A 64,863-nucleotide genomic window follows, 5' to 3' on the forward strand; every position below is an offset into this window, starting at 1 on the left:
TAATGTGTTCTCTGTAGTTATGTAACACACTAGAGTGATGCACACACACACACACACGCACACACACACACACACACACACACACACACACACACACACACACACACACACACACACACACACACACACATGCACATAAACACACAAACACAGATACCTGTTTCGGGGGGCCACAGTGTATTTCTAATGCAACACAGATTCTGGAAGCTTGAGAGCTGCTGGGAAAAGCAATATCGACGCTTAGAGGAGCCACTACTTGACGGCGGCGTTCACAATGCCGCCCCCTCCCACCAATCTAGTATAAGGGAGATACAGAGTTTGGTGCAGGGAAGGACGGCGCCATGAAAAACATGAATAATAAACGTGCTTGTAAATCCACCGGCGCCTGGAGCTCTCTGCTGCTCTTTGATGTCTTCAAGATGGCGTCGGGCCGACTCCGGCTTTATCCCCACGTGAAGGAACAGATTCGACAGCAGCCATTCGTCAACGGTGGACCGTAGGAGTGATATAATGGATTAGAAGACCACAGCGTTTCAACATCAACTCCCTGCAACTCTAGCATAAAGAGGTCGCAGTCTGTTCAGAACTACGAGGTCCTACTGTTGCATGTCCTGTAATATGTTGTTATTGTTACATTACTAGTTAAGAAGATAGTTATTAATCAGCTTATGAGATCAGCTTACTCTCATAACATTACTGTTATGAGAGGAACAGTAATGTTACTCTCATAAATACTGTTGGTATTTATGTGTGTGTGTGTGTGTGTGTGTGTGTGTGTGTGTGTGTGTGTGTGTGTGTGTGGTGTGTGTGTGTGTGTGCGCGTTTGTGGGTGCATATGCGTGTGTGTGCCTCCGTTCCTGTGTGTGTGTCTGCGTGTGTGTGCATGAATGGACCTTTGTGGAGTATTTGTCCGTCTGTATCTTTAACCAGCCATACTGAATGATGTGTTTGATTAAAAAAGTGATGGGAAACTGAAGCACCACAGACAAGAACCTTGGACATGGCCCCATCTGAGGTCAGAGTCAGCTTATTGCATTAGAGCTGGGAAATCCCAGGCCGGGAATTGAGAAGATTCGGGTGCAATTACCTGAGTTGGTTATTGTTGCCTGGTTCCAGTTTCATAGTTGACCGTTTATTTATGATTTATGATGCACTTTTGTATATGTTGTTAACACCGATCCAGCTTTATTTGTACAACTGATTATTTCGAAAAATGATTGACTGTATTCATATCGCTTTTTTTTTATGAAATTAAGCCAACAATCTATGTAGATATAATAAAGGACATGGCCAGAAAATGAAGATTGCTAATTCAGAGTGAATAAGGAAGTAGCCTAGAATGGGGTCATCCCTATGTTCCCCAGGTCCTATGTTCCCCAGGTGCAAAGAGTGAGGGTCAGGTTTAGGATTATGGTTAAGGTTAGGGTGAGGGTTAACCCTAAACCTAACCCTAACCCTAACCAATCGGAGGAGAGACATTCTAACCGATCACAGGCGAATCAGAGGCCAAAAAGGCGGTACTTGCCCCTGCCATCCTACGAAAAAAAGTTTTGCTGACAGGGTCCTATGTTCCCCAGTCACATACAAAGCGGGGAACATAGGACCTGGGGAACATAGGACAGGGGGGAACATAGATACGCTCCCCCTAGAATCGGGAAGTAGGAGTATGCATAGAATTTAGCAAGAACTGCGTTAGCATGTTAGCATGCACGGTGAAGTTAGCAGGTGTATACAAGGGAGTTGTATCTTAAATATTATGTCATTGCCGCTGTATAGAGAAGGTTTAACCCGAAGGGTAACCAGTAGAAGCTCAAAGACTAAAGACAACAGCGTCTATCATGTGGTCTACCTTAGATAGCCGTTATAGCTAGCAAAGCACCTGCATATTAAGCATCTCTCAAAGGAACCCTCTTCAATGGCAAAACCATCGCCCTGTTTGTGGCCGTTGGTGCCTGCTTGTGTTTGCGTTGTTCATTGTTGTGGTTAATCTTTTAGTAACTTTTTAGGGTAGGAATAACTGACAACTTCTGTCCTGATGGAATCCTGGAAGCATCCTTGAAGGACGACAACAAACCGTCTTCTGCTGAGCCTCTTTCTGGGGAGGGGAACACAGGGTAAACAACACAACTTTTTAAAATGCCGCTTTTACTTTTCTCATTCCTCTATAAATATTTATGAAAAAATAAGTCATTAAATCGCCTCAGAGAGGGAGAGGGAACATGAATGAAAGGCTTTATCTCCACAGTCCACAGTAGCCCAGACCCCGACCCCCTCGGTCAGCAGGTGAGCTACAAGCGTAGTTGTCAATATTGGTTTGTTTTGCACATAAGCACCAGATTTCCTCCTCTGGAACCTCCAGCAGATGGACAGGAGCTGAGAATGAGGAAAGGAAATGAGGACAGGCAAGTTCTTCCCTGACAAGACCAAATGGAGGACATACTCGTTGCAAACAAAATATAAGCAGGTTGACAGTTATATAATAAACAAATCTGATATAATACACTTCCAAGAACCAAGATTGAAAGACAAACATTCTCCGATCGTGTGTGTGTGTGTGTGTGTGTGTGTGTGTGTGTGTGTGTGTGTGTGTGTGTGTGTGTGTGTGTGTGTGTGTGTGTGTTGTGTGATCTCCATTAGGCTCTGATGAAGTAATGCACTGTCAGGCATTGATGTTTCTCGTAATTATGTTTTCTCAGAATTACATAATTTGTATTCTTATTTTAGTTCTCTAGTCTTATGTTCCAGTCATTCGAGCTTTGAACGATTCACTTCTAAACCTCTATTAAAGGGTCTCTGTTTATCTAAAGGTCTCCACCTATCTGGGTGTTGTTTAGATTTATTTTGCCCTGCTCAGTGGTTTTTAGGAGTTTAAACGTGGATACGCCAAACTAACTCCATATTTCACGGTTCCCTGCTTCACTTTGGATTAAAGAACCAACTCATATTCAAGTCAGACAACTTCCAAAAATGATGTAAATAGCAAAACATGTGTCCCCCTTCTCCCAAATCCAGATTGTTTTTTAACTTCGGAGAACAGGCAAGAAATATAATGGAGACTACATCTGAGAATCAATAGCACCAACGTCAATCTTTAAAAATTGCTCTGTGGTTTTGTGTTGCACCTCCTGCTGTTCTCTAGGAGATCGCTCAACTCTTGAATTATATCTCTACAGATCTCTCCATCTCTGTCTATATTTCTCTCCTTTCCCTTTTGCCAGCTCTCTCCATCTTTTCTGCTCCATCTTTCTCCATCTCTTCCTCAATCTCTCAACATCTCCTCAGCTATCTCCCACCCTCTCTCATGCTCTATCTCCAGCTCCCACTTAACCTCAGTCTTTCTCTATATCCCTCTACATCATCTCTCTCCACCTACCATTTTCCATCCACATATCAGTGATGCTCACGGGACCTCCATTTGAATTGGCCATCCAGACATTGTTCATTACTCATTGCTAATTCAGTCATTTGTTAATTCAACCAAATGTAATTTGATTAAAATCTCCTGCCAGCAATATCGTAATCACCAAAAATCCCAGTACTGGAAGTCAAGGTTAATCAGAAACCAACATCTCCATCATTTAATTGATTGTTATTGATCCAATTTAAATTTTCTAATGTGAATTATCTGGTAGGTGAATATGATATGTGATAAGTGATGCGTGCAAGTGAAGGATTTAATTGAGCGGAAAAGCCTCCTTCCTCACTCACCGAAGACAGGTAAATCGTTATTAGGGGTCAAGTGTTATTGTGATCTGAAAGCATCATTAGTCAAAGCAGATGTTCTCAATTATGTAAATTAGCGTGAGTAATGGTGATATTGATATAAACCAGTGAAACCGGAGATGCTTGATGTAATTTATTTGTTATTGGCTCGCCACAACACAACACACACCTTTGGATTTCGTTTTGAAATTACATTTTTGGGACAGGATTCCCAACATTGCAGCAGACAGTTGTAGCACAACGACGGCCAAACAATTCAAAGAAAAAAGGTAAAGAATAGCTTTAATCCCTCTGCCCACCCTAACTAGGATTCCTCCCCCGTAACCATTCTGATCAGACCGCCCCCCACACTTTACGTCAGGCCTCTCTCCATAAAGCCCGAATTTCATCACCATCCTCTAGATGGAATAGCGTGGCAGCAAGGAGAGAGATTGCTCACTGTGTCTCCTACAATTGTTTTAGTTTGTCAGGTTGCGAGACGGCAAAAATTATGAAATATTGATAGTCACTTATTCTACTACAATATTAAGGTGTTCCTCAAACGTGGCTACCACTTGTGTCCATCCAATTTGTCATCAATTTTATTCCAAAGAAACAAGCATGTAAGCCATCTGGTCTTATGCTCTTGTTGGTCTCTCTCGTCTCTGTTGATTCCGCTTATTCCTACTGATGGCTGGGTGGGGGGGTGGGGGGGGGATGTAGCTCGGTTCAATCTGCCAGAGGCTAGGTCTTAGGTGAAGGTAAGCCTCCATCCAGCTCTTCTTCCCTACGTTATATCGTGGTTTTCATCTTACATCTATTCTCGGAGAAGGAAGATCAATCGTATCTCCCACCTCCCCTCATCAAAGGGATAATGGAATTTTATGTCAACAGATGTAGAACTCAAGCCTTCTTGTCACATCTTGCAACATAAATGGATGTCACTGATTGGTATCTCAGAGCTCCTGCTGGTTTTCGATCCCTTCTTATAGTTCTCAGCAGATCAAATGGAGCAAAAACTCCAAGGCACAGATACAATGTGTTAAAAGGAACCAGACAGAGGATATGGGCCCTGTTGGAGACAGAGAGCATACTATCGGGGAAGATCCCCTTGTTATTAAAGGGCAGTATGGTAGACAGATGAGGAGATGTTGAGGGGAATAACACAGATGCATCAGGAAGGCTGGATGTATTAACGTGTTAATCTTCAGTTGTCATGCCGAGTGGAGAAATATTTTTTACGCGACAAATGCAATTCAGTAGGAAGGAAGACAAATATAAACAGCTTTATTCTCACTTGTCCACCTCTGCCCTTGATCTGATCTAAAGGCCAGCCCTGGGTAGGGAGAATGATATTTATTGATCCAAATTTTCTATTCACCTCTTTCAGCCCATTGTGTAATGTCTACCAAAAAGAGAAGGAGACATTCCATGCTATTAGCTTGTTTATTCCTCATTCCTTTGGAGAAGGAGGAGGGCTGTTGCAACAAAAAGAATTCTCCTCCTATTCTCTATCTATCTAAATAGATGGGTTGCGTAAGGTAGAACGTCCTCCACAAAACCATCATTGATTTAACAACAAGCCCTCATCAACTGTGGAAGCAGAAATTTTAGACTGCGTAATTTTGCCACACTAGGCCTTTAAATTGCTTCTTTATCAAATGCACTTTGCTTTTAATAGAATATCACTCAATATCAACAATTTTGCATGCGCTCGCTCTCTCACTGTCACTCTCTCTCTCTCACATGCACACACACAATTATATTATTTAAATAACAATGAGCAAAATGGAAAATTGGACAGGTGCTAATTCCATATTATTATATCGGTGCAGGGTAGACCTTGCTTCAAGCCATCTAGGCGGCTGCCAGCCTCTTACGGGGCTGGCGAACATCACCACCCAGGGTTGGGATGTTAAAAGGCAATTTATTGAAGAGGTTTGCATATAAATACATGGCCTACTGCACCATGTTGCCATGTAGGAGATTATTTACTCTCGAGTGTGTGTGGGACGTCTGGTTTAACCTGTGTACACAGATTACCCAATGTGCAATAGGGGTGCAGCCTCACCTAGCCTGAGTCCAAACAGTCTGACTCGGACAGGTGAGGCTGCTTAAACCAGCCATCCACACACACTCACACACACACACATATATATATATATATATATATATATATATATATATATATATATATATATATATATATATAAATGTAAACACTGCTCGCAAAGACCACCTATAAAATATTCCACATTAATGTGTTGTTTACAGTCATATATTAAGCATTCATATTATCAGTACTGACGATTATCTTCACAATTCCTGCTCAATGCAAAAGTTGTTCTAAACTTTTGCCCATGCTGTGTGAGTACACAGTTTGTGTTTGGTTAACTTGGAGGGTGTAGCTGGGTCTCCATGTGGGACACCATTGTTTTGACATCATGTTGGCGGTCCAGCCTTGAGCGAAGCACGCTTGTGTGGCTGTTTGTATAAATTCCCTCACAGCGTGCCGTAGTTCAAAACAACACTCTTGAGCTCTATTCAGAGAACAGAAAAACATCCAGTGGCTTTCTGTCTCTGGTTGACCAGCAGGTCAACGAATAAAGGCCTGCAGACATTACAAGTTAATTAACTAAAAACTGAAGACAAAATTGTTTTCAGAACCTGTGTTCAAACTCTGGTTGGAGTTTACATAAACCTCTACCATTGGTCTTCTGCTCAGCGTTATATGTGAAGTAGTTTATATTTTCTGTCAATTAAAACATTGTATGTCCCTTAACCTATAATACGCGTTATTTGATGAGGCCTAATATTTTGACTATTGCAACATAGTGATTTAAGTGTTGCAGAAGCATAGTTCTTCATTAACTCCTGGAATGCAGGCGCAGCATGGTTAAATACTTAACCCTCACTTATTTTTTACTCACATGAACAACTATTGGCCAAGAACACCAGTGCTGCGTGCGCAGTGCGCACACACTTCCTGGTCTGTAGCCAATGACAGAGCCGGAAAATTTGCTAGCGAAGCGACTGCCACTGTGTGAACTTTGACTCACGGTTGGACTGACAGAGCAAAAGGTAGGCAAGTTAATGTAAACTCTTACAAAACCTGTAATGAAGTACCGTTATAAAATGTTCATTCGCCGATGTTGTTTGTGGATGCACCAGTGTTGGCTACGTTAAGTAAATTGAAGACAATGCAAAGGAGAATGTTGCTGCAGGCTTACGTTGGCAATCATAAAAACAAAACCTCTAAAAATAATGTATGCTATCCGACATGATTGATGTAGAAAGTCCCAAAGGGAACAACTATAAATTGGGATACATGTGGAAAAGTTAGAACCGAGAAGGCAAATCCTTAAAAAATAAGAAAAAATGAGCATGCATATACGTACATCCAACTCATAACTGGCATGTAAATCATTGATATTAATATATGATTTATTTGTATGGTTCCCACTTATGTTTTTCACGATCACACCTTCACCTTGCTACTAATGCATCTCGTGTTGCTGTTATGTTGCTGTTACTGTTGTTGTTTAATCATCTAGGACGAGCCATGGGTCGCCTTGATGGGAAAGTGATCGTGTTGTCTGCAGCGGCGCAGGGGATTGGACGAGCGGCAGCAATAGTAATGACTTTATAAATTGCTCATGCAGTTGAGGTTAATTTCCCATTAGCCATTTTAATATATACAATTTGTTAGATTGTTTGTCTTCTGTGCTGAAGAGATGCGTACAATGGCAAATTCATCTCCACTGACAGCAGGGTCTGCATCACATCACACCTTTGTATACTGAGTCCCGTCACTTGAAGAGTTGCAACCCAGTCTGAGTTCTGCAATGTTTTTAAAAGTGAACTTATAGGGGTGAAAGTTAAGTTTAAAGTGGTTTTGAATCACATTATTGAATTATTTTAAACTGGTTTGATGTCTTATGTGTTCTTCAGCATATATAAACCATTACATCAATGTTGCTTAAAATAAGACCATCAAGAAAAAATCAAAAAAAAATCATCTGTGTTTTCCAGTCTCCAACCAGCTAGTGAACATTCTCATCGGCTCCGAACTTGAGTCGAAGTGCGTTTTCGGTGGCACTTTGACGCCACGCCAAAGGGCGAGAGGGTACACTAACTAGGGCTGTATGATATGGGGAAATAATTGAATTGCGATTATATTTAGACTATTATAGTATAACATTTGCCTATAATATTGCGATTGTGATTTAGTATGCGATTTTTCTTTTTAAAGTTCCTTATGTTTTGTATTATTACTTGACACATTGGCGGTCAGGTTTTTTGTCAGTCCGTGGCCAAATACCAACCAGTCCAAGACAAGTCCGGCACAATAAGAAATGTCTCCAGTCCAGTCCATTTATCCAGTATCTTTACCAAAGCTGTAAAACCGGCCATAGTCACTGTCTTTAACTATTAACTCCGCTATCGCCTTAGTAAATTTGTGGTTTTGAATCTCGTCCATATAGAGTTTTATTCTGGATCATTTCAGTCAGTGATCGCTGCCGGGTGGCATTCGATCTACTCGAAACACCTGTGGTCGGGTTTTTGTCTGTTTTCTTTTTTATGGCAGCAGCAACAAATCAAAGCGTAGCGTGAGAAGTTGTTTTCCTCATCTACTGCTATCGCTCGCATGTCACGTAAACTTGAACCCCATGTGGCCCTGTGTTTCAGATTCCGACCACCTGATTGGTTAGATTGTGTCATATCAGAACAAACACTTTACTTATTTTCAATCCCAGCCTTTACGATTTGAAAATCGCGCTCTATTACATTGCGATGTCGGTTGGAATTTGATGAATCGTTCAGCCCTAACACTAGCGCCACTGTGTGTGTGTGAGGCTGTGGGGAGCTACGTCTGGGCAACTGTTAATGTTGATGTCAGCCTCAGAGACAGGGTTAGGCTTCTCGAGGGTAAAGCCTTTGATTTTTTTAATACCATACCACCTGAATGTTCCCTGTGTTCAGCAAGACTTTACGAACAGACTGTGCAAAACATAATATACAGTGCGACAGCACAACAACTAGCAGCAGAGAGCTGTGACTCTTAAGGCTTCCCCACTGGTTGATATCCTTGTACAAACAGAACCTCTATACCGCCTCTCCGGGAGACCGAGTCATTTGATGACCATTTCCGCGGGAGTGATGCCTTGTGCGTAACACACATGTATGCATTTTTGATTGTGGATGCCTCTTTAAAATGTGTGTTTTTATTCTATTTTGTGTGGAGGAGGCTGGATCCCCGCTAGTCAGGCTTGAAATCCATCACAGACCGGGCTCCCATGGTCTGAAGAGCTTCCCATTTACACTCTGAAAGACACTTGAGGCTGTAATGGTCTAGCACATGTTTAATGGGGCGTCGCTACTATACTCCTCGGTTGGCCTAGCCACAGCATCTTTTTTTAACCTGTCGGTTAAGTCTTTTTTTTCTCGAAGACAAGAAGGACAGAATGTCTATCAAACACTCGATGCTGTGAATTTGATGATTTTTAACCGGCGGGCGGTGTGGGTGCAGTCAGTCGTAAACGGTTGGTGGTAATATTAGTTCCCGTTTTGACGTAACTACAGTGTTTTATTGTCCAAGAAAAATACAGCATGATGGCACCATCACTGTGTTTTGAAGCCTGCCCATGATAACAATATAATCTGATCACGCTGAAGATTATTACCTGGATGTTCTTTACATTATGTTGGTGAACATTAAATGATGTTATCATTTGCAGGCGTTTGCTAAAGAGGGAGCTAAAGTCACTGCAACTGATATCAATGGAGAGAAGCTGAGGGAGTTGGACGGCATTGCAGGTACTGCTTGTCAGGTCTATTCTGGTGCATCGCTGACATCTGCTGGACAGAGAGAAACTCTGCACACATGGTTTCTTGTCTTCTCAAAATACATGTTTGTTGTTCCTCAAAGGCTGTAACATAATATCGTTCATTTCAATATATTCTTCCTAATTTTTCCAGAATTATTTAAGTTATTTTCCTATTCAATTAGAGATTGTCATAATGCACAATACCATTTCATCTGACTGTAGTAGTGGTCATAAATGGCCCCTGATCATTCAAATGCATCGGTAACCTGATACACTAAGCCAGTGAAAGGTTATTCAAAGTTTTTAAAACATTTCATTGATGTAGCCACGTTTTTGCAGAGACTCAAACATAATAGTTTCTAGTTATAGTTTTGAAATATTGGCTATTTCATAGTTCATAGTTTAATAGTCTCATAGTCTTAATTTGGTTAAAATCCTCTCGCAGATAAAATGTAGAGAAATTGAAAATACTTGAAATTGTAAATACTGCTATCCGTTTTCTAACTGAAGGTATCAGAACCAAGGTGGTGGACGTGACTAAGAAGGACCAGGTGGAAGAACTGGCCAAGGAACACGACCACGTAGATGTGTTGTTCAACGTAGCCGGGTAAGTTCTCTCTCTCTCTCTCTCTCTCTGGCTCTGTCTCTTGCTCTGTATCTGTCTCTTTATCTCTCCCTCTCAAAGTGCGTTCCATCCCCTTCTCCCCCTTTTTTAAACCCTTAAACCGCACAACTTAAGGTCTTCCACAACCCCCTCCTTGACCTTGAACACCATTTCAGTAATGTGGTCGTGGGAGCGTTCCTGTTGCATCCAGCATTCAGCTTTTATCCAAAGCGACTCACAGTGAAACCAGATAATAAGTCAAGAAGGTAGTCAGCATCATGCTCTAGGATGCTTTCAGGTTGGGCTGTAGATGATGGAGGATTTAAACCCAGAACTTTGCAGCTGGGAGGGAAATGCACCTAAGCACAACAGCACCCTGCCCCTCATCTTCCTTCCATACCTCCTAAAGTCTGAAGTTCAAAGGACGTGTTATGGATATTGATAATTATGACAGTTTTAAAGCGATCATCTGTCCAACCGCTCATTGTTGTTGTCTCCTAGCTTTGTGCACCACGGCTCCATCCTGGACTGTGAGGAGGCTGACTGGGACTTCACTATGAACGTCAACGTCCGCAGCATGTACCTGATGACCAGGGCTTTTCTGCACAAGGTGACCCTTGACCTCCAAACCATATGCAAGCCTCTTAGATCGGCCGCGGTTGATAGAACCTGTGTCGGTTGTTAATAGAGTGCCATATGTTTAGTGTTTTTATGTTGTTCGGTTGGTTTTTTTTCTGGGGATTAGCTGTACTACACTGAGCCTTTAGAGGGAACAGTCCCGTTACTACCTGCTAATCTGTTTTTAGCTATACTCTAATTGCAAGCTAATGCGGCTATCCTAGAGACTTGAATCATAACATTTTGTCCCTTTTTGTAAAACCTTCTATAAAACTGTTGATACAAAAAGCAGTTGAGAAGGCTTTAACAGGAATGAACGTGGAGATCTCAAACATGATTACATGGTTATTATTGATCACATTGCTGGTAATTTATCTCCTACTGTGTTCATATTATAGATGTTGGCCAAGAAGTCAGGAAACATAATCAACATGTCATCAGTTGCGTCAAGCATAAAAGGTAAACAACAGTATTGATATCAATTACAATCCAGGTACAATCTAGTTTGAAAAGGCAAATAACACTAGACCAATCAAATTATATTGATATTGATACTGTTACAAACGATATATATATAACATCACATAAAAGGAAATACTCTTCGTAGCATAAACCTATACATATATATATTTTCTACATTATAGAAAATTATAAAGATATACTAAATCAAAGTAATTTATGAGGATAATGAACACAATACCAAAAAAATAGAAGTATTTATTTAACATGACAGCAACATGAGTAAGAAATGTTTGCTAAGCCATTGGGCAGCTGAACAATGTTATTGTAATCCTCTTATGTCTGCCATGGCTGCTGTCTTCTTTAGGCGTGGTCAATCGCTGTGTCTACAGCACTTCCAAGGCAGCTGTCATCGGACTCACCAAATCAGTGGCCGCAGACTACTTGGACCAAGGCATTCGCTGTAACTGTGTCTGCCCTGGTAGGTGTAAAATGTTTGTTATATATCCCCCCCTCCCCCCTCACATGATGAAAACCTTCACAGATAGTGGCAGTTTACTTTAGTTGTCCGCATCAAACACTTGCCATACTGTGTGCCATACCGCATGCCATACTGCGGCAGTTGACACTAGGGCTGTTTTAAATTGAATTCATATCGACATCGCAATGTAATAGAACGTGATATGCACATCGCAAAGGCTGCGATTTCTTATTGTTACTGAATGTAGTAATATCCTTTTTTTTTTCATTTACTAATTCAATAGTTCAATTAAGATGTTATAATATGAATTCCTGCATCAATTCAACTCAACACATTGGCCCGGCCAAAAGGGAAGAGCAATTTATATGTGACAGCTTCCAATGTTGTTCCGTGAAATATACAGAACATAAGGAACTTTACAAAGAAAATTGCATCCTAAATCGCAATTGGTCAAAATAATTGCAATTCGATTGTTCCCCCAAATCGTTCAGGCCTACCTGACACACAACACCTAGGTGTCTCTGTAGGCCAACACACGGGATGCAGGGATATGTTGTAACACAAGTTTGTTTTTAAAATGGGGACAAATGGATGAAAGAAATTGTTCTTGTGTGTGTGTGTGTCTGTCTCCAGGCACCGTTGATACTCCATCACTACGAGGCCGCATCCAGGCCCAACCAGACCCAGAGCAGGTACGACTACAATAGAGCCGGCAGCATACTGTAAATGGAAAATACGTTTGGCAATGAGGACAACATGATGTGATTGCAGAGAAAATTACATTTTAATGGGCCCTTTTTGCACCTCAAATTAATTGTTACTTGCCAGGACGGCATTGGAAACATTGTGTTTGATTGGTCACAAAAGCAAGGCGGCTGTGATTTATTGTGTTTTGTTCCGCAATCGGAATTCTGATATCCCGTCTCGATGGAGACCTCCAGTAATAGAATGATCAGTGATCAAACCTTTGAAACATTGAGTAATAAACCAGTTTATCCACAAACTACTTCTTTGAAGTCATATAGCTGACCGCTTAGGCCCTGTGATTCAGCGGTAACCACCAGATGGCAGGATCTGAAGATTGCATGATTTGAACTCCATGTAAAGTGCTGTGTAAAGTGAGCTCCTCATCTGTACCCCCCGCAGGCTTATAAAGACTTCATGGCAAGGCAGAAGACAGGGAGGATGTGCACCGCGGAGGAAGTGGCTTACCTCTGTGTTTACCTGGCTTCAGACGAGGTAAGCTCTGCTCGTGTGGTGTAGTGCCGAGTGCTTTGGTTTTGTTGATGCTGGTAGAACTCAATTAGGCTGCCACGGTTGAACAGGTGTTGGCACACAGTGGTTTCGCTGATGTTATGTCTTGATGTCTTATAATCTGTGGACCTGTTTTTGTGAAGATTGGATTTTCTGGTTCTCTGAACTGAGGCCCACTTTCTCACACATTGTGATATCCGAAGTAAAAGCATATTAAAAGTTGTGCACCTGCGAAATCAGTCACTGATATCGTTGCCATAACAGGGCTGTGCACAATTTTGTAGAGAACTGTTATAATTAACAGTTGCATATTCAAACTAGTTTATTTTATATTGTTTTGAATAACTGAAAATTTTCATCACATGCCATTTCTTTCATAAAACATATTTCTTTTACTAAACGCTAAATCAATGTGTTGCAGAGGAAGTTAATACATATGAGAACCTTTTTGCTTGCTGTTTTTACAAGTCCCTGCCAAGGGGACTTGGCTTTTGTATGCCTTTTAAGAACATAAGACTGACGTTACGGATGGCTCTAGCGGCCCTTGATCCAGACAATGAAGCCATGATTTGAATAGGCGGCGGCCGTTGACCTGTCAGTGGTGGAATGTGATGGCTCCCAGCCTGATGAGTGTCTTGGTTTCTCAACAGTCGGCCTACGTGACTGGGACAGAGCACATCATTGATGGAGGATGGCGTCTTTGAAGTTTCTGAACCGTTCCTTTCTAATAATTACTTCAAATCACTATTTGAAGCTGTTTTACAATTATTCATCCAACCCATGAATGATACAATTATAATACAACAAATTCCCCAGAGATATGATTTCAAGCTGTGTACCTACATTTACTTGTTTAAAGCTGAATTGTCAATTTAACACAGTCGTGCCACAAATGAGTTGTCAATATGTCAAAAAACATTTAATAAATTAATTTTGAATAAACCGAGTGGTAACAACGTATTCGGGATTCCTACACTTTAGTTCATACTAATGGAAGATGAGTAGTACCAGAGAATTACAAACATGCACGCACACGCACACACACGCACACACACACACATACACACGACACACACTACTAATCCCGCTCATTCCTGCTCGCAGTCGCCGCTCGATTCGTAGTACCAACTTGTTTCTCATGAAGCCTCAACCTAGGTCGCAATGGTGTGATGGTGGAAAATCTCGCACAATGAGGTGAGTTTACCTTAGCCTTTTCACATATTTACTTTGAATTCAACCGTGTATGTCGCGGCTTTACCTTGTGTGTCACTGCTGTGGGTTGGACTGGAGCTGTCAGCTGCTGCAAATTCAGCCAAGCCGGTTGCCACACCATGGGGCGGGAGATATGAGCTAATCAGATGTTTTTTAATGGCTAGAAATGTAAACGGTGGCTACGATTAAACTCGCATGTGGCATTTCGCCTCACCGAGCCTTATCACAATTCAAACAATGCCAACGTGGGTTACGTGTTGCTTTTTGATTACGATGACTGCACCCGTAGCTTGACAGCTAGCGTCGTATGGACTTGAGGTGAGAGGATCCTGAATGGTAGTGTTATCCCGGTCTACCGTAACGCAACTTCGTGTCTCTTGTTTCACATGAGCTGCGTACGCCAATTCAAAGTATCGGGAGCGAGAAGGATAACACCATGCAAAGAATAACAACTACAAGGAGTTTAAATGTGGATTTTCTTTTAAAATGGGAAAATGCCATATCCGAAACTTTTACGGAAACGGATATCTCTCTACCGGAAGTCCCACCCTTTCTCGCTAATAACCCTTATTTGGAGCATCCCGTTAGTTGCGTCCCCTGCGAGGAGACGCCTGGGAACCGGGACGAATGTAGATTAGACTCGATTTGGGCCATATGGTCATGTCACGCTATAAGCGTTGATTAGTGTGCGCTCCCCTTCACAATTGGATTAGTTTAAAGTCTGTTGCGACGACCGTTATTAGCATTTGGCGATTGGTTAAACAATCTTTATTCTCAGCCTTAACGTGATCTGAACTGGTTATTGGAAGTTAAGAGCTCTGGAAAAGCAAGGCAAGCATTGATGACTACAAAGGGCTTAACATCCTCGGCTGTTGAGAAATGTGAGGGATTTCATGAATTGTTCAAGATGAGAGCTCATTGTATTGGTCATGAATACCATGAGCATATCTAGGATGCAACATGATCAGCACGCAAGGCTTGAACACTACTATGTAATTTCCTTCAGTTGCAGTTAATAGTATCTCCAGCGTCATTAAGTCAATACGTCTTGTTCCTTTCCTCCTGATTAAACAGGTGACGGAAACGTTGGACCGTGAGAAGTTTTCTTATACAGGTGCAGAGCCGGAGAGGTACCGCCCATCGATGGCCAATCACTCGCCTCCTCCTGGCTTTCTGTGTTAAAAAGGTGAAGGATTCTTGAGATACTACAGCGACCTGCCATGGAGGAAGACCAGAATAAGACGGCCACGCCTGAGCACAGTCCGGTCCACAGCTCGGTTCCGAGCCCGGCTGCCAGCCCACTGCCCAACCCAGTCCCAGACAGAATCGTCCTGCCGTCAACTAACAATGTGGAGGTAGCCTTTATTGAAATGCACTCATCACTGACCTATTTTATTTTTACTTTATAGAATTGAATCCCTTAAGTTGATATTAAGAAGAGAAGAAGAGAGAGAATGCCATCTCATTCTTAATTTGTATAAGTGATGAATTGCGTGAATTCGAAGCAAAGGAATTAAGATGTATGAACATGTTATAACAGCAGTAAACAGACGGCCAGTCTTCGATATTTAATGACCTCAAGCATGATTGAATTGTCCGGTTGAAATATGAATAGGAAATGATAAATTCTTCTATCAGAAGTATTATGTTTTTTCCAATGTCTAAATTCTGCTTGAACTTTGAGACAAATCCTATTTCCCTAAAACACAGTATCAGTGCTCTATCTTGCTTTACTGCCACTTCCCAGTCCATTGTGCAAGTCTATATCATTGTTTGATTTGTCATATTTGGAGAAATAGTAATGCTTGCCCTGATGTCTGTGGGCCAATAGTCTAAGATAAAGAACTTCTGGGTGTGGCTGTCTATAGCTACTAGTCTACTGTTAATATCATCGTTATCGTTGTGTTTAATTCAGAAGATGTTATAGGACAGTAAAGTAAGTGTTAGGGATGTCATGGTTTAGATTCAAACATTGAAGTGGGTTGAAAAAGATAACAATTTTCAGCAAACATTTTGTGTGCTCAGCATTTTAAAATCACAGTTTTTCTGTTTAGCTATATAGTTGTGTTGGTATCTAGTCTAGATGAATATGGGTTGAAAGGTACTGGGTTTGATCCCCAATGCCTGCAGCCTACCTGTAGGCATCCTTGAACAAGATGCATCTATTAAATGTCATAAATATTGTAAAAAACTGATACTTTTTCCAGTATTTGGATTCAGTGTTTCTCTGGGGTCATTCTCTGTCCAAACTCAAATCCCAGTTTCCTCCTCTGCAGCTCTGTACCACAGCACAACAAAGTATGAATACTAAACGTGTGTGTGTGTGTGTGTGTGTGTGTGTGTGTGTACCCTTACAACCCCTACTGCCCGTACTAAACCTCACACTAGAACACCTTGTCCTCCCTCTCCTGCGTCCCTCTCCTCCAGCACCTCAACGTCAACCAGATCCAGGTGGTGGTGCGCCGCAGCTCCACCCCCAACGTCACCGAGGAGACCACCTACTTCCTGCCCCGCAACGCCGTGGTCGACGCCGGCACCAACACGGACCCCCCCGTGGTGTGCTGCCCGTTGCTCCGCAAGGTCTGCCCCTGCCCCCCCAGGGGCCTGCTGGCCTCGCTGATCACTAAAGGTACCAGCAGAACCAGAACCACCAGCAGCAGCCCATGGTGACATGGTTGAATGGGGTCGTGTAGCGCTCAATGCTTTTTACAAAAGGTGGTTTTGGATAAAAGTAAAAAACACTATTTGACAGAATGTCTTACATGTGCTTATTACACCTTTCGGAAACCCTTTCAGAATGGCTGCATGGTTTTCTCTATAGCTTGGTATAGTAACAGCTGTTTCATTTCAATCATTTAATAGAATTGGACTGTATTTCCTCAAGTTTTTCATCGTAATCAATTCTCATCTCGTGAACAAAGTCAAAGGTTGATGGTATTAACCAATGGAAGTTCAATGGAAGTTCGCTTTGTCATACGTGCTGTTCTCCATCATCATACTGTGTGTGTGTGTGCGTGCGTGTGTGTGTGTGTGTGTGTGTGTGTGTGTGTGTGTGTGTGTGTGTGTGTGTGTGTGTGTGTGTGTGTGTGTGTGCGCGACCCCAGTGATTCTGGCTGCGGTGCTCTTCGGCGTGGTGTGGGCCATCACGGAGAAGGAGTGCCTGCCGGGGGGGAACCTCTTCGGCATCACCGTGCTCTTCATATGCGCCGTCACCGCCGGCAAGCTGGTGGGCCTCATACGCCTGCCCAGGCTGCCCCCCTTCCCACCTCTGCTGGGTAAGACTCAGGGCGCTGGGCTGAGGGAGCTCCGCACCAGTGGTTCTCAACCTCCGGTCCGCTGGCCGGTTATGAGATGGTGCTCCCGGGATCCCCCCCAAAAAGAAATATGTGTTTATTTCAGAAACACATTTTTTACTACTACTTTTTACTTTTTACTGCTACTACTGGAGGAACTGGTTAGTGGGTGAGACCAAGACGGAACTGTTTTGAACTGAAAATGATTATTTTGTGTTTACAATAATAATCACCACTAACCACATGTGTGTCTAATGGTGGCATTGGTTGGTAAAAGGATCAAGACCCCTACAAGTTGGTTTATTTATTTTTTGTACCGTATCTCAATACCCTCCTCTTTCTTCATCTTCAACACAATTCAGTTTATGATGGCTCATTAAACTATTAGGGAAGATAGTTGGTTGTTTTTTTCACAACCGGATCAGTGATTCACTGCATAGCATTGTGAGTAGTATGTAGTCGTAATATAATTGAGATTTTAAAATCCAATCAGGCCTTTTCATATCAATGGTTTGTTCTTTGGTCAGTTGCAGATCAGATCTTTGCTGTTTAACCAAATTGATAGGGGACCACCCATTACACACCAAGCTGGGATTGATGTTGTCTACAAAGTCTGGTAGAAGCTGCTCAGCTCTGTACTCGCTGACCTTGCATTTTATCTTATGGTCTTTATGACCTTACCTTAAGCTGACAAGCAAATATTTTTGTTTTGCTATTTTGTGTAGTTGCGAATTGAGTGTTTTGTGTAATCTCTTTTGCCTATCTCATTGTTATGTCTCTGCCCTGTACTCTTTATTATTGTGTTCTCTCTGTTTTGAACTGCCAAGGAGCTACAGATGCAAATTTGTTGAAAGCTATAATATGCTGTGGTGCCTTAAATTTTGACCTTTGTTTAAAACTGCTATGTAAATATACAATACACAAAGTTTGGGTTAAAGAGTACGTAAACACCAAATACACGCATTCAGTTCATAACGGTTCCTTGTGGGTCCCACAAAGTGTTATTTTCTTACTTGAGTTAAACATGACATGAATTATGAGAAAAAAAAGTATATTATCTTCTGTTTTAGCCTGTGCTACACGAAACCGTATCGTCAAATTATCCCAATCACGATGATGTCTAATTGTTTTTCCCTGCACAGGCATGTTGCTGATGGGCTTCACATTGAGGAACATCCCTGTGGTAACCGATGCCGTCTACATCGACTTCAAGTGGTCGGCGTCTCTCAGGAACATCGCCCTTGCCGTTATCCTAGCCAGAGCTGGGCTGGGCTTGGACCCTTCGGTACGTGGGCCACACAGGAGCTGCGTCATACTCAGTGATTCATGGCATGCTCCTGACATGCGACAGAGTTCACTCTGAAGACACTTTTACCACAGCGTCTTGCAGTGAACATGCCTACAGGTTTAACTGCTGACATCGAGGGAATCGAACACAGTGCCTCCCTCAGCTATAATGGGAGAAGATGGTATTTTATAAATCCCAGACGGGAATTTCGGGTGAGAGGGAAACGTACAGGAAGTAACGGAGTTGCAAATGTGAATAAGAGCTGAATTAAAAAAGATAAGAGCCGGTTGAGCTTCACCGGTCGCTGCTACGCCATCACGCCCCCTAGCTTATTGCACTTTGGTTTTTATGCCGTTCCAAGCAGAATGAAACCGGTAAATGTTATCTTGATGTCCTCTTGTTAATAGTTGTTTTGTGTTTTGTGTGAATGTTTGTGTGTGTGCGTGCACATGTGTTTGCGCGTGCGTATGTGTGTGTGTGCGGGCACGTGTGCGTGTACAGGCGCTGCAGAAGCTGAAGTCGGTGTGTTTGCGGCTGGCCTGTGGGCCGTGTATCCTGGAGGCGTGCACCGTGGCGGTGGTCTCCCACTTCCTCATGGGGCTGCCCTGGGTGTGGGGCTTCATCCTTGGGTACAGCCCCGCCGCTCGCTAGCCTTCTCCCCACCCCTCTACATTAGCCTCCCAAACCCAGTCAAACTGAACTTAACTTGTTTGCGTGATAGACTACAGACTCTGTATTTTATTCAACAATAATTTAATAATACTTAGTGTTATTAAAGGTGATCACAGTAACTGCTTATGGCCGAGCTGACATCTAGCGTCGCTACAGGCTATCATCCGTGGTTTTAAAAAGAACCATTCAAGGGCGCTTTGCTAATTGCACTCTTTTGCAGGTGGACCAGTTGTGCTTATTTTCATGAGGGCTGTCAGACCGCAAGTCTGTCTTGATCTATACAGAGTATATGAATAAAAAAAATAATTAGATCTTTTTTTTTTGGACGACGTAGTTATGGCGGCAGGCATGTGTTGCTTAGGCGGCCGCCTGAGCTGAAAAGTGCCGTGGGAAACCCTTTATTGAGGCTGCTTTAATCAAGATTGAAGAGTTGTAAAGAGAGAGAGGGGGAAAAGAGCAAGTTTTTTTGACTCAACAAACCCAGAAAAAGTCCTCTCCCTATCTGGTCCCTCCATCTCTTTTCTCCATCATCGAGGAGTTGATTGTTGTGTGATTGACAGCAAGTATTTATTGTATTCTCCCTGAAACAATCAGGGAAGAGATCCACAGACTGCTCAGAAATTAGCCAGGAGATGTCCAAAATCTGGCCAATCCAGAGGCAGGCGCAGTCAACTCTTAACAGAAACCGTTCTCACGGAGCATTTCACTCACCACTAGATTTCAACCTTCAGCAACTTTCTAATAGTTATAAGTACATTAATTCTAACTGAGTCCCTTTTTAAAACCAAAGGACACTTCATAAAGACAGAGCTTGCAAAAAAAAATTGTAATTACAATAATTAGTGTAATTTTCATCCACATTTCATTATCCCAAGGACACTTTAAATAAAAATGTGTTTTTAAAAACAAGCAAAATTAGGCCGAGACATTAAGGCCTGGATATTTGGCGAGGCTTACCTCTATTCTGTCCATGGTTAAGTGCTCTTCAGTGGAGGACTGATGATGTGTACCTTCTCTTCTCTCTCTCTCTCTCTCTCTCTCTCTCTCTCTCTCTCTCTCTCTCTCTCTCTCTCTCTCTCTCTCTCTCTCTCTCTCTCTCTCTCTCTCTCTCTCTCTCTCTCTCTCTCTCAGCTTCGTCCTGGGGGCGGTGTCCCCGGCGGTGGTGGTGCCCTCTATGCTGGTACTCCAGAAGGACGGCTATGGCCTGGAGCAGGGCATCCCCACGCTGCTCATGGCGGCGGGGAGCTTCGACGATATCCTGGCGATCACCGGCTTCACCACCTGCCTCGGCATGGCCTTCGCCACGGGTGAGTAAGGGAGGGCAGGTGGGATGGGGGTGGGGTGGCCTCTTCCTTGGAAAAACGATGGAGATCAGGTCGTGTTTGTTTCCTGCTAAACTTGAACTTCATGCTAAACAAAACCCCAATGAAATGTAAATCCATTACTGTTATTATCATTCCCTCTTCTCCGAACTGGAGAACACCTCCAGCTGGTTCTTCAAGGGGAACTTTATCCTTCCGGTGTTCCGAGAGCCGTGAGAACATGTGCACCGGTCTGAGTAACTGACTAGGGGGTTCCCCCCATGCTGCTCGCCCTTAAAAAGCCTCCTACTACGTCCCCCCCTCGCTACTCCATGCCGGGGAGAGTCACTGCAGATAAAGGGCATGGGAACATGGTGCCATGATGCCAATTCATTGTACCTATACTTGTACCGTAGGCCTGCTCGGAAGGGGTCTTGGGTCCCACAGATGCTCTCAGGGGCCCTGAGAAGACCTCTAGTTAACAACCACCTAACTATGTTCGTTAGGACACACCAAGAAATGTTGGGTCACACAAAGATGGGCTTGCGTCTTAACGAATGGACCAGCTTTTAGTTGGTAACATCACTTCCCTCAAGTCCTAGTCAAATACCGATAAAAATAATCAAAGTTTTGCAATGAAACAACCCCTATTGGGTTTTGCATGTGTGCTCACGTTAGGAGCAATATCTAACTTATTATTCGTAGTTGATTATATTCGTAGTTGCGTATGCAGCAGTATGAGCAGAGTGATGTTCCCTGCCTTCTATGGGCTAATGTTGTGTACCCCCTGTAGGCTCCACGTGGTACAACCTGTTGAGGGGGGTACTGGAGGTGGGTGGGGGCATGTTGGCTGGCATCCTGCTGGGATTCCTCATCCAGTATTTCCCCAGCGTTGACCAGGTAAGACAGTCCACAGTACTACTACGTAGTACACATTAGAGCCTGTTTCTATGCATTAACGTGTGTGTGTGTGTGTGTGTGTGTGTGTGTGTGTGTGTGTGTGTGTGTGTGTGTGTGTGTGATGGTCTCAGACCAAGGGCTATTGGTTAGATCCTGTTAGCTTGACTTTCTTGTAATTCTACTCTAAATGCTAGCTTTTACAGAACTGATGCATAACATGGGCTGGCCTTTTCTGATATCGATATCCGTTTTAAAATGATAAATAATTTCACTTCTGTGTTTGGGGAACATAACATTTATAAAGAATTAAATTTCTTTGACATGAAGATGTTGGAGTACGGAGTTAAATGTGTGTTTCATTTAAACTGATATATTTGAAAGGTATATATATTCAAAACGGTATATATATGAAATAAATTGGCTGCCTATTTTTTGTTAATTGTTTGAAATGTTTCCTTCAAAAATATATTTTTGTGTGCTTTAACAATTTGCTTCCCCCCAGAAACACCTGGTGATGAAGCGTTCCTTCCTGGTGCTGGGTCTTTCTGTGTTCTCCGTGTTTGGGAGTGGAGTCGCAGGCTTCCCCGGTTCTGGAGGGCTGTGTACTCTGGTGCTGGCTTTCCTGGCTGGGTTGGGCTGGGGCAAGGACAAGGTACAGTACCATATAATATAGATTTATTAGGGCTGTCAAACGATAACAATTCAATCGCGATTAACCGCATTGTATTGGTTGGTTAACTCATGACTACTCACATTTTTTTAATTAGGTGAGTCTTAAGTTGTATTTGTTTTTCTTCTTTATTATTCACCACAGACTTTGCTACCTATATCCTTCCACAAATTTTCACAGAGAGACTCCATTCCAATTTTAAAATCTTCATATAAGCTTGGAATTGCACACTTCTTTTCAGTATTCTATTTTATACTTTTTAAGATATTCTAATTTTAAAATACTATTTTTTACAATGGAAGCCAATGGGAGGACGGCGGAGCCACTTCACCAGTGCAATTTCAGCAGTGCAGGGTGATACATTTGACCTTTCGGATTCTTCAGTTAAATTCCTTTTACATTTCTGCATTTTTAGCAATGCTTTGTGCTTTTCATTCAGCTGTCACTTAATTTGATTTTAACCATTAACATTTTTTTAAATGGTGTGCATGTTTACATTGTTTACTACATTTAGTTTTTTGAACTCTGTTCAAATCCCTTCACTTGAATTAAGCCATTTAACGTTTTTTTGAATCTTAATCTATGTGGCTTTATTAAAACATATTTTCATCTTCAATGTTCTTTTTGAAATCCATTCCAATTGAAATTAAATGAGATTATCAAATGGAATGACACATTATCCTTCATACCAAATGTACTGTACTTAATAAGCAAAAACAAGACAGCGTGATCTTGAGGGAGCTTTTCAGACTTACTCAGTCTGGGTTTAATATGAAACTTACGAATTACCAGAGATTTGGGAATTGTACAATTGTAAACCAACAGTTATAACTATAAGTGTAGTTAAATTAAAGTGGCACCACACATTTGGGGATTGTAAACAGACTGTCACTGCAGTTTTTATCAGGCACTTACTGCAAGTTTGATTTAATTTAAAATAAGTGTGACTAAAAACAAAAAATAATTCTGAAATTAATATTGACATTCTGTAAGCAGAAAATTAATGAAATAGAACGTGCGTTTATTTTTATAAATCAAATTAAAATAAGATTGCGTTAACAAGTTATTATCGAGCCAAATTGAACAGCCCTAATATTTATACATTTTGTTATGGGGCCAACTGAAATGGTATTAGAATACATTAACAACAATCTCCACTAAACAGTCTGTACCGCCTTCTTGATTTCAGTTTCCCCTTTACAGCATCATATCTTCACACTGATATATTTTCCGAGGGTATTTATGTTGACCACCTCCTAGCTGGTCCTTCCTATCCAGCAGGCAGCTGATGGACTCACTGTGGTCCTGGTTTGTTTCCTCAACCAGAGGAAACACCTCCCCCATGTGTCTATCAGTAGGGTCCCGGCCCTGCTCTGTGGGTCCCCACTTGTGTTTATGTGTGTGTGTGTTTATGTTTGTGTGTGTGTTTCTAGATTCACGTGGAGGAGGTGGTGGGGACAGCCTGGGATGTGTTCCAGCCCCTGCTGTTCGGTCTGATCGGAGCAGAGATCAGGATCTCCCAGCTGGAGGCCCACACAGTAGGTGAGGCCCCGCCCATCTCCAGCATTGAGCCAGCATCGGGCAGCCATCTTGGTTCTGAACACTAGCTGGGTGGCGGAATCATAGACACACAAACATACATAGATGCCGCATTGACTGCTTTGGCCTGTTGCTATTATGGGTTAAGGCCAAACAAGCAAGATGGCTGCTAAAGGTGAACAAGGTCTATTGTCTCTCATTCAAATCCCTCCCAGGCTGACGCACACAAGTTTGCATAGCGTACACAATGCAGATAGTATCCAGTGTTGTCACGGTCTGACTCAGGAGGTAATAAAAAAAAAATCCCTGTTCTAAAGTTAACATTATAATTACATTTTGTATTAGTTTATTTTATTCAGCAAAAAACAGAAATAATGGATAAAATGCAACTTTTTCAATACCTTTTTAATCTGGTATTAAGAATAGTAGCGGTCACTATTCAACTCATCTGAAGTTATTGATTTAGCATTGAGAAGGTAACTGCTAGTGGCCCTTTCTCAAGTATAGACTGCGAACATTGGGGCTCAAGTGTGTGTGTGTGTGTGTGTGTGTGTGTGTGTGTTTGTGTGTGTAGGCCTGGGCATCGCCTCCCTCCTCATTGCCCTGGTGGTGCGCGTCCTCTTCACCTATGTGTGTGTGCTCTTCGCTGACTTCAACACCAAGGAGAAGCTCTTCATCGCCCTGGCCTGGATGCCGAAGGCCACTGTGCAGGTACTGCAGCGCCGCTCCACTAGGGGCTCCCGAGAGGGGCTCCGAGAGGGGCTCCGAGAGGGGCTCCAAGAGGGGCTCCTGAGAGGGGCTCCTGAGAGGGGCTCCGAGAGGGGCTCCTGAGAGGGGCTCCTGAGAGGGGCTCCTGAGAGGGGCTCCTGAGAGGGGCTCCTGAGAGGGGCTCCTGAGAGGGGCTCCAAGAGGGGCTCCTGAGAGGGGCTCTTGAGAGGGGCTCCTGAGAGGGGCTCCTGAGAGGGGCTGGAGGGGAGATCCAAGACCTTTAAAAAGCGTGGAGAAGAGCGGAAGAAGATTTTGGGAAGAAAAAACCCTGAAAAAGTCTTGTCTATCTCTGCTCCCTTTCTTCCTACATTAATCTGTCATTGAGGTGGCAATGCTACGCGTCCTTATGTGGATGTCGGGCAAGAAAGATGCACTGAACCTATCTGGGAAGAGATGCCCTGATAGCTCATAAATTAGCCAGGAGTTGCCAAAAATCTAAAATCGCTTTAGAAAAGAGAAAGGCACGTGGTCCACCACAACAGATATAAACGCGACTAACTCAGTCAGTCCTCAGTAAAGGTAACCATAGCGACTACCTCCAGTAACCTACTGTTGCCTCCCCCCCCTCCTCCTGCAGGCGGCCATCGGCTCCACAGCGCTAGACATGGCCAGGATCAAGGGGGACCCTTTGCTGGAGCGGTACGGTATGGACGTGCTGACGGTGGCCGTGCTGGCCATCCTCCTCACCGCCCCCGTGGGGGCCCTTGCCATCGGCCTGGCCGGCCCCCGCCTGCTGCAGAAGCCGAGGAGCCCGAGCTGGGGTGAGCCCGTCAAACACAACCTCTCCGCCTTCCTTCTGGGTAGGTACAGGGATACATTGTCCTCCGTAACCTGAGTAGAGCCCTCCCCTGATTCCCCCAACACCGCGGCTCCTCGGCTTGCTTTAGTAAGTAGTGAGTTCTGCTTAGTAGTACCTCGTTGCTTCACCAGCCTTCTGTTTGGCATACAGTGTGTATGAGCCTGTTGTGAGAGTAATGTATGGGTAGAAGAGTTGTCCTACAGTTGTTGTTGAAACAGTGAGTATGAGCCTGTTGTGAGAGTAATGTATGGTTAGAAGAGTTGTCCTACAGTTGTTGTTGAAACAGTGAGTATGAGCCTGTTGTGAGAGGATGGATGGTTAGAATGGTTATGGTTGTCCTTAAGTTTTTATTGAAGCAGTTATCCCTTCCCACTAGCCTCGCGAGATTAGGATGGTCTCGAGTGGTTCAAAGTTCAGTTTCTTGCTGAGGATCAGTCTGGCCTCGCTCCCATGAAACAACCTTTCATAACCTCAATGCTAGAGGCACCAATCAAGGCCATGGGAGGGAGTTCTGCAGCTCTTTTCCCCTGCATGGTTCCGTACCGGCTCCACTCGACTACTCGCCTTTATTGATTTTCCAACGGGAAGAAATTGTGGTGTCAACTCGATAACTCGTCAAGGTTCAAAGCAGGCTGAGACGACACCAAAGGGTGACGAAAAAAATACTGCAATGTACTGATTGGTCAGAGAGAACTGTGCAAAGATATCCTGCACAAATCCGTCATATTTCCTTACTTTTTTTTATTTGCATAGTAATCTCAGGTCAAAGGTAATTTTACATAAAACAATCAATTCTGTCTTTTTTTCATAGTGAAGAATTCTTTGTTTTCCTGGCACAAAAGAGGGAATATATTACTAAAACAAAATAAACTAACAAGTTGATAAGAAAGCACGGAGCACAGCGCTGCAGAATTTCCAACAATGGCAGCAGTTGACAAAAGTACCACAATTGAAGAATAGTGATTTCAAAGGGAAAACATAAATATGCACTAAATGGGAGAGATTTTGTCAGACCAGATTGAAGTCATCAAGAGTAGCCAATACCTGACTTGTTATGAACTTAAATTCTGTCCCCGTATAGCGTTTGATTGGTTCCTTTTAATTTTTTGGATTGGGAAGGTGTTTTCAATCTGAGAACTTAAATGTGAACTTGCGTGATCAGACACCAAAAATATTTTGAAGATAAAGTTTTCCTTAATGCTTTTGTTTGCTCCTTCTTATATTTATTGTTGCAGGTGTTGCCGCGGCTACAGACGGAGACGAAGAAACTCCCGTCAGTTATGAAAGTACGCTCTGAGTACAGTACGTCATGAGAGTGCTGCAACCGTTTTTTATTCATAATGGATGTAACCAAAAGGAAAGAAAGTGTGATTACCTATGTAGTAGTAAGTTGGAGGCCATGTGCTTAAAAAAAATAATCTCCATTTTATGAAATTTTACTTCAACGGTTACAAGGCCCAATACGAATCCACTGTTATGCAACTGAAATGCAATAATTTATGAATATATTTTTAACTACTGATATTCTCTTAGCAGAAAGAGATATAGTTCGAAGCAAAAACAATAAACTGACATTTGAATGGCGTACTTATTCTTTTCACTGTTTTGTATTTAAGACAATTTAGGTTTATTTTCTACAGTTTTTTTTATCAGATTTGACAGAGTAGTAAACATTAGTTGTTTTGCACTTGGTATTTCACAGCTACAGGTGTTTTTGTTAATTTTAATTACAAGTATGCGATTGCAACATTTTTTTTTTGAATCTTTTTTAAACAAATACATGAATAAGACATGAAGACATTTGTTTTCAGTAATACCCAAACAATTTGTTCACGATAAAGATGTTCATTTCATTATATCTAAAAAAGCATTTTCCCCACTTGCAATGTTTTAGTTTATCTGGATTCTTTGAAAATCATGCAGTCTTTTTATATTCATTATTTACATGTTCTCGTACAAATATTCTGTTATGTCTAGCTGTTATTTATGAAAAAAGTTCAGGAAATATGTTAAGTTTTATATCAAAACAAAAAAATAAACTTGTCCAAACTGTCCCAAAGCTTGACATGTTGTCAAATGTTTGTTTCACAATGAATATGGACAAAGAAACAACACAATGATGGTTTACTTTCACAAAAGTTCATTTAGAAATGGCCAGATCTTTATTTTTTGTCGATAAGAAAATTAAAGTGCTACAATACCAGTTATCTACATGTGTTGATTTGACGATGACAATACTTACAGCGAAATTTTAACTGAACGACTGCAAGACAAAAAGTAAGATGCATGGAAACACAAATCACTAGTTTGGCATAAAGGTTTCTTCCAGGCATCAGTCATGATAGTAAAAACAAAATAGTTTAACAAACTTAACCAAGTGTTGAAGGCAACTCATTTGACAATAGGTTGTAAACAAATGTATATTTTTAAGGACATGAATGACAAATGAAAATATGGAGTAGATTCAAGCAATAACTTAAGAGTATATTTAATGTAGAGACCTAAAGCAGACTCCAAATAAACCCTGTAGTTGTTTAAAAATTCTAAATAAATCCTCATGTTTATATAATATATCAAACTATAAAAGAAAGTATGAAAGTACAGTACGTAGTGCAAAAGCCCATTGGAATTCCATATCTAAAGATAAGACAAACCTTCCACATTTAAATTCATCATTGGCAATAACAAGCATTTGCAACTGCATTAAAGTTGTCCCCTTTGAGTGTTCCCAATAGTACCGAACAGCAAGAATCGTCCTGTAGGCATATACATTAAGATACACAAAGTAGGCAGAGAAGGTGTGTCGTTCTATGACCATGTGGACCAGTGATGTATATAACATAACTAAGAATAAAATGATGAAAACAAAACAAAAAGATACAAATTGAAAAAGTTCTGATCAAGAAGACTGAAGACACAGGTCATAGGTCACAGGTTAGTTCCAGGGGCGGCTGCACAGGTGTATTATAGGATCTTCTTCTTCAGTATGAGGGGGCCCACGTTGTCTCCCGTTAGCTCGTTGTGCTTTATGTGGGATTTGTCACAAACAGGAAACTGAAACACAAAGCACGCTCTATTACCATACACTGTAAACCACCCATGTGTACAAGCCAAATTGAGTTAACATATTATTCCATGTCTTATCTCGGATCAAGCAGTCCTACGTTATAGCAGAACTTCTGGGGGGAGACGGCCCCGAGCCAGGGCCTGAAACCTAAGACTTTAAGAGTTGGAGTGTCCTGTTAAAGCGAGGTCTTCTACCTCAAAGGTTTGGCTGAGCTAATCCAAATTGGTAGTGATTAACTTTCTCAAACACCCACTGTCAAATAAATCACAGACTTTTTTTCTATACAAAGTACGCCGAGTTGGGACTTGCAGTCCCGTCATTCTGCAGTTTGAACTGCAGCATACTTGATATCAACATCTGAGGTTGTCTTGGCAACACTCCTGTTATCCTCCCCCAATAAAACAATATGATACATAAAAAACACCGGGCCTCTGCGTTTCATTTAAAAGATAAGAATGTATGTATCCACATACTTAGAGTGTTTGAGTGTGTTAAAGATCTGTAGCCTACATATAAAAATCGAATGAAATGAGACAAAAAAGCTAACAAAGGGATCAGAGTTCAAACAAACAGTTGTTGGTTCGCCAACGTTGACACTTTTTTTTTTACAAAATGCCTTCTGGGATACTTGGCTGTTCCCAGTGTTTCCCCTAGATTTTTTGTAGCAGTGGTGCTGTGAGTTGGTAACCCGCTAGGGGGTCCGGGGGAAAGCCCCCTCCCCCACCCGGAAGAACATTTTGAAAAGTAACCCTTTACATGGTTACTTCTGGTGAGATTTTTTGGGGAAAAATGTACGGATTGAGCTTCTAAATATGACCAAACAACCAACAGAGTCAAGGTATCTGCTGAGACCAGATCATTGCGCAAATGTGCCCTGAACTTGACAGAAACTTTCACTTCCCTAAAATGAAGTGATGACTGCAGTGGCGCTGACAATCCAGCAGCGGCGGCGGTGCGCCCTGCTGCTGGATTGTCAGCACCACTGCAAACAAAAAAAAATGATAGTGTTTCCCCTATATGCTGAATGCATATAGGGGAAACACTGCCGTCCCATGTCCACAGAAGTCACCTCTCCATGCATCCTCGATGTCAGGAGTAAGTACACATCCGGGCAATAGGTGTGTGCTCGACGAGATGCAGACTATTAAACGGAACAGGACTTTGTCTGCCACTGAAGAAGTTTTACAAGAACACAAGTACAGCCAAGAGAGCAAGAACGCTACACACTGATTGAGAAAGGGCTTGAAAGGGACATGGACTCACGGTTTTGGAGCGCCAGCAGCGACAGTAGCAGACATTGGCGCTGTTGAGGTCCTCGATGTCGATCTCGTTCACCACCTTGGGATTCTCCTTCTGGATCTTCAGGTTAATCAGGCTGTCCCTCTGCTTCTTCTTCTTTGGTAGGAAAGGTCGGATGGTCAGGTAGCCTAATAACGCCAGGATGCCTAGCAGAGGGAGCAGCCGCAGCCACTCTGACACTGAGAAGAAAGCACACACACACACACACACACACACACACACACACGTACTTTATTTGCTAATTCTTTTCCTAGTCATCTTAGAAACACAAAGACCCATAATTTCCAATCAAATTTGGATGATATTTCCATGTCTTATTGTTTTCAGAGAAAAGTTTGTAATTTGAGCAATCTCTGCCTTAATATTTGTTTATGTATCGATTCGATACAAATATTTATTCATGTCGATACATATACAGGCAGCACTTTATGCCATATGATTATACACCAACACACATAATGTATATCAACTTCCCGTTTATAAGCAGCTGTTGGCATTTCCTCATAGTTCCCCATGCAGCACTACAATGGTGGATAAGCTTTTTTAAACAAACAAGATTTCGACAGATATATCCTCTAAACCCCACAAACAAGGCTGATATAAAGCTATAATTATTATCATTAATAATAATAATAATAATAGCATTATTAATAATAATAATAATAATAATAATAATAATAATAACAGTCACTACCTGTTTTCTTACCATATTAAAGTTTAAAACAAAAGAATAGGTTGTTGCAAACACTGCAGAAAGAACCCAAACACTACTTAATAATACCGACTAAATATCAGTGGAATTTTTTTCTTGTTTTTTCTATATATCCATAATATCTCTGGGCTGCATAATTGAGGATTTACCTTTGATCCCAAATGAAGAATCTATAATCTCATTAACGCTTAAGGTAAAGTATCATCCCATTCACATATAGCTTTCATCTTCTGAGCTACAGTTTTAACATTCCTGCAGGTCGTTCACTCTTCATTCATCTGTGACAGAACGCTGTAACATTAACCAAGGGTGAGAAAAACCCTAACTAAAATCCCATTACGAAGTTTGATATAAACTAATCCAAAACACAATAAAAAGTAAATCTCTCAAGGCAAATATCAAACATTATTTTATTCAAAAAGTACGTGCAACTAGTATTAACTTGCAATCTGCTCATAAAAGTTCACTTTCTCAAACTGTGGAGTAAGAATAATTACAATGCATTCTAGACTTCTATGTCCCGAGGACAATTTCCATATCGATGACATAGTTAGATTACACCACGAATCATGTATGAGGAACATGTGTTGTATGTATCAGGAACATGTGTTCTTCTAATGTTCAATATTACTATAATATTACAGGTATTACGATACTCAAATTTAAAATTCTCAAAATCGATTTCAAAAGAAGAACAACACATATGAAAACGACATTAATTATTTTCATTCACAGAAACAAATCTAACTTAAAATGGGAATTTACAACCTAAACGGTAGTGGAAGTAGTTTCCATAACAGAGGACACTATGTTGGGACATTGTCATATCCTACCTGTTAACCTTGCAAATCCGCCGATGGTCTCTGGAAGAGGGAGCTTCTTCAGGTAGGCTGGAAGCTGCACCTTGATAATCCTGGAAATCGTTTCTAACACCATCTTGGATAGGTCTGTACAAGACAAATTAATTTGAGCAGAATAGTTTCTGGGGTTGTTTCACGTCAATACGTACGTTTTACGTTATAGCGTTGGCTTAACCGGTTCGTACCATATTGCTGCGTACCTCGCACACAGACTGTATGAGGTAGAGACCTTGAGGAAGCGTAAACTGTTTGGAGAATTGGCGCAACAGCAGCCAGAGCCCTCTTGCAATTTAGCCAATGAACAGTAGAGGAGTTGTTGTCATTTGATTGGCCAAACTTCCGTACATTCGAATTTTCGTAATGCACAAAACTACACTGACAATAATGAGTAGCAATATAAGCAATATTGAAGTATAATATAACGTTTATGTGAAGTTTATAACGGTCTATTTTTTCAATTATATCAAACACATATGTACTGTAGTTAGTAATTATAATCAACAACTTCTACAGTGGTCCTTTGGAGGTTGTCTCTTTGAAGTTGAGCGCGCGCATTCACGTTTAACCGTTGGCACTACATTACCCAGCAGTCATACGAATAATAGTTGGCTAATATTTGCCTTAAAACCTCGCTGATCTATCTACTGGTTTACCTTTTTTTGATAACAAAAAAAAAACATAAACACATACGTAAATATTCAACGACCATTTATATTTTTTTCCAGCAGATTTTGAATATAACTCATTCGGCATAATTTTAGACAACTAAATCGTTGAGCCAGGGTCCAGAGCCTCCTGTGTCATTGGTGAATGACCGAAGATGTCGCACTGTAGGTTGTTCTCCAGGCTGCTCTGTAAGTATTACAACTTATTACAGTGGCAATCTAACTACACGGTGTGTCAGGTTGGCGCCTGTTCGTGTGTGCTGTGCTCTGTTCTGCATGCTGTTTCTTCAATCCGTCCATCTCGTCAATGACTACATTATGAAGCTTGACATGGCTAGCATGGCTAGCATTGCTTTAGCTTGTCAATATCATCAAATAGGCGATTTAGCATGATTAATGTGTTTATTATACTGTTGTAGCCTGCTGAAATCAAATCCCCTGCTACTCACTCCTTGTTGAACTTAAACATCGCATTTACTTTACAATAAACCCGGTTTACACGGTTTAAATGTGATAATATTGCTAGTGACAATGTCTGTTAAATCACATTTGGCAACTGTCAAGAATTATTGGGCTTGTGGATTCTGAGATGTTTCACCATCAGCTGCAAATCACAGGCAAACTGAATGCTTGCATTATAACTATTGAGATGATTCGACTTTCTCAATTGTCCAATGTTCAATGTTCAGTTAGGGAGCTCGTGGACCTCTCTTAGGCTGCAATAAACTGAGGCCAAACTCCATTCAAGGCCAAGGCCCAGATGACCCCTACCTATCCCTGTCATTCAGCACATCATATACAGTCAAGTCACGGAAAGAGTGTTACATTAAAAATCAATTGCGCAATACATTTTGTGAATCTAGTGAATCTTCATTCATGAAAACTGACGGGCAATTAAACAGTGGACAGCCGTCTATACACTCCACACTGGGTTAATGTCTGTCCAATGTAGGAACTATCCCCCGTTTTTTTCTGTTTATTTAGGCTTTAGTTACATTAATGCAGTACAAATAATGATTGCCTCCTTATGGTAACACTTACAACCAGACTCCGAAATAACAAAAATACAAAACAACAAATAGGCACGGTAAAAGCCAAGCACTGTCAGCTGGAGGCCAAGTCGTCTTCGGGCAGGGTGTGTGAGGACATTCTTGAAGTTAAATCCTGACTCGTGAAGGACTCAAATTACCTACCATTCTAGGACCCCTGTGTTTTACTCTACAGAGGGGCTTTTATGTTAGGAGATATGGAAGAACATGATAAAGGTCACATGATAATTGTCATCCATATCCATTATCACAGGTCCATAGACCAGATCAGATAGCAATTATTTAATCCCCGTGGCAGGAACTAGGGTGTTGCAATAACAAACCGATGAACATTTGGTTGCTGAATAGTAGACTATCCCAGTTAAAGTAAAGCTATAATTACCCACAGTAATTCAACAAAATGAAAGTGCATGGACTTTTCATGGACAAGTTTGTAGCGTCTACAGAAACCTGTCAGCTTAGCTTGAAGGTCATTGTCACTGCATTTGTTTCTAATGGACCATTTAGTTAAATACTCATCAGATGTGTTGATGGTTTATTTATAAGTTTGACAATGCTTTCACTCAATAGATCTGTTGATTTGCTTGTTAAAACAATGGCAATGTTTTATATATGTTCACTAATATTGTAGAATAGATATAGAGGTCCATGGTACTAAGTGGCTTTGACTCCCAGCAATAAAGGTTCTACTGGGTTTAATCCCAAATGTCTTACTGAAGGCATCCTTGAGCTAGTTGCCCAAAATCCTTCCTGCTCATTAATGTCGGATATCTGAAAACAATGCAGACGTGTTGGAAAAAGGTGTCTGCATGTTGACTAAATATTTTTTTGTGTGTGGATACCCCAGTGCAGCAGAGCGGTGTCAGAAGCTGCTATACTGCCTCCAGACAGAACCTTTACATCAGTAAAGACACCAAGGTGATCTGCCAGGGCTTCACAGGCAAGCAGGTAGGTCGACTCACCAGATCGCCACACGAAACAACTGTCCTTGTGTTGTTATTGCCTTCTATTGGCTCCCTTTGACAAGGGAACCCTGTCTTTCTCTCACTTCCTTCCACATCTAGCTTGTTAATGCTCTGGAACCTACCTGTCCTTGGAGACACTAGCTCTTATTTTCAAATGATAATGTATTGATCGTAGGTAAAAGGCATGTGCAAGCTTTACCCTTCACCAATGAAATAATTTTTTTATTTGAGTTTGTTTGTCCGATTGAGTGAGGGTTCAGCGTTATACTTATGGTATAACGCCACATTTCACATTCAATGTTAATACACAACAACAGTACTAAAAAAAATTACAAAATTGCGGTGGTTTGTTACCACGGGGAACACCCCCCTCCTCTCAGCTCCAAATATATTTTGTTTACAATTTACTGTTGTGTAAGTCATCTTTTGAAACCAATGCTAAACCATGTCAAAATTATTCTTTTTTTTCTTTATTATTTTTACCGTGTCATATATTTCTTTAAACAAGTAAAGTAGTTTGGTTGTACCGTTAAGTAACATAATGGTACAAGTAGCTAGATAAACTGATAAACCAATATAAAAAACTATTTTTTTTGCCATATCGCTCAGCTCCCGTTTTTGTCCATACGCTGGGCTTAACAGTCGAAAGAAGGTTTCAAGCTATGCTAACAGTACTTGGTAAATAAGTATTCACACTACACGATACATGCCTGATTTTCCAGGTTTTTGGAACTAAAGACAAGTGTAGCTGGGAGGCATAACGTAGACAGCTGCCGTAGGCGATTGATTGTATAGTCTGAACTGCTCAAAGGTATGATCTGAGAGGCTTGCAATTGTATCGCAGAGCCTCGAGAGATACCTAACAGTTAAAAATCTGTTGGAGATTCCAAATTGCACCTTGTTGTTTTTATTATGTCATTAAATATAGTTCTTATGAACTTGTGGAGTGATACAAGGATGAAAATAATTTAAGCTGTTCTGTTCAAGTTCAGACTAATTTGTCTCTGACTTCTTAAGCAGAAGTGTTCTTAATTTATATTGAGATATATTTTGTCATTATAGAGGATAGCGTTTGGCGATAAGCCAGGGCACACAACTCTGCTCAGAAATTATAAAACACCACCAATGGTGCGGACCACAGTCGTATTCGCAGTTTGTTGTTCATTCTGACTTGGCAATTATTATTATAGAAAATATAATAAAAAAATGTTGACGTTTTCTTGTTCCTGTTATGGCCCACAACGGATTTAGACCTTATCATTCACATTTATTTCCCAAATCTTTGGTGCATCCATTTCTCCTGAACTTTCCAGCTATCTTTTCAAATACAAAAAACTTTCTAATCAGCATATGGCTTCTGTATTTCAGTTTTGTATCTTGGCATTCTGAATCTCCAGTTTTTGTTTTTATTGGGGGCACGGTAACCATTAACACACTTAAAGGGGATTTAAGTTTGTAACACTTCATTTTCACACCTTCTTGGGCTTCGTATGCACCCCAAGCACTTCTTAGATTGCTTGCATCAATATTTTGATATTTGATAAGTACAATCCGTTGTTGTTATAGATGCATTCATCATGATGTAATCAAGTTAATCGTTTTACAGTCCGGTTGTTTACTCCTTTACTTCTAATGTGCTTTAGCGCTGGTGATAGACGTGGGCCTTAGCCCCGTCGTGGTTTAATCCTTTCAATGTCCATCCCTAGTTGACCCTCCTCTCTCTGCTGTCCAGGGTACGTTCCACAGCCAGCAGTCTCTGGACTATGGCTCCCAGCTGGTGGGCGGAGTCTCCCCAGGCAAGGGTGGCAAGTCCCACCTGGGCCTACCCGTCTTCAACTCAGTCAAGGAGGTGAGTCGCCATGAAGTTCCCCAGTCTTTGGGTCACAGTGCTCTGGAAGACTTTCAGAGCATTGTTGAAATGCATGCTGGACGACGTTATCTGAACGAATGGCCCCTGAAGGGCCAGGACATTGTGGAGGATGGTTTATTATGAGGAGACCATTAGGTGTCACTATTTCATAACTACACACCTTGTCTCTCTGTCACTCTACAGTTCTCTCTCTATGTCTTCATCTCTCTCTCTACAGCTCTAAACATCACTCTCTATACATCTCTATCACTCTACATCTCTCCCTACATCTAAACATCACTCTCTATACATCTCTATCACTCTACATCTCTCCCTACATCTAAACATCACTCTCTATACATCTCTATCACTCTACATCTCTCCCTACATCTAAACATCACTCTCTATACATCTCTATCACCCTACATCTCTCCCTACATCTAAACATCACTCTCTATACATCTCTATCACCCTACATCTCTCCCTACATCTAAACATCACTCTATACATCTCTATCACTCTACATCTCTCCCTACATCTAGACATCACTCTCTATACATCTCTATCACTCTACATCTCTCCCTACATCTAAACATCACTCTATACATCTCTATCACTCTACATCTCTCCCTACACCAAACATCACTCTCTATACATCTCTATCACTCTACATCTCTCCCTACATCTAAACATCACTCTCTATACATCTCTATCACTCTACATCTCTCCCTACATCTAAACATCACTCTCTATACATCTCTATCACTCTACATCTCTCCCTACATCTAAACATCACTCTCTATACATCTCTATCACTCTACATCTCTCCCTACATCTAAACATCACTCTATACATCTCTATCACCCTACATCTCTCCCTACACCAAACATCACTCTCTATACATCTCTATCACTCTACATCTCTCCCTACATCTAAACATCACTCTCTATACATCTCTATCACTCTACATCTCTCCCTACATCTAAACATCACTCTCTATACATCTCTATCACTCTACATCTCTCCCTACATCTAAACATCACTCTCTATACATCTCTATCACTCTACATCTCTCCCTACATCTAAACATCACTCTCTATACATCTCTATCACTCTACATCTCTCCCTACATCTAAACATCACTCTATACATCTCTATCACTCTACATCTCTCCCTACATCTAAACATCACTCTCTATACATCTCTATCACTCTACATCTCTCCCTACATCTAAACATCACTCTCTATACATCTCTATCACTCTACATCTCTCCCTACATCTAAACATCACTCTATACATCTCTATCACTCTACATCTCTCCCTACACCAAACATCACTCTCTATACATCTCTATCACTCTACATCTCTCCCTACATCTAAACATCACTCTCTATACATCTCTATCACTCTACATCTCTCCCTACATCTAGACATCACTCTCTATACATCTCTATCACTCTACATCTCTCCCTACATCTAAACATCACTCTCTATACATCTCTATCACTCTACATCTCTCCCTACATCTAGACATCACTCTCTATACATCTCTATCACTCTACATCTCTCCCTACATCTAAACATCACTCTATACATCTCTATCACTCTACATCTCTCCCTACACCAAACATCACTCTCTATACATCTCTATCACTCTACATCTCTCCCTACATCTAAACATCACTCTCTATACATCTCTATCACTCTACATCTCTCCCTACATCTAAACATCACTCTCTAAACATCTCTATCACTCTACATCTCTCCCTACATCTAAACATCACTCTCTATACATCTCTATCACTCTACATCTCTCCCTACATCTAAACATCACTCTATACATCTCTATCACTCTACATCTCTCCCTACACCAAACATCACTCTCTATACATCTCTATCACTCTACATCTCTCCCTACATCTAAACATCACTCTCTATACATCTCTATCACTCTACATCTCTCCCTACATCTAAACATCACTCTCTATACATCTCTATCACTCTACATCTCTCCCTACATCTAAACATCACTCTCTATACATCTCTATCACTCTACATCTCTCCCTACATCTAAACATCACTCTATACATCTCTATCACTCTACATCTCTCCCTACACCAAACATCACTCTCTATACATCTCTATCACTCTACATCTCTCCCTACATCTAAACATCACTCTCTATACATCTCTATCACTCTACATCTCTCCCTACATCTAGACATCACTCTCTATACATCTCTATCACTCTACATCTCTCCCTACATCTAAACATCACTCTATACATCTCTATCACTCTACATCTCTCCCTACACCAAACTTCACTCTCTATACATCTCTATCACTCTACATCTCTCCCTACATCTAAACATCACTCTCTATACATCTCTATCACTCTACATCTCTCCCTACATCTAAACATCACTCTCTATACATCTCTATCACTCTACATCTCTCCCTACATCTAAACATCACTCTCTATACATCTCTATCACTCTACATCTCTCCCTACATCTAAACATCACTCTCTATACATCTCTATCACTCTACATCTCTCCCTACGTCTCTGCTTCTTTCTCTACTTCTCTATCTCTGTCTATCTACTGGAGAACAGCACAGTAGTGTCGGTCTCATTTCTGCGCCTCTCTCTCCCTTCCACTCTTTGCACCTTTTGAAATCTGACCTTAATTCCCCCCCACCTCTCTAGGCGAGGGAGGGCACTGGGGCCCACGCCACCGTGATCTACGTCCCTCCCCCCTTCGCGGCGGCCGCCATCATCGAGGCCGTCGATGCGGAGATGCCCCTGGTGGTGTGCATCACGGAGGGCATCCCCCAGCAGGACATGGTGCGCGTCAAACACCGGCTGATGCGCCAGGGCACCACCCGGCTAATCGGACCCAACTGTCCCGGGGTCATCAATGTGAGGACACCGTGTGTGTGTGTGTGTGTGTGTGTGTGTATTTAGTTATGAATGCAGAGTAAATGTAATATGAGGGAAGATAATGTGTCGACGCAGGTTCAACTGCATCGAGCCGTCATTATTAATGTTGATAGTTTTATAATTGATGGGGCTTTTTTAATCCGGAAGTGATTCCACAGGAGGTCCATATCGCTTGGTGTCCGACATGTGGGGGTTCTAGCTACCAGTTGGGGAAATATTTTCCCACTCTGCACCGATTTGAAATAAACATTGAAGTAAAACATAATTCCTGTTTTTATATGCAGCCTGGAGAATGCAAGATTGGCATCATGCCAGGACACATCCACAAGAAAGGAAGAATTGGTATGAATTTCAAAACCTTTTTTCGGTTTTAATCAAAGAATGAAACGTGAAATGTCCCTGCCTTTGGTGTCTGGAAATGAGCCAGCTCTGTACTTAAAAGTATACCACAATAATCTCATTGAAAACTAAACCATGTTCAGACCTGATCTAGTGTTTCCCTGATTTTGAAACCCATCAGTTGAAAAGAACAATCAAATTCTATTCAGGATCGTATGCTCTTACATGACTCATGTCCTTTTTTGGGCTCAAAAGTATCTGGCTTCAGGTGCTGTAAAAGCCTAGGAAATGGAGGTCCAAAATAATTAAAAAAAGGAGGTTGTTCCGATGATTGAACCTGCAGCATTTCCTAGGACACTCCAACAGAGAGTGTGATCAATGCTTGAGTCATCCAGTCCCCATAGGCCAAATGCGTTTGAGAATGAAATGAAATAAAATAAAGAGCATGAAACTCTTCCCTGCAAAACCAATGTGGAGGCTCAATGTTTTTATTACAATATTAAAGTAACAAGGTCAAACATTCAAAACCAGCCCATTCATTTTTCTCGTAACATGTGCGATGCTATCACAATTCTATCTAAAATAGTTTTTCTTTGTTGCGTCTGCCCTTCAGGCATCGTGTCCAGGTCCGGCACACTGACGTATGAAGCAGTTCACCAAACCACACAGGTTGGCCTTGGCCAGTCCCTCTGCATCGGTAAGTATTCACACACTGGTGACGCTGATCAATCCTTCCCTGACCATCCAACCTGGTGGCTACCAGCCTCCTCTCTAGCCAGCACCTCTACGCAACCATATACACATTTTCTAACTTTATTTTACTTCAACTGTTACGCTTGTCATGCTGTGGCATACCCTGTGGCAATCCCAGGTGTCCCTTCTAACCGTCCCAGGAAAGAGGGATCCCTATTTCGAAATTTCTTCTTACGGTTTCTCCTTGATGATTAAGTGAGTTTCTCATTTCCATTTAGAGAGCTTAGGGTTAGGCTAGGGTCAAATTATTTGACAGCTGATGCCCTTTGAAACCAGCTCTGATTCAAGGGCTATTTGAACTTATTTTGAACTACTTAAATCCATATCTTCACCTGGTTATGTTGGAGCTAAGAGGAGTTAAGTTGGGCCTCCCTCTCATCCTCATCGTCTTCCCCATCCTCGTCTTCCTCCAGGTATCGGAGGCGATCCGTTCAACGGGACAGACTTCATCGACTGTCTGGAGGTATTCCTGCGGGACCCAAAGACCGAGGGCATCATCCTCATTGGGGAGATCGGGGGTGACGCCGAGGAGAAGGCCGCCGATTACCTCAAGCAGCACAACTCTGTAAGGAACGCTCAACGCACAACCGGAAAGCCTCCTTCAGAGGGTTTCAATCGTGGGATCTGAAGTCCCATCCAATATGTCGATAACAATATGTTGTTTTTATTACGATGATTGGAAAGCACCACGATGCCGGCTTTAATTCTACATGGCCTCGTTTGGAACCCTCCCCTGACTCAGGCAGTTCTCTAGGGCCAGACTGTCCCCATACACAGAGACATGTTTATTTATTTGATTTAACTGCACTTTTAACCTTAACGACTACCGAGGAATCAAGACGTAATTAATCAGCAGGTAGAGAATAGGCAAGCTTTCTGAGGGCTGACTACAGGTTATGTTGTAGAATTGGGTCAAACCCAAGCCTTTTGCCTTCAATACTAGACTATCATGTCGTGTTGCAAGAAAGGGAATTGGCCATTGAGTGATCTGTCGATACTTGCGGTGCTGGTGAGTAAATCCTAGGCTTGCACAGTCTGCTAAAGCCAAGACCTTTAGAGTTGACACTAAATGGTAGAGTCCTAGCGTACAGCGAGGGTGGTTTTGTCTTGAAGTACAGCCCTATAAATCTCGATTCACACCTCCTGTGGATTACATTTTTTAATTAATTTGATTATTTTATTTTTTATTTATAAAAATCGATTTTTTTATTTTTTTTGGAAGCCTTAATTTACAGTTGTGTAGAGTTGGTTCAGTAGTTATAAAAGGCCAGCAATTAAAGACAATCTGCTGCTAAATGTACAAAATAAATCATTCAGTTTTTGATACTGCACTTTAATCAGTTAAAAAGGGCCATATGAAACGCAACGTGCTAGTGGTGCCAAAAAAGTTTGGTAGTGCAATTTTTTTTTTGGTTACGGTTCATGTGTGCAATAAAAATAACATTTCGTGAGAAAAAAACCGTGGCAGAGAATCATGATATCAATTCTAAGCTAAAAAATCGTGATTCATATTTTTCCCCGAATTGTGCGGGCCTAGCGTCATTGCAAGACCATAAGTGCATACATTAGCACGGACAGCTCCGGCGGGAGTCAAACCGCTGGAACTGGACGTGTTCTAGCAGGACAGCTAGACTGCAAGCTGCTCTTATATGTATAGAAAATTGCACACAAAAGAGAAGTCATCACCTTCTTTCCCCTTAACCCTTTAATCGTTCCTTCTGTAGTCCTGTAAGTCTACTGTAAGACAACTTTTGCACATCAACTGCGCTTCACACAAATTTGGCCCATATGTGTGTATTTATTTGATCCTCGGGCATTGCGTGTGCGCAAGCGTGCCGGTGAGCGAATGTGTGTTCACAGTGCTCTGGGGCTTATAAATGGATTTGATTCGCTCCTAGCCGCTCTAATGCATGCAAATCTCCCCCTGTGGCGTCTCAGGAGAATAACTTCCTCCCCATCGTTCATCGTATGCAGGGCAAACACCCCCAGCCAATCAGCCGAGGTGTTGACAACCACGGGTCGCTACGACGAGACACTCCCACGCTTGAGCAGGCTGAGAGGAGTCGCGCAGGGCAGAGCATAGCTCTTCACCCGAGAGTCGGCAGCAGAGAGCTGCGTATAAACACTTTATTTAGTTTGCCTTGTTTTGAGATGGTGTTTACCGAGGAAAGGGAGGGGAAACGAAGACCTGTGGTTTACTTGGATCTGCTTCAAACCGGTGTTAAATTGATCTCTGCTGAAGTAGTTTTCAGTCAAGGATCCAAGAAAGTGATCACGTCAAATAGAGGTGTGTTCTCTGAGGATTTTTGGAATGCTAACGTTGGCTAATGGTTTGGATAAATCAGGAAGGGTACTTTTTGCAGCGACTAGTACATAGAAGTATGTCTTGATGAAACGGTCAGGGCAGTGTGTTTTTATCAAGTGATTTATCAAATCACGTTCAAACCGTTTGAAACTGTCTCAAGTTGAAAATGCATAAAAAAAGTCAGTCTTTACCAAACGGCATTCCAAGGGCAGTGTGAAACCTTGAAAAACCATTACACCACCGATAGGATTATAAATCAGTGAGGACTCACACAGACACTTTAATAACTGTATGCCAACGGTGGACCCTTTTTATTGAAAGGGTTCAGAGTGCATGCATTTTAAGTATGGGCGGGCCCCAGTTGGAGCCAAGCCCCTGGCAACGTCCACCAGATGAGCAAGACATTGCTACTTACCTCCCTTTCCCCGTCTCCACACTTGGCTCCACACACATCATGACCATTGTGAGACAATCGCGGTTCTGTGTCCCAGACGACACATTGGAGCAGATGAATGAAGTAATGCGACGGGACACCGCATTAACTTGACAAGTCCTTTGCTCTTTATGAGCCGAGTGCATCACCAACCCCTGAAAGACTCTGGCCTGATCCAAGCCTGATCGGATGGTGTCATGCAACATTAGACTAATTAAACTCGTAGAAGGAAAGGACATTCCTTCCCTTCCTGCTATGTGCCCAAACGCCTTGGAGACTCACAGGCATCCGTCTTGTTGCTCATTGGAACAGATGCAGTGTTGTTGTTTTGTGGAAAATAGCTCATGTAAAAGCTGAAGTACTGGGTCTGTTGCTAGTGTCCACAAGGGTTTAACGCATCCAAATCATCTCGCCGCAAAGGAGAGTTCGTGAACTTGTGATTAAGCAGAACTTCACACACGTCAAAAGTGTTTCTCAGCCTCTCCCGGAGACCAACGAAGACGCAACGTCAAACATCCCTACGTTGAAGCCATGCCTTTTGGTAGTCTCTTGGAACATTTAGTGTCTATGCTACAGTGAAGATTTACTGCCCCTGCCCCTGTTTCAGTCTCTTGACTTGAGGTGCAGACTCTGTACGTTGATACCAAGAACATGAACCAGTTCACAAAGTCCTTGGACAAGACAAAAGACAAAAGATATGAAGACGCAGAGAAATTAAACAACTGTAACTAGTAACAATGAGTCTATTATCAATTAGTGAATGTATCAAATCTAACTTTGACGATCAATCATTCGCTTAAGTGATTCACACTACATCCATAGTCCCACTTCATTCTACCGAAGGGGGAACAGCACCTCACTACACCCATAGTCCCACCTCATACCAGACCACAGGGGGACCAGCACCTCACTACACCCATAGTCCCACCTCATACCAGACCACAGGGGGACCAGCACCTCACTACACCCATAGTCCCACCTCATACCAGACCAAATGGGACCAGGACCTGTGATGTCTTTGCAGACAAACTGCTTGCCAGTGTCAATTGTCATTGTCAGATCATAGTGTGCGTGTATAAAGGCACTAATCTTAACCAGAAGCTGCAAAGGAGCGCTTGAACCAGAGCGTTCATTAGCATGCATTGTTAACCACGTCACGTCACCATCAGATAATGTGTGTGTGCGTGTGTGTGTGCGTGTGTGTGTGTGTGTGTGTGTGTGTGTGTGTGTGTGTGTGTGTGTGTGTGTGTGTGTGTGTGTGTGTGTGTGTGTGTGTGTGTGTGTGTGTGTGTGTGTGTGTGTGTGTGACGTCTCCAAGCCATTTGATCATACAAGGATGAAATCCAGGACGTCGGCCCACCTGGCTAACTCCCTAACGATGACGATAGCGGTGTTATTCGTGGAGATGGAGGGCTGGCTCCTCACCTTGGGGAGGCAGTAGAGTAGTGAATGTTGCTATCCATCAGGGAGCTGGCTAACAGGGGAGGTGTGCGGCCGACCCGCGGCTACATGACTAATCACCGCCCTGACGAGACACCACAGAGCGGCTGGGCTCCCGTTCTATGCAATTAAACGGCCTGATTGACCCGTCGCCTCACCACTCTGCTAATTCAACTTTAGCGGCTGTGATGTTTTCCACCTTACAATGCTGCCATGCATATAATCCCTGTTGTATAACGTTTCTCTTGAAAGGGATTTTCTAACTCGCTTTGTTGGTTAACCCTCCTTGAGATTATCCGCCATCTCATTTTAAACTAAAGATGTATGTCTTTGTGTCTCTTTCCCTGTCTCCCTCTCCCCTGTATCTCTCTCTCTGTCACTGTGTCTCTCTCTCACTCGCTATGTATCTATGTCTGTCTGTCTGTCTGTCTGTCTGTCTGTCTGTCTGTCTGTCTGTCTGTCTGTCTGTCTGTCTGTCTGTCTGTCTGTCTGTCTGTCTGTCTGTCTGTCTGTCTGTCTGTCTGTCTGTCTGTCTGTCTGTCTGTCTGTCTGTCTGTCTGTCTGTCTGTCTGTCTGTCTGTCTGTCTGTCTGTCTGTCTGTCTGTCTGTCTGTCTGTCTGTCTGTCTGTCTGTCTGTCTGTCTGTCTGTCTGTCTGTCTGTCTGTCTGTCTGTCTGTCTGTCTGTCTGTCTGTCTGTCTGTCTGTCTGTCTGTCTGTCTGTCTGTCTGTCTGTCTGTCTGTCTGTCTGTCTGTCTGTCTGTCTGTCTGTCTGTCTGTCTGTCTGTCTGTCTGTCTGTCTGTCTGTCTGTCTGTCTGTCTGTCTGTCTGTCTGTCTGTCTGTCTGTCTGTCTGTCTGTCTGTCTGTCTGTCTGTCTGTCTGTCTGTCTGTCTGTCTGTCTGTCTGTCTGTCTGTCTGTCTGTCTGTCTGTCTGTCTGTCTGTCTGTCTGTCTGTCTGTCTGTCTGTCTGTCTGTCTGTCTGTCTGTCTGTCTGTCTGTCTGTCTGTCTGTCTGTCTGTCTGTCTGTCTGTCTGTCTGTCTGTCTGTCTGTCTGTCTGTCTGTCTGTCTGTCTGTCTGTCTGTCTGTCTGTCTGTCTGTCTGTCTGTCTGTCTGTCTGTCTGTCTGTCTGTCTGTCTGTCTGTCTGTCTGTCTGTCTGTCTGTCTGTCTGTCTGTCTGTCTGTCTGTCTGTCTGTCTGTCTGTCTGTCTGTCTGTCTGTCTGTCTGTCTGTCTGTCTGTCTGTCTGTCTGTCTGTCTGTCTGTCTGTCTGTCTGTCTGTCTGTCTGTCTGTCTGTCTGTCTCCCCTCTGCTCCGCAGGGTGCCAGTGCCAAGCCCGTGGTGTCGTTCATCGCGGGGCTGACCGCCCCCCCTGGTCGCAGGATGGGTCACGCCGGCGCCATCATTGCCGGGGGGAAGGGTGGAGCCATGGAGAAGATCGCCGCCCTGCAGGCGGCCGGGGTCGTTGTCAGCATGTCCCCCGCCCAGCTAGGGAGCACCATATTCAAGGTAAACCCACCTCACCGTCTAACCCCTACCTGCTCCTTAATGACATATGTCTGAACTCAATGTCTAACCCCTACCTTCTGCTTAATGAGGCGTGTCCGAAATCACTGTGTAACCCTTACCTTCTGCTTAATGAGGCGTGTCCGAAATCACTGTGTTACCCCTACCTTCTGCTTAATGAGGCGTGTCCGAAATCACTGTGTTACCCCTACCTTCTGCTTAATGAGGCGTGTCCGAAATCACTGTGTAACCCTTACCTTCTGCTTAATGAGGCGTGTCCGAAATCACTGTGTAACCCTTACCTTCTCCTTAATGACCTGTGTCTGAACTCACTGTGTAACCCCTACCTTCTCCTTAATGATATGTTACTGAATGTGATACAAGCATATGCTTAATGGTACTAATGATGTTAAACATAGAATACTAAATGGCATTAAGACCTAATGGATTATTTATATTCAGATAGTTATTATTCACAACACAGAAGAATGGAAAACATTCAAGTGGGCATATATGTTATGTTTGTTATTGGCCAAGTTCCAGTTAATAATTCTGGCCTTACAAACATTACACGCCTAACAAGCCCTGTGGATTTCTTTACTCTTCCTACTATACAACAGAAGCAATATTGTTCTTTGTTATTGAATTGCACATAGGCGTTTATTTGAGAGCAGGGTTTAATACGCCTGTGTGCGCATGTGTTCTTAGACCCCTCCGCACGGCAGCATAATCAGATTGCAGTATAAATCTAAATGTTCCCATTGCCATCCTTCCACCACTAACAAAGCACAAACACAGCCTAACCCTTAGTGATTCTAGCCTGTGTAGAATTATAGATTTGTATGTATTTCCTTGCGAGGAACGCGCTTTTAGTTTAGACCTTCACTACTTAGTCATCAGGCAGAAGCTTTCATCCCAGTCGACCTGCGGTGACTTTGAGGGACGTGTCATTAAGGTGCAGGGAGCGGACCGTGGACATAGGGGGGATGGAACTAATAACAGCTGGGTGCCTAAACACCCGAGCCTCGACTGTGTCCTGTCCCCTTATCTTCTCATGCCCTTGGGAGTTTTTGACCGGACCACTAACATGCATCCATTTGACACAAGTTTCCTCACTAGTGGGATATATTCCAATATATATAAGAACATTTTGGATGCATTTCTATCGGCAGAAGGATTTGTTTTTAGTAATGAAAAAATGATGCCAAGCACTCTCACTGGGCATGTTGGAAGAGGCAACTAAATAAGCATGTTAAACCACACCATTGTTAAATGCTTGACCCTGATTGGTCAATAACGTTCCAATGGTTTAAAAGTTCTGAATAAATGCGCTCCAACTCCCAACAGAAAAACAATCGTTTAATACAACTATCGACCAGATGTTTCTGGTCGATGCTAAATGCGCCGCTGAACCGTGTCTAAATCTCAGTGGATTAAGTAGATGAACGAACAAAATTGTAATTGATGGAAGTAGCTAATTTCTCGTCATTTCTAACCCCAGTTAGGTGGTAATAAGCTAACTTGGTCTTGCCCCGGCCACATCACAACCCTGTCATCCGTTGTTTCCCAATACAGCCGACCGCATCCTGGGTTATTCCTTACTTTCCACTTTATTGTTGTTTCTCTCGCTCCTGACACAGGTACGCTTTGGGCAAAAGCGTCTGCTAAACGCCCAAAATCTAAATGTAAATGATTACTCAGTTTATTCACCTACGAGCTCAAAAATCCGCCGTTGCCCAGATAAAACCAACGGATCCACTTTCTGTTCCTAGGCAACCGTGACAAACATTCACTCAGTGGAAAGCGCCCCGGATAAACAAGGGGTTAAAGCGTTAACACCGGACATTTAACATGCAATTATCCGCAGGCGGGCGGGCAGGCAGGCGGTGGGAGATATGAGCGTCTGCTGCCGGGGGCTCATTAGGCACTACTGTCCCCCTCGCCGTCCCATTCATCACGCCGGGAAAGCACGTCTGACCACCAGATGTATTATAGAAATGGTTTGTGTCGACCTTATTAGTCAACTGGTGTCATTCATTACCAGGCCCCTGAGAAGGCAGCTATAGATCCGCCTGGGCCTTTCCCACCCCTTCCAAAGTATAATCCATAACCGCGCTGCTTAATGATGGAAAAGCCAGCTTATGGTTGTTAATTTTACAGTCCATTGTGTCCATGCGTCTCTATTTACCTAATTGACTGCCATTACGGAGACACTGGCTCTTACAGAAGGGGCTAAACGGTGGTCTTTAGCGCTGGGCCCAACACACACAGATGGGTGGGGATATTTAATGTACTTAGTGACGCATCTGTCCGTGCGTTTATGCATGCCCATGTGTTCTGCATGTCCACGGTGGGTGGTACTTGGGTTTCTCTCATTTGTATTGATGAGTGTTATTCCAGCGGCCCACGCTTTGTTAGCCGTCAAATGTTTCTAAACACCAGGCTGTGATGGCTCGCTGTTTACACGGTATTGGCGTCCACCATTTCACCTCCCCAATTAACTCTGTGGGCTGGTGGCATGCAGAGCAAATTCTCCATGTTTACTGTCCAAGTGGGTTAGACACGGACACGCACACACCCAGGGGGTATATGACTCCCGGATTCAAACTTGTGTGTACGGAAATGAGGTGTGTAATCTCATAAGGTCTCTTCAGGTCCGCTTTCTAGACCAAACATCCGGGGAGCCCTTACCCATCATAATGAGTCCCTTGCCTTTACCACTACTTGTAATTTGCGTTGACTGCATGGTTACGCCCCCCGCTTTTTTATAATCATCAGGTTTCGAGTCTTGCTGTCAAACTTGTTCCCTCTCTTGTGGATTCTACCCCTCCCCTCTCTTCTCCTATCTCGCTCTCTCCTGTCTGTAAGCTGTGAGTGGCTACTGGCACCATGAGACTAGAGATTACTTTCAAGAGATTAGCACATTAACCACAAATTCCATTGATTTATAAAAAAGAAAATACATGTTGTGGAACATCTAGTATATCTTGATGCTACAGATTCTGCTCACGGAAAGCCTTTTTCCACCTGGTCCGCTTATTTAGCCAGTAATATTATTCATATATTCCAAAAAGTCAAAATCTCCAAAGTGCTATTAAGGGTGCTTGTACTTTTCCTCTTGAATAGCGTAATTACTGCTCTCCACTAATAGTTCCACGCTGACTCCCAGGGACGGGGAAAATGCAAAAGTCAAAAGAACTCAAACATTGCAAGCCTCGAAAAATTCATCTTTTATTTCTTAGCCTTAAAAGACCCCAAAACTTGGCTACTCTGGGGGTGCCTTCAAAATGTTTCCTTCTTCCCTACGGCCAACTGAGCCTTGAGTGCGTCTTGCTAGAATAATGCGTTAGCCTACATTAATTAATACTGTCATCTTATCACAGCCGCACGCTGGTTCTAAACCCCTGTCATTGTGGCTGCCTTATTGTAGCCCGGGAACCAGCAAATGTGTCAGACAGTTTTATGATTTGCTCGGGCATAAGCACCCGGCCCCACTCCCATTCAGACAGATTTCCAGAAGATACCAGCAGGTACCATGAGTTCAGAGGTGCACCTTAAGGGAGTGCAGATTAGGCATTTTCATAAGGAACCAAGATGGCTGCTACTGATGTGTCAGACGTTTCGGCGCTCCGAATGGTTGGAGGTCCAGGGGTATTTTGGTCTGCACCCTTTGATTATACTCCTTGGAAATTAAAAACCATCAGAGAGGTTCCAGGCTAATACGCTTTTGCCAATCCGGTCTGGCAAATTCCGGCCGGCGTCATTGCCCACCCTGCCGAGAATGAATTATGTCACTTGTTAAAGCAAGCAGAAACGAGGCAATTTGTCTGTCTTTATATCAATGGCGCTTTTCCAACTCCGGCACAGGTGTCTTGTTAATGGTATCCATGAAAGTAAAAATGTGTGCTTTTAATTCTACCCTTTCGCTGGAACAGAAGTCGGCACTTTCAAACTTCTCTGCCTCCCTTTTTTCCCCTAATAGATGTTTCTCTGTAGAGGATGAGCATGAAAGAGGATGGTGACATGCTGAGAGATTGTATGTCACCATTGTGTCTCTTTATTTTTTTGTCACCCTCTGTTCGGGGGGCCATTTTTAAGCCGGCCATTCCTACTCGCTTGTGTACAATTCTGTCACGCAATTATCCCTCCCCAATTTCAGACCTCTCGGCACACTTTTCCCTTTATGATGGCTCCCTCCATCTCCTCATATTATACTCCTTCTCCTCCTCCTCTTCTACTAAGCGTGTCAGCTACCCCCCTCCCGCCATCGTTTGCCGGCTCTCGGGCTGGGACCGGGTGGTGTGAGGGCAGTATTAAACGGCAGAGAGCTCCGTACCGCCTCTCACCTCAGGGTGGCAGTAGTCCTCCGGCTAGGACGCTTGGGCCAGCATGACTTGTGTGTTTTCGTGGTTCCGATAAGCATTTGCATTTCTTTCTCCTCCCTGCGTGTGATGAAACACCTAGAGGAGAGGCGTTATTTACTATTATTAACTTATTTTTTATTTTTTTAGATGTCGTGGATTTACAAAGCATTTTTGCATGTAAATGGCTCTGCATTGATACTGGCTGTCGTTGTATTTTGTCACATTTTGCTGTCGACGTGACAACCCTCTTCACCGATTAATTCAGACGCGGGTCGTGATTATTCCAAAAGAAGTGTGTGTGTGTGTGTGTGTGTGTGTGTGTGTGTGTGTTTGTGTCTGTGTGTGAGAGAGACACACACACCAGCCTCTTCCCTCATGCATAACCAAACAGCTAGGCTTCACGCGGGACCCCTGCGAGATGTCCACGGCCCCAACAGCACGTCAGAACCACAACAAAAGCGTGTGGTTTTTTTGTCCATGAATAAATCAGCGGGCGCTTTCTATCGTTTTGTGTGTTTTCCTTTCTTTTTACATTTTTTTGCCGTTGTCTCCGCAGGAGTTTGAGAAGAGGAAGATGTTGTAGGTAGTGAGCGAAGGCTCCCTGCCCTTCAGCTCCACCACCCCTACCCCGCCCACCACCTCCACCCACTCAGCTCCCCACTCCCCCACCCGTGTTGGCTCACCGAGTGGGGTCGCCCGCACGGTCTTCAGACAGCCTCTCACGGATCAACTACCGCACACACGTCTGTGTCGGGCTCGGGTTGCTTATGCAACTCGACGCTTTCTTTCCCTCACCCTGTGATGTTGTTCTAATCTCGTTGTGAAGGAATAAAACCATTTTCCATCTTAACGGCATTGGCATCTCTTTCAATGACTCGATGTGCAAAAATAAATGTGAAATCGCAATGTCGGAATTTCCTGTCCACTGGCGGTATGCCCAGGACCCGAGGGAGGGAGGCTATGGTAATGCCTGCTATCTATTCTCTCTCTCTCTCGCTCTCTCTCCCTCGCTCTCTCTCTCGCCCTCTCGCTCTCGCAGCCATCCATCAAATATTTGAACTGAACGATTTTGGTGCTGTTCTGTAATACTTTCAACAGCATTTTGGTAGAACTGTCGGTGGGAGGGGGGTCTATTATATTTTGTTCAAAACCTTTGTGAACATTAACGTCTAGTTAATGGATTGAACGCCCTTTGTTATGTAGACAATGACCAACACTGAAAGGAAACCCTTTCAATATTGGTTAATGTCCACAAAAAAAAGAATGCTCTCTTATGCGTTTCCAAGGCCAATAGTTACAGAATGGCCATTAGATTTATGAAACCGTTGGAAAGAAGAAATTAAGTGGTTGGCTGTTGAGTGTACAATGACAGGGATTGCGTCAATGCAGTTGCCTGTCCAAAAAGGCAAGTTGACGCTTAACATATGAATCAAACTGCTATGCATCATTGTCTGCAAAGTGAAATAAGGGAGTTTGGAGGAAATGGAGGTAGACGATAAGGTTACCGATGGGGACGGCTTTGCTAAAATCCTTTTCAGCGAATAAAAGTGTGTAATGAAGCGTTGGATGCCCTATACTGGACATCTCTACAGCTTATTCTTATCTATGCCACCGCAGTCGGCAAAGACCCGTTATTATGTGTACACATTGTAAGCAATTACTTTTTAATCTGCATTAGCAAATTAACATAATGATTGGCGGTGGAATTTAAGGCTTATTTATTTAACGGCTTGGAAGTTTCTTGTGCTGTCAGTGAAGTTGCCAAGCTGTAATTTTTACTTTGGCTATAGAGCCGTGAACCATGTAAATTACGAGGACAGCTTCTAAGGAAATGTTTCTTGATTCTCTTTTAATCTTTTAGGTTTTCGATGTTTATTTATTTTCCTTGGTATTAGTGTGAGTTATTGGGAAATGAATTGCCCTATTAGAAGACCAGATATGTTATCTGTTATGAGTCTCAAAATGCATGGTGCAACTTTTTGATGGTAAATCTGTCCATCTTTCATTTCTCTTGCTCTCTCTCTCTGCTGCCTGTTAGTTAATTTGTCTGTAAATTTTATATTTTTATTCATTACCTTATTCTCTATCTCTCTCTCGGTCTATCTGTCTCTCTCTGTTTCTGTCTCTATCTGTTATTAATATAGCCATTATCTATCATCAACTATCCTTCTGGACGTTCGTTTCCTGATATGTTTACTAGTGTATTACCAGAGCGTGTAATTAAGTAGCGGGTAACCCAAGGTGACCTGTAAAAGTCCTGGCAATGGGCTTTGGCCATAAGTATAGGCCTACTCATATTTAACCTACATTCAACAGAAATAAACACTCGATCACAAGCAACTGGTCAAACTTTCTAATGAATTCTTTCTGGGGGGAGGGGGAAGGAGTTGATGAACCCCAAACCATGATGAACCCATGGTGCCGCTCACAGGTTTGGGTCCCCCCACTTCCCCCCCCCCATGAAATATGGTTAGAGAACTGTCAATCTAGCCCAACCCAATGTCATTGGATCAGAGATTTGTCAATCACTGCTTCATTTGCAATAAATAAATTATTTGATCCAATGACGTTGGGAGTTTTGAGAATAGTGTATTTGAATTTATTTTTTTTACAGAAATCTATATTACATTAAAGTTTTTTGGGGGTGTTTGTGGTGGTAGAAATACGGTCCCTGAGTTATATAATGTATTTTATCTATTTTTTTATATATATATGCATGCATGTGTGCATTTGTTTCTGATAGAATTGTCTGATTTCCCACGGTTACCCCCGGGCCAAAAAAAAAACAGCTCACAGCTGCTTCTATGCACAAGGAACACCTAATCACTTCAAAATGCAACTTAGCATTTTATGCACATAAAAAAATATCAGAGTGCCATTCATACAATTGACTTCTGTATATTAATGAAGAGTTCTTAACCCTATCCCCCTTCTCTGTGCATCGTTGCTCCAGGTTGGGCTGCGACAGCGAGTTTGCCCATGTACCGAAGGCGAAGCAGCAGCAACAGCACCAGCATCTTCCGCAATCTTTCTGCCCTATCGTGACCTTCTGGTTTGTGGTATGTCGTAGCTTTGATCCGTCTCTGTATTAGCCCTGGATTGTGCAGGTTGCAACCATTGAACTACATTGTTAATCTTACCGTACATTACCCGCCGTGAGTTTTCCACTAGTGCCTGCGCATTCCACGTCACACATTGAATTTTTCCGCGTTAAAAAGCCCACTCACTGATTGTTTAATGGAAAGTAGCTGCCTTATTGGAACGCTTATTTATTTATCTGCATCTCGGACAGATGTCGTAATAGGCTTACCCGTTTTAGAAATGGACCCATGTGCATTTTGGATCTGTTTATTAATGACCTTTGCAGGTTGAGCTCAGATTGGTGTGGAAATGCGAGAAAAAGAGAAAGCAGATTGAAGCAGAATTTGTTCTACATGATACAGAAAAGTGCCAGCGCTGCAGAGAAAGTGTTTTTAATTTCACGAGCAGCATTTTCATTTGGTTTGCGGGAATGTAGCCATGGTGATATTGGTATTCCTTCAGATAGGCAAAATTAATAGAATATCACAATCTCAAATCACAACAAAAATAAGTTCTTACAAAGTACGTTGTCTTTGTGTTTGGGTGTGTTTGTTTGTCCCCCATTCTGCAGAGGGTTCTATAGTGGTGAGGGGGTGGGGGGGTTTACGTGCGGCTGTGTGTTACGTGCGGAGGTGTGTGTGTGTGGGGGGGGGCACATGCTGGCTGATCATGGCGTGCTCCGCAGGGTAGGCCGTCGTCATCAAAGCTTCCTCTCAGCTGGCGCGAGGCGGTCCCGCCGAGACGCACAGCATACACACCGCCACCTTGGAACGGGGGACATGCGATGTGGAAGTCCTGCCGGGAGCCGAGCTAATGTTAGCTTGTTGTTGTTGATGTTCTTTGTTGTTGTTGTTGTTGTTGTATAAATGGCGTGTACCAACATGCGCTGCTTAGGCGATGCAGTGTTGTGTCGTCACCTTGCAGATGTGGATGTGTGTGCGTCGGATGTTTTGTAACAAACCAGGCGTCGGCTCTCATTCTAGTCAGAGATCATTCTAGGGTTGTCAAAAGAAGACATGGCCGAAGGAAAGTCTGATCATATTCTAATTTATTCTATTCATAAGAAGAACCTCGTAGTCCAAGCCTCATTATTTAAAGACTCAGGCTTCTGGAAGATGTCGTGGCATTTAGATAATTGATCGTGACTTTGAAGCGTGCTGTTTATGATAAATCCGTGTGCGCGCTGTTGATCAAGCGTAATGCATCTTATCATCACGCACAAATCCAATAGCTTCGGCTGAGGGCAAAACAAACAAACAAGATGTTTGTACACTTTCTACATGCCATTAGATCTCACAAAGAGCCTCAGATCCTCAGCACTGAGACCAAGATGTCTTTCAGTGGCTTCATTGAGCTATTCAGGGACCAATTTTGCTGGGTTCTGAAACCTTTCTTCCTTGATCCCTTGACCCCTTTAGCCTTTAGCACCAGAAGAAGCAGGATATATTGTAGGTACGGGGGCGGGGAATAGGGACTGATTGGGGACAGCCAACTCCTTCGGCAACTGTTGATGATCTGACCAATAACAAACTTCAGACTTCATCGCCAGGGTCGCTTGCTATGTGGCCGCACAGCGGTATGATACGCCAATGTCAGCCGCATAGTTGGAACATTGCTAACAGACATCCTGTTGGATGCGTGTCTGATGTATCCTGAGCCCCCCGAGCTGATTCGGCGGCTGATGGAGCCTCTTGCGGAGCCATTCAATGCCCGGAACAGTGGGTCCATTTGAGTGGACGGGAGAAGCGTTAGGCCCCGAAGCCTGGAGGTTTATTAGAGGTATTTGTCAGAGAGCTAAAGCCTGATCCTGGGTTATTTATACCAACCTGCTGACGTCTGTCATCACCACATTGACCAGGCCTTGGGTCCACATCCTCCCCTGGCTGTGGACCTTACTCGCCTTGTGGCTATTGGGTTCATTTGGTGGGTGAACCTTTGATAGACTTTGGAAGGCGGGGCAATGCACTGTAATATCGCACCGGTTTGATGTTTTACCATCTGGAGTTTGAAATAAAGAACACAATAAGTGATTATGAAAAACATTTAAATAACTTTTTTCTCAGATAAAAACAACAGTTATATCGTTAAACTCTCATAATGCTTTATTGTGTTCTTACAACCCGCCTCTTGCAGTATTAATGACATATTACTTTTCATTCCAACCAATTTCAGCATTCGATTATTAGAGTTTTTTTTATAGCTAGCTGCTAAAACAAATACATTGCTCTGCTTTCCTCCCTCTACCTAAAAACAACAGACCCTGGTTTGGCTATTTTCTTTTCCTCACACACCTGAGCTGTTTAATGAGGTTCCAAATTCTAAGCGCGCCTGTCGACCGCAAAGACAGAAAACCTGAAACTTCATTTTGGGGCTGTTTACGTGACTCGTCTGTGATATGAGGTCCTTACGCACCTACTCAGGATTGGTGTCTACCTGGTCCCTGCCGAGTATGCATAAGCTCTGTGAAATCATCCAGACACAGATATCTGGGTGTGCTGTAGACTAATTAGTTCACAGTAGCTGTCCAAGTTTTGTTAGGGGTGAGGGAACAGTCACTGCTCTTGCATTTCAAGTTCTGTGCGTTCGTGGAAATGTAACAAACATATAACAAATAAATACAAACAAGATATCTAGTGTTTCATGTTTACCTAGAAACATTTTATTTTCCTTGTGTTGTTGTTGTTGTTGTTGTTGTTGTGGCAGGAAGGTCTAGTAGTTACAGTGTTTGAAACCCAGCTGACATGTTCTGTGTTCAAACCCCAATGCCCATAGAGGAATTCTACCCCGTAGGCCCCCTTGATGATGCAAGATGGCCTAGTCACCCCTACCCGGTCCTTAGGGACCTGTATCTAAAGACATCCACTGTAAGTCGCTGTGTATACAAGCCTCTGCTATAAATGACTAGACCCTAATTAATAATTCCGACACCATCCCTCCTGCCAGATTATTTCTGTTTGTTTTTGTGGCGCTCCTGTCTGTCCGTCGCCAGCAGCGACTCCGACGCTCCACGGGAGCTGCAGGTCCATTCTTCCTCCGCGGTGGGCGTGCCGTCGGAGGGGGAATAAGCCTTGCTGCGTCTCCACACTTAATTCCTTCCTTTATTCACGTGGGAGACGGCAGCCAGCGCCCGGCAGGGCTCGGTGAGGCGTGGCGCTGGAATCCCCCCGCCTCGCCACCATTTATCTTCTGCTGGAAATATTTGACTCGGGGAAAAAAAAATCTCTCTCTATCTCTCTCTCTCTCTCTCTCTCTCTCTCGCTCTCTCGCTCTCTCTCTCTCTCTCTCTCTCTCTCTCTCTCGCTCTCTCGCTCTCTCTCTCTCGCTCTCTCTCTCTCTCTCTCTCTCTCTCTCTCTCTCTCTCTCGCTCTCTCTCCCCATGAACACATTGTAACACAGAGATAGAGCTGAGAGTGCTGCTACACATTAATCCAAACTTTATCTGTTTTTTACAAGCCCCGCCCCCATCCCCCCGCCACATCTTTCTCTTAAGTTTTTAGTTTGGAAATGCTGCACTTATAGTAGCTTTGTTTTATGGAATATGTTTGTATGAGTTGAGTGGTAAAAACTGCTTATTTTGTTGGGTAACTCATTTAATGTCATATCTCTGGGTGTGGGTGTGTCTGTGTATGCGCTTGTGAGTGTGTGTGTGTGTCTGTGTGCGTGCGTGCGTGCGTGCGTGTGTGTCTGTGCGTGTGTGTGTGTGACCTTGTGAGTGTGTGCGTATGTTTATGGACTACATGCATTTTGCATTGTACCGAACCTCCTCTTAGATATCTCATGTCTTCTCTATGGCTTGACAGCATATTTCATTTGTACCCAGTACGCTGTAAATAGTTTGATTGCAACCTTATGTAAGCCTTCCTTTCTGTCTGCTTCACTGTATTCCCACGGAAAACACTCAAAAGTTCCAATTATTTCATTTTTCCTCCGTTTGAACTGTTGTCTATGAAATGTTTTGGGAGTTGAACTGACATTCACATCAGTGATGCTGAGGCTGCTGGCTCGCACAAAGCCTTGCAGCCAAATGGAACAAAAATTCAGGCTGGAACAACCAAGCGTGTTCCTCAACTGCCTGAATTAGAGTTGACTGAAACGGATGCTCCAGAGCTGGGTTGACGTCCCAGGGATGGCCCGTGTTTCAGTGAGGCCGCCATTGGCTGTAAGGATAACAGCAGAAATGTGTAGGAACCTACACAACTAGGGAGCTAAAACCTATAAGAAATGTAGGAACCTATAAAACTAGGGACCAAAAAGGACCTAGAAACCTACCATAATATAAAAAGATACCTAGAAACCTAAAGAGACCTAGAAATATGTGATCATATGAACCTAAAGGGATCTAGAAATCGATGAAAATAGACTGTGAAACCTATGATCATACTTGACCGATAAACTTATGATCATATGAACCTAAAGGGACCTTGAATCCTATGATCAGAGAAAACTAAGGATTGAGAAACCTAGGAACCCTAGAAGCCTAAAGGAACCAATAAATCTATGAACATGGAAACTTTTGGACAGAGGAACCGATATGACATAGAAAAAGCAAAGACAAAGAACACTAGGGACATGCAAACCTAGACCCAGAGAAACCAAGTTACATAGAAGTCCAGAGAATATAAAGTAGAAATCTATGGACATAGAAGTCTAGACCAAAAGAAACGTAGGGACATAGAAGTCTAGACCAATTGAAACCTAGGGACATAGAAACCTAGGAAACCTTGGGCACAAGGACAGGGAAGACACAGAAGCTTAGAAACATACGGACGCTACGTGAAACATTCAGAAAAAAAGTGTGGCAATTATCACGTTAAATAAAAAAAGTGTATTGCAATCATCACGTAAATGAATTGTCAAATGACAAACGACAGCATTTCATTAGCATGGAATGTGAAGGTAATGGTGTGGTGACACGATCACCCGTTATCAGAGTCCCATTCCTACAGCGCTGCCGCTGCTCCACTGCTCTATCAATCAATGCGGTAATTCACCATTTTAATCATGTATTGGGTCGCTGTCCAATTGGATCCAAATCAAACGTTAATATGAAAAAAAGTATACAGAATAGCATTCACAAGCAACGGAGATAGTTTTTGGTGGTGTGCTGTAAAATATTATTCATTATATATTATTGCTGTGTAACTGTTGGTAAAAGACCTTGGAGATGGTGTGTGCGATGTGCGTGTGTGCCTGCTACGTTTGTGTGTTCGTGTGCGTTTCTGTGCGTGTGGTTTGTGTGCCTGCGTAAATGTGTGTGTGTGTGTATGTGTGTCTGTTCGTGTGTGTGCCTGCGTGCGTGAGTGCCTGCGATTTTGTGTGTGGGTGCGTGTGTATGTGCGTGCATGTGTGTGTGCATGTGGTGTGTGGGTTGGGGCGTGTGCACGGGGAGGGAGGATATATTTCCCATAAAGGTCTCACCTAGAGGGTGTCTAAGCCAGCCAGTGAACACCTTTGTCTTGAATCATTTAGCATGTGTTCGCGATCGATGACCCCTCCCCCCTCTCCCCAACTTTCCGGTGAAAAATATGACGTCCCACCCCATAATTGTGTCCCGGAGCAACACGTACACAGGGTGAAATATGTCTGCAGTGCATCGCAGTTGGCTGCTCAGTCACCGGCGTTGACTACACGTTGAAATATAGATGGCATCCACAGGCGGATATTGGCAAACTGTGTAAAGACCCTGAACGCCCCTCATTTTAAGGGTAGTTCCCCCCCGTGACTTCATTAGCAACGATTATTCTCCGGAAAGGCACCTTTGATTGAACATATCTTTAAGTCATATTTCTCCCCTCCCGATTGACTGTCACTGAGCGTTTTAAGCACTATGCAGTTTGGCTTGTGATTAGCGCACACGCTAGCTCCGACTTGGGAAACCAAAGGGCTGGAGTGCCATCATCACCATCATGATCACATCCACTGCAGTCTTATTGATCGCAATAATTGACCCCCCCCCCCCCCCCCCCCCCCCCCCCACACACACACACACACACACACACACACACACATGCTTCAGACGTAGTGGACCGGGAGGGAGAGCGGCTTCATCAGCCTCCGGCTCACTCGCCTCAACTACCAACGCCACTCCACTCTCCGCTCGTCAAACCCTGCTCAAAATTGTACATCTTCAAAGAAGAGCACACACGCACGTATCGGACAGCCTGCCAGCAGGCACGCACCCACGCAGGCACGCAGGCACACAGGCACTTACAGACGCACACACGCACGCACGCAGTCACTCACACACGCACGCACTTTCATCACGTGACACCTAATCAATGCTCCCGCCCAGCCCCACCCTCTCCGTCCCCTAAGACATAAACAAAAAGCTCATAAACTTTGTAATAATATATCGATAGCCCCGCTCGCTTCATGACTCCTTGTGATTGCCGATGGTTGCCAAGATGAGGGTTACTCCATTTGTCTTGAGTGACACGCCGGGCGTGTGCCAGGGAAGATGTTTTAATCAATCTTGGCATGTGTGTGTGGTGTGTGTGTGTGTGTGTGTGTGTGTGTGTGTGTGGGGGGGGGGGGGGGGCATTATGATTATGCTCGCGGTCCCCCCCGGGATTAATCACCGGCGTGAGCTTCTTCTTCTGGGTCTGGGTTTCTGCCCCGTCATCCGATGGCAATCGCCAGACGCGCGGGTGATTGAGGAAGTGGCGCACTCCTCTTCCTCGCCTTTTGTACTCGGCCATCTCGCTCTCGCTCTTCCTTTCTCATTCTCTTTGTTTCGTTCTTTTTTTCCTCCTATGACAGGTGGGTGGTGGTGGTGGTGGTGGGCTGGTGGCTGATTTGTGGGGCTGTTTTGCATCTCCTCTACGGGCTGTCTTGCCAGTCCTCCGCATTGGTAATTAAATAGCACTTTAGGCCCGGGCTGTTTGTTGCCCGCGTAAATCAAAGACATAGCAAGTGAAGGATAGACAGAGCAAGGGGGAGAGAGAGTGAGAGAAAGAGATGTTTCTCTTCTTTCCTCGCTTATAAAACTGCTTCTTTATTCTCGTACGTCAGACCAGGAGAGCGCCCAATCTCTTAAAGTAAAAAGCTTCAAAGCAGCCACTTTATTTCCGTGAATTCACCACAGAGATAAATATAAAATAGATCAGCCTAACGTTTTATCTCTCTATATATAAACCGTCTCGCTTTAATTTGCTCTATAGTGTCTGGTCTGCACCCTGCTGTGTGTGTACGAGACTCTTACAGCGACTCCTCTACATGTTCTTTCCACGTCAATTCAAAGTTCCAACTCCCTTCCACTAGCTAAATATTCAAACTTCGCTTGCGTTATTATGTTTACAGCCCCAAGCTTTGGTTGTGCCATGGTGTTGGTGTATATGCTTTTGTTCCTGCGGCATTGTGATGTGTGTGTGTGTGTGTGTGTGTGTGTGTGTCTGTCTGTATGTGTGTGTCTGTCTTTGTGTGTGTGCGTGCGTGTGTGTGTGTGTGTGTGTGTGTGTGTGTGCACGCCTATGTGTGTGTGTGTGTGTGTGTGTGTGTACCCCCATGCATTAATGCTTCCTATTGAAATGAGGAAAAAGGCCTGTTCAAAGCACAGCAACTATAGCAGAACCTAACAAAGTCTCCACCATCCTGCCCACCCCTGCAGTGTTGTGCGTCTGCAGCCTGGGGGCGCCCCTCTGTTCCCCTGCAGTTGGTACACACTGCACCAACTGTTGGCTTCGACAATGTGTGTCTGTGTGTATGTGTGTGAGTATGTGTGTGTGAGTGAGTGTGTGTGTGTATAAGTTTGTGTGTGTGTGTGTGTGTTTGTGCCTGTGTGCGAGCGAGTGTGCATGTGTCTGTGTGTGTGTCAGTGTGTGTGTGTCAGGGTCCCTGGTTGTGGATGCCCAGGTGGTGATATAGGTCCCTCTATACCTGTATTATTTCTTATCGCCCAACTCCTGTTTATTTCAGTGGCACCGCGCTTAACGGTTTTACAGCGCAAGCCAAACACCGGCGTTACCGCCGACCAGCGAAGCCGTCCCCAGCTCATTAAAGTTTCAAGAGGCCGCAAAACATGCAGCGAGAGCCAACATACGCTGGGAGTGCTTCAAGGGTCTCTCTATTGTTCTGTACCTCTCATGGCTGATACCTATTGGCGACGACCAGTGCATTTGATCACTCACAACGTGTGCGTGAAGAGAGTGTTTAATAACTTAAAGGTCCAGTGTTTATTATTTAGTGGCTTCTTACTGTATAGGACGGACTTGGCAATAGTAGAATATAGCATTCATCACTTTGTTTCATTAATTGAACAACACTTTGTTGTGTTTTCGTTACCTTAGTTTGACTCCTTTATATCTACCTGGGGAGCAGGGCCTTCAACATGGAGGCCGCCATTTTGCAACGCCATGGTTCTACGCTAGCCTAGAAGGGAAAAACAGGTGGGGTGTGGTATGTCCATGGCTACCCCCTATTTGTGATTATCTTTTAATACCGTTGTTGTGTGGGAGCATTATAATGAGCGATCTTATATTTCAATTGAGCCAAACACTGTGTCCTAGAAGCGTTACCCTCTCTCGTTCGCGGGCATCCACAGCGGCACATAAGGTAAAACGGTGTAGCGGATGGCAGTTCGTTGATGAGAGGGATTATGTTATTAGTTTCAAGTTAGTATTCCCTTTTAGATAACTAAAAGTAGGCTCTCACTCTTTCAGAGAAAGTTTGTATCCAAAATGAAACCGTAGCGAAACAACTGCACATCGTTATGTAATCAAAGGCAACCTATATTCAAGTCCTGCTAGTAGACATTGGCTTGCAGTGCCGACTGCTTTTGGGATGAATGATCAATACTTACAACAGATGGCGATAATTATAGATCTATGAATGTAGTCTTCCTCTATGGGTGCAATAAGAGGACTGTGTTTGAGAAACGAAAAAGGCTGTAACCTCCGCCATGTCCTACGACATGCACAGTTCCCATGGTGACTATACAAAGGTACTCAGGTGTTCTTGTTTAAACTGATTAATTCACAGCCTAAAAAACAGTCAGAAAAATCGACCTTCGTGCGTTTGAAATGAGTGTCCCTTTTTGCAAAATCTATATTTTGCGAAAAAGGGACACATGAAGCTGATGGGTTCAGACCTTATTCACGCCATGATTTGGTCTTATTTTTTATTGACGTACAAAAACACAACAAACTAGAAATGACAAAAATTATGTAATTACCTTGACTTGTAAGTCATGACCTGTTGTTTAATATTAACAGACTAAATAACTAAATTACAATTCATAAATCTATCCAAGAACCTCCTCACTCGAGACTTGGCTACCCAATGCTGTCGTAAACAATTATCTCATTTTGCAAGTACCTGCTGGCCCCTCACACAATATAGGCCAGTGCAGGCCACCGTAGACGTTGTAAAGGGAGTTGCTGAGGGGGGAGATTAGGTTGGTTACAATCTGCGTTCCCACCGCTAGTTGCGACCTCAATTTGACACACTGGACCTTTAAACAACACTACGGAATGAATTCAATGCATTTCAGAAAGTGTGTGCTACTTCTTGATATTTAATCAAAGTTCTGTTCTATTAAATAAAAAATAAAAAAGCTGTTTGTTTCTCTGTCTCTCTGTCTGTAGGTCTATCTGTATTGTCTTTCAATCTACCAATCTATCCATATATCCATCTATCTATCTGTCTCGCAAATGTCAGGTGTCGGATTGACTATATTGACATAGTGTCTTCTCATATCTGTCTGTCTTGAGTCCTATTGGTCTGCATGACAGACACATAGACAGACAGAAAGAAACCAGTACCATTGTCACAACAACCACATGCCGCACAGCAGCGTTTGTCATACACAGTGAATGCACTGCCCGCCTCCACTCGATGAGGAAGTCAATTCATGTGTAAAATCATATGAACTAGCTTGTTGTCTGTTTGGTGGATCTCTGTGTGGAAGAGATATTGAATATTAATGAGCTTCATTTCCTGCCTCACTCGCTTCCTCCCAAACTGACGGCCGGTCTCCTTGGCGACACGCTGGGTTCTAGAACTCATCAGTATGACAGGCCACGCTGTCAGAAGAGCCTTTGAAGATCACTGTGCCCTTAAGTGACAACATTGTTTATGCACTGATAATGGGGTTTTCATTGTGAATGTTAACTGGGGAAATGCAACAACAAGCCAAAGTTTATTATATGGCAACAGCCTCCGTGACAGAATGACTGAAGGCCTGTCCACAAAAGACAAACTAGCGACTTGAGAGAGCTCGGAGGAGATCTGGCTACAGATGGTTTCATCATTTACGAGATGTCACCGGGAGTCCATAGAATAGCGCTCTTCTTTGAACGATCGGCTTCAAGATGGCTGTTGACTTCTCAACGTGTTGTTTCGCTTCAAGGGACACATTCAAAACAGGAGCTTGTGTTTCTTTCTAAGCCTGCTACCAACAACCGGCTCTACAACTCACTGTTGTAATTGTTATTATATTATGTCCACATTCTACCAAAGTGCTCCCTATGCAAGATGGCAAACTCCTGTACCTGCTTCTTGATAACGAAATACACCCCTACCCTGCAAATAGATATCCTACATTTACACACACACACGCACACACACACACTCACACAAACACACACCCCCTTGCAGTACCATTACAGCGCGTTTGTTTAGTTCACAATGTTGTTGAAACAACAGAGCACACATGTATACTGTTATAACCAACACGCCTGTGTTAAAACAATGTAGCACACATGTATACTGTTATAACCCACACGCCTTTGTTAAAACAACGTCACACACATAACCCACACGCCTGTGCCTGTAGGGGGTAAGTGGCACAGAGGCAATCCAGCTCAGCCAATCATGCTTCATGAACACTGATTGGTTTCCATTCTCGCCTGCTGTGCGGGGGAGGCCTCACGAGAGCCAGGGTTTAGACGGTAGAGTGAAGTAGACACGGCCTCTCTCTCTCTCTCTCTCTCTCTCTCTCTCTCTCTCTCTCTCTCTCTCTCTCTCTCTCATCTATTGGATATCATTGTGTCTGTCCTAATGAGTGCGTTTGGGCCAAATGGGAGGTGGGGGGCATTCAGAAGATGATTGAGATTCATACCGAAGATGAGTTGTTTCCTTTTTTTCAGTTGAGATGTGCGGCTTTTTGAAGCTTTCTATCAGAAATGAATTAGTTGAATTATTTTCCACCATCCACTCTGTGCCGTGAAATCCTCTATTGTGGCCAATATAAAGAGCTGATACTGTGAAGAGATGTCCTCATTCATCCACATCGGACTCATAAAGACTTCAAAGTTTATCTAGCCTTACGCTGGTAACATGAGCTGGAAAGTGCATTGAGTCAGGCCGGTACTTAAAGGCATCACGATCACAGCCTCCACTTTAGGACGCTCGTCCACATAGTGACTGTTTTGTTCATTGGCTAGCAGTTTTGTTACCTTGGATTAGCTTGCGTTGCACTAAATGGAAGACCAAGCAATATATTACCAGCGATGGAACCGCTACTGTAAAACGGTCATTTCATTTAGTTTGATTTGATTTCAGTTGGGGCTAGTATATCATTGCATCTCAGCCTGAATACATTGGGTCTTTCTGAACACATATTAGCTAATGAGAGATGTATACATTTATATACAATAAAGTTAATGTGAGCAGTGCACATTTGCACGCCACCATTCAGACTGATTATGCCCCGAGCGCACAGTCAATGAAGGCCTGCTATTGATTTGAATGTTGTCGTGGTAGTTATTCACCCTATGCTTAAGCACAGAGACTGCATGTGGTAATACGTTTATCTGGGTACATAACACCCATAAAGCTGTCCTGTTGGGCCTAAATGTGTCATTATTTCAAGTAACTGCATAGTCCTACATATAGAATCATCCGGTAAACGGAT

At 43.1% G+C, this 64,863-nt stretch overlaps 4 protein-coding genes across 6 annotated transcripts; 3 read left to right on the forward strand and 1 right to left on the reverse strand.

Annotated features, from left to right (window-relative positions):
• The first annotated feature begins 6,717 nt into the window (after nucleotides 1-6,717).
• bdh2 (3-hydroxybutyrate dehydrogenase, type 2) lies at nucleotides 6,718-13,882 on the forward strand. Its single transcript, XM_079729580.1, has 10 exons — nucleotides 6,718-6,783; nucleotides 7,257-7,336; nucleotides 9,441-9,519; nucleotides 10,041-10,137; nucleotides 10,636-10,744; nucleotides 11,151-11,211; nucleotides 11,579-11,692; nucleotides 12,326-12,384; nucleotides 12,839-12,931; nucleotides 13,597-13,882. Exons 2-10 carry the CDS (start codon nucleotides 7,265-7,267, stop codon nucleotides 13,648-13,650), a joined length of 738 nt encoding a protein of 245 aa, XP_079585706.1. The 5' UTR covers nucleotides 6,718-6,783; nucleotides 7,257-7,264; the 3' UTR covers nucleotides 13,651-13,882.
• Nucleotides 13,883-14,011: 129 nt separating this feature from the next.
• On the forward strand, nucleotides 14,012-26,760 carry LOC307071276 (sodium/hydrogen exchanger 9B2). Of its 3 annotated transcripts, none has more exons than XM_079730258.1 (13): nucleotides 14,012-14,140; nucleotides 15,233-15,513; nucleotides 16,586-16,787; nucleotides 17,263-17,433; nucleotides 18,594-18,736; nucleotides 19,241-19,368; nucleotides 20,543-20,718; nucleotides 21,506-21,612; nucleotides 22,115-22,264; nucleotides 23,716-23,824; nucleotides 24,396-24,532; nucleotides 25,167-25,389; nucleotides 26,624-26,722. In XM_079730258.1, exons 2-13 carry the CDS (start codon nucleotides 15,379-15,381, stop codon nucleotides 26,683-26,685), a joined length of 1,743 nt encoding a protein of 580 aa, XP_079586384.1. In that variant the 5' UTR covers nucleotides 14,012-14,140; nucleotides 15,233-15,378; the 3' UTR covers nucleotides 26,686-26,722. The 3 variants fall into 3 exon arrangements, with proteins under 3 accessions (XP_079586384.1, XP_079586385.1, XP_079586383.1); XM_079730259.1 differs by lacking the exon at nucleotides 14,012-14,140 and adding an exon at nucleotides 14,675-15,039 and having other exon boundaries at nucleotides 25,167-25,350; nucleotides 26,624-26,760; XM_079730257.1 differs by lacking the exon at nucleotides 14,012-14,140 and adding an exon at nucleotides 14,675-15,039.
• A 28-nt stretch (nucleotides 26,761-26,788) lies between these two features.
• Nucleotides 26,789-31,463, reverse strand: cisd2 (CDGSH iron sulfur domain 2). Its single transcript, XM_079758635.1, has 3 exons — nucleotides 31,300-31,463; nucleotides 29,719-29,933; nucleotides 26,789-28,442 (listed from the first exon to the last, which is right to left on the reverse strand). Exons 1-3 carry the CDS (start codon nucleotides 31,400-31,402, stop codon nucleotides 28,353-28,355), a joined length of 408 nt encoding a protein of 135 aa, XP_079614761.1. The 5' UTR covers nucleotides 31,403-31,463; the 3' UTR covers nucleotides 26,789-28,352.
• A 642-nt stretch (nucleotides 31,464-32,105) lies between these two features.
• suclg1 (succinate-CoA ligase GDP/ADP-forming subunit alph) lies at nucleotides 32,106-50,781 on the forward strand. Its single transcript, XM_079758827.1, has 9 exons — nucleotides 32,106-32,180; nucleotides 33,888-33,988; nucleotides 35,738-35,854; nucleotides 38,563-38,775; nucleotides 39,081-39,138; nucleotides 39,749-39,832; nucleotides 40,302-40,453; nucleotides 45,382-45,570; nucleotides 50,488-50,781. The coding sequence occupies exons 1-9, from the start codon at nucleotides 32,147-32,149 to the stop codon at nucleotides 50,512-50,514; spliced, it is 975 nt and encodes a 324-aa protein (XP_079614953.1). The 5' UTR covers nucleotides 32,106-32,146; the 3' UTR covers nucleotides 50,515-50,781.
• Nucleotides 50,782-64,863: the final 14,082 nt, after the last annotated feature.

The sequence above is a fragment of the Pollachius pollachius genome (genome assembly GCF_949987615.1).
Source record: "Pollachius pollachius genome assembly, chromosome: 2".
NCBI lineage: Eukaryota > Metazoa > Chordata > Actinopteri > Gadiformes > Gadidae > Pollachius > Pollachius pollachius.

What these genes read in the sequence shown, in the direction of transcription:
- LOC307071276 (XM_079730258.1), top strand. Translation starts at nt 15,379, where the DNA reads ATGGAGGAAGACCAGAATAAGACGGCCACGCCTGAGCACAGTCCGGTC. An exon ending in CCCCTTCCCACCTCTGCTGG is followed by an intron (nt 17,434 to 18,593) that starts GTAAGACTCAGG and finishes TTCCCTGCACAG; the next exon opens with GCATGTTGCTGATGGGCTTC. An exon ending in GGCTGGGCTTGGACCCTTCG is followed by an intron (nt 18,737 to 19,240) that starts GTACGTGGGCCA and finishes GTGCGTGTACAG; the next exon opens with GCGCTGCAGAAGCTGAAGTC.
- cisd2 (XM_079758635.1), bottom strand. Translation starts at nt 31,402, where the DNA reads ATGGTGTTAGAAACGATTTCCAGGATTATCAAGGTGCAGCTTCCAGCC. An exon ending in CGGATTTGCAAGGTTAACAG is followed by an intron (nt 29,934 to 31,299) that starts GTAGGATATGAC and finishes CTTTCTTCTCAG; the next exon opens with TGTCAGAGTGGCTGCGGCTG. An exon ending in GCTGCTGGCGCTCCAAAACC is followed by an intron (nt 28,443 to 29,718) that starts GTGAGTCCATGT and finishes TTTGTGTTTCAG; the next exon opens with TTTCCTGTTTGTGACAAATC.
- suclg1 (XM_079758827.1), top strand. Translation starts at nt 32,147, where the DNA reads ATGTCGCACTGTAGGTTGTTCTCCAGGCTGCTCT. An exon ending in AGGGCTTCACAGGCAAGCAG is followed by an intron (nt 33,989 to 35,737) that starts GTAGGTCGACTC and finishes TCTGCTGTCCAG; the next exon opens with GGTACGTTCCACAGCCAGCA. An exon ending in TAGGGAGCACCATATTCAAG is followed by an intron (nt 45,571 to 50,487) that starts GTAAACCCACCT and finishes TTGTCTCCGCAG; the next exon opens with GAGTTTGAGAAGAGGAAGAT.
- bdh2 (XM_079729580.1), top strand. Translation starts at nt 7,265, where the DNA reads ATGGGTCGCCTTGATGGGAAAGTGATCGTGTTGTCTGCAGCGGCGCAG. An exon ending in GGAGTTGGACGGCATTGCAG is followed by an intron (nt 9,520 to 10,040) that starts GTACTGCTTGTC and finishes TTCTAACTGAAG; the next exon opens with GTATCAGAACCAAGGTGGTG. An exon ending in CCCAACCAGACCCAGAGCAG is followed by an intron (nt 12,385 to 12,838) that starts GTACGACTACAA and finishes TACCCCCCGCAG; the next exon opens with GCTTATAAAGACTTCATGGC.